Source organism: Pelodiscus sinensis, chromosome 32, assembly GCF_052426305.1.
Source record: "Pelodiscus sinensis isolate ZL-2025 chromosome 32, ASM5242630v1, whole genome shotgun sequence".
NCBI classification, from domain to species: Eukaryota; Metazoa; Chordata; order Testudines; family Trionychidae; genus Pelodiscus; species Pelodiscus sinensis.
Window position 1 is genome coordinate 11,764,468 of NC_143083.1, and position 60,001 is coordinate 11,824,468.

Sequence of the window (60,001 nt, forward strand, 5' to 3'; positions counted from 1 at the left end):
GCTGAAACAAAATACAGGACTATGTAGCACTTTAAAGACTAACAAGATGAAAAGATCTTGTTAGTCTTTAAAGTGCTACATAGTCCTGTATTTTGTTTCAGAGTGGGGGAAAGAGAGTGGGGGGAAAATCTTACTCTACTCCTAGCCAAAGACATTTTTACCACTTTAACTATATATTCAGTTTTCTACAAGTTTTCTGTATAGGGTTCTAATACAAAGTTACAAGGTTATATGGAGAGGCACAATGTCAAATGATATGAAGCAATATATAATACATAGATTTATCTACACTACTACCCGGGGCATCCCATTATAGGGGACGCCACACGGGGCTGCCGGACCGGGCGGGGGTGGAGCTGCACATGGGTCAGGCCCCCAGGGCGCACAAATGGCTCGGGCCAGCCCTGTGTGTATAGACACACTAACCTCTGGCCATTGCAGGACAGTTTGATTTCTCTAATAGCTGTAGTGGCTATAGCTCTTTTAGTCTATAACATAAGGGATATAGGAGTGGTCCTAATTATAGAGATGAGATCACTACACCATGATGAAGAGTGTGAGTTAAGTGAGAATAAGTGCAAAATAGGTGAGCTTTGCTACCCAAAGGGAAGGCCTGTTTCGAGAGTAGCAAGGTCAGTGCTTTATGAACTACCTTGGCTCCTAATACAAGGTAAAATATTTGACTAGCACTTGCCAGTGACACCACTAAACGAGCTGCAGCAATATAAATTGCCTAGGCAAGTGAAAATCCACTACAAGGATCACAACCTCCCCCCTCAATTTTATATCCAAATACAGAAAAGTGGCCATGCCGGTGGAAGGCTGTCACTTCACCAAAGGAATGAGGTAGCATTTTAAAGCTTCATTGTTATTAAAAGTGAATTTAGTGTTGGTGCTATCTACATTTATAAAGTATTCCTTCTGTAGAGCCAGGGCCTGCTTATGGCAGGTGAACAGTATATACTCAGAAAATTACTTTCTGAGGTGAGCAGAACTGATTGAAGACTTTCCCTTTACTGAAAAAAGAAAGTTAAGAGTGAGAGAAAGAAGTAGTGCAGACCTGTTACTACCAACCACCGTCAAATCCCCCAACGCTCTCAAGTTGTATCCTAGACTAAGGCTAAGTCTACACTGCAGGCTTCTTGTGCACAAAGTGTTTTGCGCAAGAGTTCTTGCGCAAAAGGTCTTGTGCAAGGGTGCATCCACACTGCCATGTTTTTGCGCAAGACATGTGCTTTTGTGCAGGAGCATCCATGGCAGTGTGCACGCTCTCTTGCACAAGAAAGCTCTGATGGCCATTTTAGCCATAGCGGTTTCTTGCGCAAGAAACCCGTTGCCCGTCCACAAGAGCAAGAGTTTCCCTCTTGCGCAAGAGTTGCAAGAGTTCTTATTCCTCGTGGGGAGAGGAATAACTCTGACACTTTACTGTAAATTTACTTGCGCACGAACGCGCGTGCAGTGTAGACGCTCTGCAAGTTTTTGCGCAAGAACAGACATTCTTGAGCAAGAAGTCTGGAGTGTAGACGTAGCCGAAGAGCTTTGTCTCTTACCATTAGACGTGAAGCCCCAAACGGAATGCAGAACTGTGTTGGTATTTTATCTATCCTCTGGGAACCAGCTTCTTAACATTTTGGCAGCTGTTCTACTGTGCACAATACTGCTAAAACACTTGGGACTCTGGGCTGTGATAGGCGGTGGTGTGCCATGTGAGCATGTGTGCATTGGCATGTGTGAGTCGATGGAATACATAGGCCACTGGTGTGTGTGTGTGTGTGCGCGCATAGGGGACGTGTGTGTGTGTGTGTGTGTGCATGCATAGGGGACGTGTGTGTGTGTGTGTGTGCGCACAGGCATAGGGGACGTGTGTGTGTGTGTGTGTGTATGTGTGTGTGCACTGGCATAGGGGACGTGTGTGTGTGTGCATAGGGGATGTGTGTGTGTGTGTGTGTGTGCGCGCACGGGCATAGGGGACGTGTGTGTGTGTGTGCATAGGGGACGTGTGTGTGTGTGTGTGTGTGCGCGTGCATAGGGGACACATGTCTGAACATAGGTGCGTGTGCACAGGATGTTGGTGCGGGGTGACTGCATGGAGCATGCATGCGTATGAGGCGCATCATGCGGCGCATGCGCACACACCTAGAGGTGCCTGACGAACTCCCCGGCGCGCGCGCCGCCCCCGTGCGGGCAGCAGCCGCCGCTGCGCTGACCCCGCCCCTCCCCTTCCCCGAGAGAGCTGACGGGAGGGGGGCGGGGCGCTGGTTGTGACGCACGGCACGAGGTGGGCGGGAGGCCTATTATACTGCGGCGCGCGCGTCGCGTTGGACGTAACGTAACGTGCCGCGCGGGCTGGGCTGGGCTGGTTCCGTTTCCGGGGGAGGCTCTTTCTTTCTCGCGAGGTGGCCGGGCGGCGGGGTGAGCGGCGGGGCCTGGGCAGATGGGTGGAGGGGGCCGGGGGCGGGGGGGGGGGTGCCGGGGGGCCGGGGGGGGGGGTGCTGGGTAACGGGGGGGGGGGGGGCCGGGGGGCCGGGGGGGGGGGGGTGCTGGGTAACGGGGGGGGGCCGGGCCGGGGGGGGGGGTGGGGGGCCGGGCCGGGGGGGGGGGGTGGGGTAACGGGGGGGCCGGATAACGGGCGGATGGGCCGGGCGGGGGGGGGTGCTGGGTAACGGGGGGTGCTGGGTAACGGGGGGGGGCCGGGCCGGGGGGGGTGCTGGGTAACGGGGGGGGGCCGGGCCGGGGGGGGTGCTCTGGGTAACGGGGGGAGGGGCCGGGTAACGGGCGGGGGGGGGGCTATTTGCCTTGGACCATAGGGGGGAGGTTGCCCGGGGGGGGTCCCTGGACTCCTGGGGCTTCCTTGAGACCCGTTTCCAGCACCCGTGGCTGCCTAGCCCGGCGTGGGAATGGGGCGGTTGCCTGGCGCGCCATGCGGGGCTGCGGCTGATCGGCTGGTGGCTCTTGCAGGGGACGCTCACTTGCCAAGATGCAGATCTTCGTGAAAACCCTGACGGGCAAAACCATCACCCTCGAGGTGGAGCCCAGCGACACCATCGAGAACGTCAAGGCCAAGATTCAGGACAAGGAAGGTGAGGGGGGTGAAGGAAGCTAGTGCCAGTTTAACCCTCAGTTGTTAAAGTTGGGGGCTGTCGGTTCAAGTAGCCTGGTGTTGGGAGGCTTTTAAACGTCGTCTTCTCCTGTCATCGGAAGAAGTGGGTTTTGCCCACAAAAGCTCATGAGACCCTCTACATGTTTTGTTAGTCTTTAAGGTGCTACTAGACTATTTCTTGTTTTCCAAGTTTAAACTCTTCTAGGCAGCTTTATCCTCCAATGGGGTCTGACTATCTCCTGTTTCTCTTAACATGTGGGAGCTGGCTTCTGCTCAGAGGCTGGCAGTGTAGGGACTCCTGTTGTGATCATTTTGTCTTTGTGCCCTTATGCACCTATGCATGCATCAAGTCACAATTGAGGGAGCAACTGGATCTCATTTCTATGAGTGGCATTGTGAAAATGTTGTGTTGAGTGTTGTAAGTTTCAGTGTCTGTGACAAAATTGTGGCTATGACATTTTTTCAGCTAAAACAATGGTCCCTGAAATACCTTCTCTGTGTCCATAACTGCCTTACGTGGTTTGGAATGTAGTCTGTACCGTGTCTGTCCCAGGACAATAGGAAATTAAGGTGGGTGAGGCAATTTCTCTTGGTCCAATAAAAGATATTGCCTCACCATCTTGTGTATTTAGATCGAATGCAAATTCAAAATTGTTTTTGACCCAAAACATGTTTTGAAACTCTTGGTGAGCCAAAATGTTGAGGAAAAAGTCTGCTTGTGTCAACCAAAACATTTTTTTAATGTTGAGGAAATTCCGAAAAAAACCCAAATGTTTTATCTTTTCATTTGGGAAGTGGCATTTCAGCACTTGAATTTTTTTCAACCTGCAGTTTGCCAAGATGACCCAATTTTGTTAATTCAAATGACCTGCACCTGCATTTTTGGGGGAGAAAAAGTTTTACAACCCCCCCTCCCCCCCTTCCCCAAAAAAAACAGCTTTAGCTGCACAGTTCTTGGTCAGGAAGTAAAGAAAAAAAACCTACCCTCAGCTGAAAGAGTAGATGGAGTTTGGAAAGGGAAACTGAAATCCAGTATTTGTATCACACTTCTCCTGGATGCTTAACATTCCCCAGGTGTCTCTGTAATAACCAGTTGTAGTCAGCATGATTCTATTTGATCTCATAGAAGGCCCTTCCAGTACAATAAACACCCCCTCACCCCCACCCCGCCCTCCAGTGAATTTTCAGTGCTGCTTCCCAACCCAATATGTCAAAAGGATCAAATCATTTTAGGCAGTTGGTTCTGTAGGCTTTCACCATAAGGAAATCAGTAACTGCTGTACCTAGGTTCAAAGAGATGGGAGATAGGAGACAATCTCGTCCTTTGGTTGCTGCCACTATGGTTCGGCCCAGAAAGTCTGGAGCCATGGCTGTTTTCTGGGGTTGGTACTAACCCGATAGTGCTGGTATCACAGGATAATGAGGTTTTGACCGTAGGTCACTTCCATCAGGTCTGCTGTCTCCCAGTAACACAGTAGGTCATGATTTGCTCTTCAGATAATCTCAATGTAAAGTTAAAGGCAGTTCAGTGTTCTGCTTATGGATGTCTTGTAGGTATCCCTCCTGACCAACAACGTCTGATCTTTGCTGGAAAGCAGCTGGAGGATGGGCGTACCCTCTCAGACTACAACATCCAGAAAGGTATTGTCTGACAGTGTTACTGCTGTTGTTAAAAAAAGGCTAATGCATGGTTGCCAAACTGTTGAAGAACCACTAGAGGAAACTCAAGCTCTTTCTGCCTGCAGAACTTGGTGTCTGTGAGCACTGGGGATTATTGAATTGGACTTCATGGTCATGATAGATAACGTGTAGGACATGAGTTTGTGGTACAATGAGGGAGCTAAGAGCAAATGGATTCCCTGTGTGAGCAGGGGATAATAACCTCAAAGTAGTGAGGAGTGGTGTGATCGTTGTTAGGTGTTAATAGTCCTGTGGTTAACATGTTGCATTTAACTGGTTAAACACTTAAATGGGGGTGGTTATGGGGACTCTTCTGGGCTTCTGGTTGACAGTGACTGGTAAGCATCACATGGTAAAGGTGATGCTTACCAATTCACCGCTCGCATTCTCATTACAAATACGCTTATTAGGGTACTGTGTCCAGCTGTGGTGTGAACTCAGACTGCAAATGATACAGAAAAGAACTACAGAAACAAGCCACTGTCTTGGAAAACCTGCCTTAGACTTAAGCAAGCTATTTAACTCCACAAAGATTAGATTGTCTCTGGGTAGAAGTATCTGCACATGGACAGAATTTGGTAGCAATGGGCTTTAGACAAAAGCATACCAGGATCCAAGACTGGAAGCTGAGGCTAGACAAATTCAGACTAGGAATGGGGGGCGCGGGGGGGGGGGGGGGGGTGTCCAAATTATCCAGTGATAGCTTTGAAAAAAATTGGCTGTGTTCTCCCCCACTATCTACAGATGACCGTGGTTTGTGGGGTTTAGTCTGGGAAATCTATACAGCATCACAAGATGAATGAGAGGCCCAGGTGTCTAAAGAACTGGCGTGTTTGTCTGATTTGCCTTGGGAAATCAGGGATGGGGCGGGGAGTTGGGAGAGCTGTGGCAATCTGGCTGTGCAGTGAGTTAATTTGGGGTGTAAACGGAAACCACCAGGACTGAAGAGTCACTTTTTTCTAAGGCAGTAGCACCTGAGACGAGTCCTGTTGCCCTGTCCCTCCAAACAGTGAGTGGTCCTGCCTCAGTGCTTGTTCTGAAATGCTGCTAACTTGGTATGTTCCTCCTTCCAGAATCCACTCTGCACTTGGTGCTACGCTTGCGTGGAGGTATCATCGAGCCTTCCCTACGCCAGCTCGCACAGAAGTACAACTGCGACAAGATGATCTGCCGCAAGTACGTGTTGTCTTATGCTATAGACGCCGTGCTGGAGCCTCTGTCGCTCCTGTCCTCTCCAAGCAGCATCCTCACCTACTCTTGTGCTGATAGCTAGGGGGAATCCTTAGGTGATGGGCAGGGCTCGACAAATTATGTAATCTACTCGCCCTAGCCCTGGTGATGGGTGTGCTTGGAGAGAAGTGGTAATAGTCTGTCATAGCATAGATTGCTCTGCCTTGCCCTAAAGAGCCTGAGGGAGGAGCAACTGCAGCAGCATCCTTGCAGCTCAAACACCTTTTACTTGCAGCTAATGCTGTATCAATCTCTCAACCTCCTAGAGAGGTTCCTGTTCTGGATAGATCTTCTTCAGAGTCCCTGGAGTTGCCAGGGACCTGTGATGGGTCCCTTTGCCCACTCTGCATGAGACAAAGGAGATGCCATTATTCCTATCAAGGATTGGTGGGTGTTGCATTCTCTACTGAACTGGCAGCTAGTCATAAAAATCCCTGAATAAATGTACATTGGTCCTTCCTATATGACTCAAAATATCCTCATTCTCTTACGCATGGGGAAGAATATGCATCTGGTTACCTCTAGTACATATGCTAGTAGCAGTGATAGGGAGGTTGGGTGGTGCCTTGCCATGTGAGGCAGAGCTTCCTGGGAGTTCCCAGCCACCAGATGAGTTGACAGCTGTTTCTCTACCTCTTTCAGGTGCTACGCCCGCCTGCACCCTCGTGCTGTCAACTGCCGTAAGAAGAAGTGTGGCCACACCAACAATCTGCGTCCCAAGAAGAAGGTCAAGTAGAGGGAGCTGCCTGTCTCCTGCCTGTGTGGCTGTTGAAGTCCAGTCTGGTAGTCTGCTACAATGTAGCTGGCTCCTGCCTGAGGCAGGAGTGTGTTGAATAAAGCTGCTTCCAGTGCTCAGTCGGGTGTGTGTTCTCTGTCCTTTCACCTACAGTTGCTTTCACATACTCGAATGCTGTTTAAAACAATGGGCAAAAAATCATGCCTGTGTTCCATAAAACATTCTCTGTTTCAAAGCTGGGATTGATTCACGCATGGCTCTGCCATCCTTAAGCTTGCCTGATCCCTTCTTGGCTTCCTTCAGTACCAAAGAAATACTGCTGCTCTGAACACACATGGCAGATGAATTAAGGAATTCACAACGTGGTGCCTGCCTAGCAAACATTTCTGTACGTAAGAATAGAATTCAAGTCCATGTAAATAAAAAGTGAACAGCCTCTGTCTTGGTTACTCCATCTTAAAGTGGTCATCCGGGTTGCTCTAGATTATATTCTGGTGGCTGGAGGGGAGTGAACCAGGGAGCACATGGAGATCTCAGTCCCATGCTGTTGGAATAAATGCCCAGTAGCAATGAGGCTGAAGCTGCCACTACGATGCTATATGAGCAGCGTTGGGACGTTAACTGCCTTTGATGCTACCACAGTAACCCCAGTTGGGTAAGAGGGGGGCCTGAGTGAGTTATCAAGGCTAACTGTAGAAGCATAAGCTACACAGCAGAATGAGGTCAGCGATGGTGCCATCCTTGCATGCTAGAGAGCACCAGTTCCCCACAAGCTCCTCCTTAGGCGCACCACTGCCTGTCTGAGGGCTGGTGTTTCAGGTTAAAGCACGAGTCAATGAGCTGTCCTCACAGGGAATGGAGGTTTGATCATCTGTGTGGCAATCTAGTCTAGGATGAAATGCTGAGGGAAGGTTCTGTGTTTAGCTCTGCCAATGCACCTCACTCCTGGCCTAGGATCTGGCAGAAAAGAACGTGAGTCACCCACTTCCTGGCCATCTTTCCCCTAAGTCAGGATTTTAACCCACCTAGTGGGAGAGGACAGCCCAGCTGAAAACAGCATTCTGGTTCCTAGCTCAACTGCGTGGCTACGTCTAGACTGGCATGATTTTCCGCAAATGTTTTTAACGGAAAAGTTTTCTGTTAAAAGCATTTGTGGAAAAGAGCATTGAGATGGCACGGACGCTTTTCTGCAAAAGCACCTTTTGCGAAAAAGCGTCCGTGCCAGTCTAGATGCGCTTTTGTGCAAAAAAGCCCCGATCACCATTTTTGCGATGGGGGCTTTTTTGCACAAAATAAATCTGAGCTGTCTACACTGGCCCTTTTGCGCAAAAGGACTTTTGCCCGAATGGGAGCAGCATAGTATTTCTGCAAGAAGCACTGATTTCTTACATGGGATCATCAGTGTTCTTGCAGAAATTCAAGCGGCCAGTGTAGACAGCTGGCAAGTTTTTCTGCAAAAGCAGCTGCTTTTGTGGAAAAACTTTCTGGACTAGTTCCAGAGCCCAAAAGAGAACCGAGGTGTCACAGAAATCTAATTCTAAGGGAGGAAATATTAGCTCTGCTCTGGTCCTTTCTACTATGGATGTAAAGGGTAACTAGTTATCTGGTAAGCATGCTACTAATGCAATGCTTAGCAGGGTAACTGATTAACCCATGGCCAGCTGGGCTGGAGCAGCCCTTCTCCCTCTCTCCCTGCCCCCCATATACAGTGTGAGCCCACTACACAACAGCTTGGAGGCTGCTCCACTGGCCTCCTTGCCTCTGGTGCAATGGGGTGGGCTGGTTATCTGATCAAACATGCAGTTCACTGGTTAACCTTTTAACCGGGGGTTGTACGTTCCTATTTTCTACTAGCTTCCGAAAGCAGCTCCTAAGCCAAGTTTCCCTCAAGGCTGCAGGCAGCTCCGGTGCAGGCTGCAGCGCAAGAGGGGGAAACCTAGTCCTGGTGCTGCCACTGGCCTTCACCTGGCCCTGGGTTAAGTTCCCAGCTGCAACCTGGGGCTGATTTGCCCCTCCCTCTCCCCGGTCTCTAGGGAAGCCTGATCAATTGCAAATGTAAACTCAAGGGCACGGGGACTGCCTTGGGCTGTTCCTGCCCTACTGAGCCCAGCAGGGTCTAGCCTGGGGCCCGGCTGCTCCAGGGATACAAGCACGGATCTTGCTCTGCGGTTCTTTGGTTTTCTGAACCCCCCGACTGGATCTAAACGCTCCCCCTAGGCCTAAAAGCCAGGGCGGGTGTGGGAGCGGAGCAAACAACCCCCCCCCCTTCTACCTCTCCTTCGGCTGGTCATGAGCCTGCCAGGCCTGCAGGCGGCAGGACGCGGCAGCCTCTTCCCCGCCGCCTCGGAGGCGGCCGAGCCCACCCGCCGAGCCGGGGAGCCTGGAGCGCGCGGGGCGCAGGCGGGGGCGCACGGGCCGAGCCCCCGCGATGGTGAGCGGGGCCGGGCGAGCAGAGCACGTGGCGGGGCTGGGGGCCGGGCCTGGCCCGGGCAGCGCGGCCATGCACGAGCCGGGCCGGGCCGCGGAGGCTGGTCCCCTCTGCGCCCCGAGGCTCAGCCGGAGCCCAGGGCTGCGGCGCGGGGCAGACACGTGGCAGCCCCGAGCTGTAGGGGGCGCCCACGCGCGGGTCCAAGCTGCGGGGCTGTTCTGGCTGGGGGGCAGCGCACGCCGGGGATCGTGCGGCTCGGGCGCCGGGGATCGTGCGGTTCGGGCGCCGGGATCGTGCGCCTCGGGCACCGGGGGGTGGGGGCGGATAGACCCCGGAAATCTGGGGCAGCCCAGCTGTGACCAACACCCGCTGGGGGGGGGGAGGGTGAAAGTGACTATGGGGAGCCATGGGGGAAAGAAACCACCTATCTGCACCAGCTCCTGGGGGGGGGGACTGAGGGGTTGCTCTCCCTTCCCACCCCCTGGGGGCTCCCCGGACCACCCCGCGCTCTGTGCCCCCCGCAGCAGGCGCAGGAACGCCAGCCCCGCGATGGGGACGTGTGGCTAGAAATGCCCCTCGTGTGGAGTGACCAGGCTGGGGGGCTCGCCCAGCCCTCCTGGCCGCTCTGAATTCTGCTGCCAGCCTTTCCCACGAGTGGGCCCAGTGGGGGCCACAAACAGCCCAGGCGAGCCGGTCAATGCGTGTCAATTTTTTTTAAAAATGGGGATTCTTAAGAAATGAGCGAGCCGACCCGTCTTCCCCTCGTCTGTCGTGCCCTCGGCAGAGTCCGAGCGGAGCTGGCATCTTGGGGACGCGCATGGGTGCCTTGTGATGGTGACTCACCACTGCAAAGTCCTGGGTGGAAGTTCAGTTCTCCCTCCCTCCCTCCCCCCAGCAGCCCCCGTCGAAATAAAATTGAAGCGAGGCACAAAGCAGGAAATACTTTCCTCACCGGTGGGACTCCCTGCCACAAGATCTTAGCGGGAGTGCGAAACGGGATTGGGCCCGGGTGGATAATCGGGGCTGTGCTCACCTCCCTGTGAGCAGAGAACGTGACTTGCTAGTGCTGGAATAGCAACTTAGCAAGCAAATCCGCATGCTTCAGGGTGCAACCAACCTCTGACCACTGGGGTCAGGAAGGATCAGGTCCTTCTGTGTCTGCCTGCTGCCCCTTCCCCTGAACCTGCCTGGGGTGAGCGGACTCTGACCTCCGTAGGCCTCGGTACTGCTCCAGCCTGGTGATCCCAGACGTGACACTCTGCGGCCACAGGCGTGCCCCCTCCTATGCCCTGTAGAGCTGGGGCTGAAGCAGGCTGGGTGTGGTGGGAGCTGCCTGTGGGCAGCAGTAGTGGAGGATCACGAGGCTGGGATTTACTGTAATGGGCGGGGATGCGGCAAGCTAAAAACACCCGCCAGGTTGCGTGTGGCTAAGCCAGCGCTCCTCCTGCTCGGTCTCTGCCTCCCCCTAGCCCTCGCCCCCTTTGGCAGCAGAGGCGGGAGGGAGCGGAAGGCACTTCGCTCAGCGCTGGCTTGGGAAGGGCTGGAGTTGTGCTCTGGCGGCTCGTCAAACGTGTAACCCGCTGGGAAGGCCGCGGCGCTGGGCACGACGGCGGGGAGGGGCTGGGTGGGACGGAGTGAAGCCTCCCCCGCCTGGCGAGGGGCTGCCCAGCCCCGGGTGCGCACAGGTGGCTGGGCGGCGCTTGCGGGAGTCCTGGACCACGCTGGCGTGGAACCTCCTGGCCTGGTGCGGGGGCCAGCGTCGCTCCAAGGCGATGAGGCGTGGAACCGGAGAGGCTGGCCAGAGGCTCTGCCAACAGGAAGGAGACTCTGGAGCTGCCAAGTTAGGAAACGCAGCTGTTGGGGGAGGCCTGGCCGCGCACTAGACCCCAGCACGGGGAGAGCTCTGCGGGGGGGCGGGATCCACGCACGCACTCGGGCCCCTGCTCAGAGCAGCCCGTGGAAAGAGGCTTTTGGGAGCCCATGGAACCCTGCTCTGGAGAGCGAGAGAAACTGGATCCCGCAGCTGCACGGGCCCCAGAGCAGCTGAGCCTGAGTCCTGGACTCCCCACCGCGGCCTCCCTCGCGCCCCGCGGAGCAGCTGTAGCCCCCGGCCCAGCGCGTGAGAACCCAGAACGCTGGGCCCCCCCTGCAGTCCAGGAGCCGAGGGGGCCAGGGAATGGGCGACCGAAACATTCCTCACTCCTAGTCCTGGGGGGGCCAGCTGCTCCCCGCGCTAGGAGGCCGCTGGAGACCTTGCCGCCCTCTCGGATCTGGGCTCATTCACGGGGACTGGCTGGTGGGACACATGGACTAGGACACCGGACTGGCGGGCAGGGCTCTGATCTTGCGCAGGGCGCACTGGCACTGGGGAGCAGGAGTGGGGCTGGGGCGGAGTCTGGCCCCAGCCCGGCAGTGGGGGGCGGCTGGGCTTAGGGCCGCAGGTTCTGGATGGGGAGCTCTGGCGGGGGCGCAGCGCCCTCCGGTGGCCAGGCTGGGTCTGCGGGATGCCCCGGGGCCTGGTCTGGGGCTGCCGGACGCCCCAGTCTCACGCTGCCCCTTTGTCTCTCCTGCCGGCAGACGGACGCCGCCGTGAAAGCGCTGCTGCGGCGCTTCTACGCCCTGCAGGGGGAGCGGGTGGAGGCCTATCGGCTCTTTGACGAGTAAGTGACCCCGAGGCCAGAGAATCCCTTGGCAGCTCTGGGCTCCAGCCTGGGGCCCGTCCTGCCCTCTGCCCCATCGCCCTGCCGGGACTTCTCCTTCCAGCACAAGGAGGCCAGATGGGGACCGGTCACCGGCCTGCCCTGGCTGCTCCCCTCGCTCCCCCTGAAGCCCTATCCTGGCACCGCTGCCTGGGGGCGCCCCTGGCTGAGCTTCTCCTGCCCACGGCAGATTTCTTCCCACAGCCTGGCCCCCGGGGTCACTGTCCCCAGGGGTTGGTGAACAGGATGAGACAGCCGGCCTAGAGAGTAGGGCAAAGTCACTGCCCCGTCTGCCTCAGTTTCCCCCTCGGTAAGATGGGGACGGTAATGACTTCACTGTCCCCCTGTGCTCTAAGGAAACTAACCACACAGTGGGGGGGCATCTGTCCCAGTTATCGGGGGGGTGGCCTCCCTTTCCGTCCCCCGTGCTGTGGCTCCGTGGTCTAGGAGGGGGTTCGTTCGTCCCCAGGCCCCTGGACGGGATTGTGCCCGGTGACGATCCCGCCTTCTCGTGGCTCTTTGTGCCTCTTTCCCACACAAGGCCAGTCCCGGGGCAGGGCTTCCTGTCCAACGCTCGTTAGCGAAAGGACTAATCAGCACTGTCCAGCCCCAGACTCCCCTGGCGGGCTGTTGGGCAGGCAGGGCGCTGGAGGCTGGCAAGGGGGAAATGACCTGTCCCTGGCTTCCACGTCAGAGCTGGGAGCACCTGGCATGTGCTTGCACCCCTCCCCAGCCCCTTGGGGAAGGCGGCTGCTGCTTCCCCTCCCACCTGTGATCTAGGCCAGCTGAGTGGGGGCCTCCCAGGAAGGAGGGATCCCCGGAAGCTGCCCGTAGCCTGGGCCGGGCCCTGCGGGCAGCTGCTGCCCAGCCCAACGCACCAGACACCTGTAGCCCATTTCCCCGCCAGCCGGACGGTGATTTACTCCTCCAGCTCCAGACACCCCGTGCAGCCCCCCGCCCAGCCGGCGGAGGTTAAGCTGCGAGGCCTGGCAATAATCCTGGCTAATGAGTCCTTCCTGCGCCCGGGCAGCCGGCGGAGGCTCTGGCGGCTAATTCAATCGCACGGCGGACTGGGAAATACCTGCACACTGACTGCAGGGGTCAGGCAGAGGCTAGGCAGGGGGCCGTGTGCCTCGCCGAAGGCGTCAGGGCTGGGAGTCCCTGCCTGCAATTTGCTGCGCCTGGAAGTTGTTATTGTAGGGCCCACAGGCAGCCCCCCCTTAGGCCAGGTGCTGCCTAGGGGGAGGGGCTGTCTCTGTCCTGGCTCCATGGTAGGGCTGCAGCCCAGTGGCCCCCCCAAGTCCATGGCGGAGGAGGGGTTTGCTGGGCACCCCCCCCCCCGGCGGATCCCTCGCGCAAGGGGCCCGCTCACTGGTGTTCCGGCTCGCAGGGGCCACCGGGCGTATCTGAGCAGCGGGCCGCACTACGACTTCCCCCGCTACCGGCAGCTGGTCCACGAGATCACGGTGGCCTTCCGTGGCATCTCTCAGGAGATCCTGCAGATCAAGGAGCAGCTCCAGGCAGAGCACGGCCGGCCGGAGCTGGCCCAGCATCTGGCCAGGGTGCAGCAGAAGGAGAAGGAGAGGCTGGAGCTGGTGAGAGGCCCTGTCTTGTTCCCTTTGCCCCGCGGGGGGGCCCGCTGCGGGGTGGGCTTGGACCTGGGAGCCGGGCTGAGACCTGTCGAACTCATCTCACACACAGCCCCGGCAGGGCAGGAGCGTGCACTCCCTCTGCCAGTGGGGCCGGCCTGTCCTCCCTGGGAGTCTTGACCCCACCTGCCCTCCCCCTTGCAGACGGCCCAGCTGCAGCTCGCCAAGCAGAACGTGCAGGACCAGCCCGGTGAGCCGGCCCACCAGCAGGAGGTGCAAGAGCTCAAACACAAGTAGGTGCCGTGGGGAGCTGGGCACCGCTCACGCCTCTGAGCCCCTTGGAGAGAGGGGGCATCCCCCACCCTGCAGAGGGGCCAGCGGACCTCCCCTCCCCCATGAAGCCCGGTGGGCATGTGGCATATCGGTGGGGTCAAGGCCAATGTTCCCTCTAATTTTTCCCATCCATGTGCAGAATAAATTTTGTTCAGTGCACTGAGGCAAGCACAGATGTGCACCACCCATAGAAACACAGGTGCTCTGCCAGTCAGTGGGGTGGCACCTGAATCTCTCCTGGATGGGCCGCCGAAACGCTCAGTTTGCAGGGACCACTGGTCGGGGTTGCCCCCAGGGGCACTCACTGGTCACCCAGCTCCTGGGCTTGGGGCAGGGTTGGGCGCTGCTCGTCCCCAGTGGCCGAGGCAGGACACGGCCTAACTCAGTGCCCGGGAGCCTGTGGAGAGGGAGCAGTGGGGAGAGGAGCTGGCTGTTTGTCTGCCGGCCTCACCTGGCAGCAGGGTGGGGGGTAGACGTGACCTGTCGGTGGAGGGAGTTCGATCTCCCGGCCGGGACCCGGCAAGGGGGCGGTGGAGCAGGCTGGACTTGGCATGTGCCGCACCACGGCCTGGCAGCTCCTTTATCATTGCCGCTCTTCAAGGCGGGGGCCGGCGGGCGGACGTGGGGGGGAGAAGGGGATGAAAGTGCCTTCCCCAGCCCCTCGGCCCCCTCCCCTTAACCAGGGCCGAAGGAGACCCAGATGGTGCCTTCAAAAGCTCTCTGGTTTGTCCCCCTCCGGATTGTTTAGCGCGGCCGCATGGCTTTGGTGCTCGGCCTCTCCCTGGCTGAGTGTTTCATAAACAGCGCCGGGAACGCGAGGCGGCCCAGCTAATACGCTCCATATGGCCTTTATTTATAGTTTCCATCCGCTCCCCTAGGCTAATTAAAACCATTGAGGCAATCAGCGAAATTCTCCAGGACCTCAAGTACGATTCGGAAGAAGCCGAGTGATGGGTCTCCCCCTGGGAACGGCCGGAGGAGGCCAGAAGCGTTGGAGGGGGCCCGCGTGTGGAGCGCTGGGCCGGGCACCGGGGCTCTCGCTCTCCCAGGGCAAATCCCACGAGACGCGTCTCCTGATGCCCCTCCGAGAGCCACGCCCGAGGCCCTTTCTGCCAGGCGGGCAGTGGCCTTGGCCACAGAGGCTCCTCTGCGCCCGGAGCCGTCCCAGAGCGGGGGCGGGCTTGCAAAATGCTGCCCAGCCAGCAGCGCCCACTGGGGAACCCCCCTCCCACGCTGAGAGCCCCCCACAAAGCCCCTCTCCCAGAGCAGCCACTTCAGTGCGGGCTGGGGGCCCTCACGCCCCTCGGGCATGGTCTGTGTGCACCCTCGACATGCCGCGCTGAATGACCCCTTCCCCCTGCTGAGCCGGGGCATGGCGAGTGCAGACAGAGCCAAACCAGCTGGTTTGGAGAGGGATCTTCCAAGGGCCTAGCTTGCTGTGCCATGCTCCTAAATCCCCTGGGTGCTTGGGAACCTGCCTCCCCTCCCCCTCCACAGCAGGGCATTTTAATCACGGGCCGCGACCTCTTTTAAGAACTCTCCTCTGGCAGGGGCCATTGCGGGCACGTCCCTGAGTCCGTCAGCTTCAGTGGCAGTCCCTGGCCGGTGTGGCCCCCTTATCTCCCACCCGCCCAGCAGGGCTAGTTGGTAGCGCAATAAAAGGCAGGCAGGAGCGGAGAGAGCTGTCGCGGTCTCCTTTGTGCGCTGGATGCTGCTGTCAGTCCGGGCTGGGGGTGCCGGGGCTGCCTGGGGACAGGGTTCCCCCTTTGCACCATACCCCGGGCACTCCAGCCACTGGCCGACCTGGGAACCTCCAGCTCCCCCTTTGCCCGGGGCTCTGACCCTGCCCTGCTGGGTGCACCTGCAAAGCCGGAGCAAGTTCTAGCTGCCCCATGGCCCAGCTCCCCGGCCAAGAGCCCAGAGCTCCCTGGCCAAGAGCCCAGGACGAGACGGGCCAGGGCTGTGCCATCTACCAACTCAGCCCCCCCCCGGCTCTTCCCCTGGTGCAGAGGAGGTGGGTCGCAGCCCTTCCTGGAGCAGCTGGGGTGGCGGCGGTCATGTGACTGGTGAGTCATGTGATCCAGCCAGGCCCTTTGGGCAGAGCAGAAGCACCCACGGGTATGGGGCAGCCCAGGGAGGGCGGGACTTGGCCTCTGCTGCTGCCCCACAAGCTTGAGGGCACAACCACGCCCAGGGCTGCTCGTGGGGTTGCCAGGTGTCCGGTGTTGTACCGGACAGTCCGGGATTTGCAGGCTCTGTCGGGTAAAAAAAATCAGAGAATACCAGACACGTGCAACGTGCAATGTGCAACGGCCGGTATTTTCTGAATTTTCCAGCTGCGCACCGGATGGAAGCCTGGCGGGGGGGGGGGGCGGGAGCGGCTGGGAGCCACAGCTGGGAGTGGGGCCGCGATTGCCGCCGGGAGCCCTCAGTCGGTTGAGTGTGAGGAGGGGAATCCGCCTCTTCGCTCGTGCGTCGCCGGGAGCCTGCGCGGGACAGGCAGCAAGGGCCCAGGTCAGTCCTGCTCCACACCAGCCAATTTCCCGGCCGGCCGGTTCTCCCCCACTTCCCCTCCTGATCTTCCTCAGTCAGCCCCCCTGCACCCCCCAGCTCTGCTTCCCGCCCCCCCTTCCTCCCAGCCAGCGCCGCTGCACCCCCCCCAGCTCTGCTTCCCGCCCCCCTTTCCTCCCAGCCAGCGCCGCTGCACCCCCCAGCTCTGCTTCCCGCCCCCCCTTCCTCCCAGCCAGCGCCGCTGCACCCCCCAGCTCTGCTTCCCGCCCCCCTTTCCTCCCAGCCAGCGCCGCTGCACCCCCCAGCTCTGCTTCCCGCCCCCCTTTCCTCCCAGCCAGCGCCGCTGCACCCCCCCCAGCTCTGCTTCCCGCCCCCCCTTCCTCCCAGCCAGCGCCGCTGCACCCCCCCAGCTCTGCTTCCCGCCCCCCTTCCTCCCAGCCAGCGCCGCTGCACCCCCCCGCCAGCTCTGCTTCCCGCCCCCCCTTCCTCCCAGCCAGCGCCGCTGCACCCCCCCAGCTCTACTTCCCGCCCCCCTTTCCTCCCAGCCAGTGCCACTGCACCCCCAGCTCTGCTTCCCGCCCCCCTTCCTCCCAGCCAGCGCCGCTGCACCCCCCAGCTCTGCTTCCCGCCCCCCCTTCCTCCCAGCCAGCCCCCCTGCACTCCCCCCCAGCTCTACTTCCCGCCCCCCTTTCCTCCCAGCCAGCCCCCCTGCACTCCCCCCCAGCTCTGCTTCCCACCCCCTTTCCTCTCAGCCAGCGCCGCTGCACCCCCCAGCTCTGCTTCCCACCCCCTTCCTCTCAGCCAGCGCCGCTGCACCCCCCAGCTCTGCTTCCCACCCCCCTTCCTCTCAGCCAGCGCCGCTGCACCCCCAGCTCTGCTTCCCGCCCCCTTCCTCCCAGCCAGCGCCGCTGCACCCCCCAGCTCTGCTTCCCGCCCCCCCTTCCTCCCAGCCAGCCCCCCTGCACTCCCCCCCAGCTCTACTTCCCGCCCCCCTTTCCTCCCAGCCAGCCCCCCTGCACTCCCCCCCAGCTCTGCTTCCCACCCCCTTTCCTCTCAGCCAGCGCCGCTGCACCCCCCAGCTCTGCTTCCCACCCCCTTTCCTCTCAGCCAGCGCCGCTGCACCCCCCAGCTCTGCTTCCCACCCCCCTTCCTCTCAGCCAGCGCCGCTGCACCCCCCAGCTCTGCTTCCCGCCCCCCTTCCTCCCAGCCAGCGCCGCTGCACCCCCCAGCTCTGCTTCCCGCCCCCCCTTCCTCCCAGCCAGCCCCCCTGCACTCCCCCCCCAGCTCTGCTTCCCACCCCCTTTCCTCTCAGCCAGCGCCGCTGCACCCCCCAGCTCTGCTTCCCGCCCCCCCTTCCTCCCAGCCAGCCCCCCTACTCCCCCCAGCTCTGCTTCCCGCCCCCCCTTCCTCCCAGCCAGCCCCCCTGCACTCCCCAGCTCTGCTTCCCACCCCCTTTCCTCTCAGCGCCGCTGCACCCCCCCAGCTCTGCTTCCCGCCCCCCCTTCCTCCCAGTCAGCCCCCCTGCACCCCCCCGCCAGCTCTGCTTCCCGCCCCCCTTCCTTCCAGCCAGCGCTGCTGCACCCCCTCCCCTGCCAGCTCTGCTTCCTGCCCACCCTTCCTCCCAGCCAGCCCCGCCCCCTCCCGGCCGGTCCCCCCTCTCCCGATATCCTGCGGCCAGCCCCATTCTGCACGACCTCCCCCTACGACCAGCCCTGCTTCCCGCCCCCCCCCCATCTCCCCTGGCCAGCCCCGTTGCCCCCCCGCCCCTCCGTTCACTGTTTCCAGCACTGCTCCCTTCCTGGCCAGTCCTCTTCTCCCCCCACAGCGTGTCCAGGTTTTGGGGTTTTTAAATGACTACCTGTAACCCTGGCAGTGATCCAGGTTATTGGAGTCTTTTTTTTCTTAACAACTTTGCCCCCCCCCCCTTTTTTTTCCCCTTCAACACAATTTTTTCCCAGTGTTTTTTTTTTGGAGGGGGGGTGTTTGGTATTTTTGTTTCAGCCATCTGGCAACCCCGGCTGCTGTCCTGACCAGGCTGCTCCCCCAGGACCCTCTGCCCAACCCCAGCACCCTCCCTTCCAGCCGGCCCCGAACTGCGTGTTCCAGGCTGCACTGAACGACTCCCGCTGCCCTCGCCCAGGAGAGGAGCCGGCTCAGGCTGGCCAGCGGGGCCCGGGCATGCGGCTGGGTGGGGGTGGCCGACCACACTGTATCGCTTTAGTTAACTGGGGGTGGGGCTGCCCTGGGCTGGAAGCTGTTGTGGTCCCAAGTGGTTCATGGGGCTTTGACTCAAACCGGCTCCCGGTGGATTTCTGCATCCCCACATTAACCCCGAGTAAGAGCAGCCTTTGGCCCCGCCTGAACCGCGCCGGTTTCAAGTCTTATCTGAGGCGGGTACAACGCGGGGGCGGATCCACACACTCCCAGCCCCGCAGGTGGGCCGGAGTATGGAGGCCCCTTGCTCCCCATGCAGGGCACCCCTGTTCAAACCAGCTGGTTTTTCCTCCTCTGGGCTTTCTTTCCTTTATTGACCGAAGCGGAGGGGAGCGCACAGGCCCTGCAGAGAGGTAGGAGGTGGGCGCGCCGAGCTGAGTCCACGGGGTCACGGGAGGTACCCCGGGCTCCGAAGATCAGGGGCATTGCTTGGCACGCAGAGGCCGCGGCGATCGTGTGTTCAATGGGCAGCCAGAAAACAAAGCAATCTGGTTCCCTGGTGCAGGGCTGGGCTGAGCGCCAGGCCTCCCAGGGAAGCCCTGGAGGGAGGTGACGGGTGGATTCTTACAGAAGCGGAGACCCTTGGGCCCAGGGTAAAAGGGCCGGGCGGTTGGAGGCACCGGGCCTGGCATCCCAGGCTGCGCACAGGGGCCTGGCTGCACTTTGCCCAGCGTGGGATTTTCGGGCAGATAAACGGCCCTGATGCTTTTCCTGCCCAGCTGGGGTGTCAGCCCCTCCCCGCAGCGGGTACCACTCAGTGACGCTGCCCTGCAGGGAGCTCTCTCAGGGTGGGGGGAGCCGGTTCCCTGCTCAGCCTCCCGATTAGTGCCGGCTGCCGTGGCTGGGACGTGCTCCGTGGGGAACAAAGCAAAGACCCGCCAGGCTCGTTTCGTGCAGGGGAGCGTGATGGCAGCGAATGCGGGTTGCTAGGGACTAGGACTGGCTTGTGAACGGTGCATGGCCCAGTCAGTCCCTTGGGTCCCCTTAACTCTGCCCCTGCAACCATGGCCAGACTCCACCAAGCCAGCAGGAGTCTGATCCGCTTCGGGGGTACATCGCAGAGGCATAACTAGCCTCCCCTGGGCTCAGAGGGGAGTGCTGAGGGGAGCCCCGCCCAGCAGTGACGGATTAGGCTGCACCGGCCCCGGATGGGGAGCAGGGCTGGGAGGGGAGTCTGGCCAAGTCTCTTCCTATCCCGGCTGGAGAGGAATGGTGGGGGGGGGCACGTCCCTCCCCCTGATCCTGAGGTCTGGGTGAGGTCCAGCCGCGCACGGGTCCCATGCAGCTCCGGCCGGGTGCTCTCCTGCCACTGCCCAGGGCGGCGGGGGCTACAGCTTATCGCCGGGTAGCACCTAGAACGAGAGCACAGCCCAGCTTCCAGAGGCCGTAACCACCCGCCCGCGTGGCCGCAGAGCCGAGCTCCCCCGCCCCCAGCCCCTGCTCAGCCTGTTTGCCCTCCGGCAACTAGACAGCACGCAGGGCAGGGCTCCAGTTCCGGCTGCTGGGGTGGGCAGCCACATGTGCACCGAGGGCTGGAGCCAGACGGGCAGGTCTCCGGCTACTCCAGGTTGGGGGTTCCCAGCCTTTTCGCTACTGGGGACCCGCAAACCCATTCAGGAGCTCTAGGGCGGCCTTTTGTTTGCGTAGCCGCCGGCGCTGGAACCGGGGCTACGGTGAGGCTGCCCCCGTAGGATCGTCCTCACGGTGGCCCCGGTTCCAGCAGCAGCCCCCCCGGCTGCCTGCCGGGCTGCTCACCCTGCTGCTGCGTGGGGAACCCCAGTGGGCGGGGCTTATTAGTAGCTGGGGGCGTGGCCTGGCCGTATGCCACAGCCTGGCAGGCACAGATTTGCAGCTCGCCGCTGGTCCACAAACAGCTGCCCCAGGTGATGGGCAGAAGGGACAGGGCAGGCCCCGTGGGGGAGCAGAGGGGGCATGAAGGAGCCTCATGTCCAGGGGCTTCCAGTGGGTGAGGCCTTCTGCCAGGCACTGGTTGGCATGGATCGGGTGCCCACTGTGCCTGAGCGGCCAGGGCGTCCTAGGGGATCCTAGGATGGGGGAGGCAGATTTCTCTCTCCTGGCTGGTGTTTCCCCCCGGAGCAGGGTGCGGTGCTCTCCCCCTCCCCCTCGGCGCCGCCATAGAAGGAATTGGAGAAGGGTCCTTACCTACCTGGTTCCGTGTTTTGTGGGATTTCTGCAGCCAGACCCGCCACTGGTCGTAGAGCTTGATGCTGAGGTTGGAGCAGCCGTAGGCGTGTTTCTTCACCCAGCCGAAGAACTGCTTGAGCTCCCGCCGCAGCGTGCTGTTCTGCTCCCCGCTCTTGGGGTCGCACCCGCCCGGGGCCCGATCTAGGCGGGAGAGAGCAGGGGGCGGGGGGGATCAGCCGGGGGCTGGGGGCTGGAGATCGCAGGGAGAGAAGGGCCGGGAGGACTCGCCCCATTTCCTTGTCTTTGGCGCGTTCTGGGTCTCGGGAGCAACCTAGGAATGGCCGGCCCGGACCCCAGACCCGTTTGTTACCTAGTGGTTGGCTCCCTCGGGGAAGCAAGAGGGCTCCTACCCCCCCCCCCCCAGCTCACTGGGGTTGGGCCCCTCGTGCCTGGGAAGGCTTTCCAAGCTAGACGGGACCCTCCTGTGCGTTTTAGTGTCTCCCAATGTGACCTACAATCCCCTAGGCCTAGGAACCCTGCCCCCGCAGTGCTGAGCTGGGGGCTCGCTCCTAGCCCTGGGAGACCCCCACGGTGCCATGCCTGGCAAATCCCCACTGATCCCGGGCTCCAAATGCCCCGGGCCGGCGTGACGTCCAAGTCCCGTCGTCCCGAAGGGCAGGAGAGCGGGGCCGTGCCGGCGCGGCGAGCGGGGGGGGGGGGGGGAGCGAGCGATTCACTCGCTCCCTGCTGGGAAATCAGAGCTCCAAATTGGCTCCTTTGCAAGAAATCCAGGTGCTGGGCACAGAGCGGGGCCAAGCGGGGGGAACAACCTCTCTGCGCGGCCAGCGCGCTCCGGAAAGGGGGGAGCCGAGGCTGGGCTGCGGGGCCTCCGCAGCGTGCCCTGCCCCCCCCCCGCCGCCTACCCCCCAAAGACAGTGCGACGAGCAGCCGATTTGCATATGGCGCGGGAGGAATGGCTGCCCGGCAGGGCTGAACGCTAATCTAATGATTGCCAGAGCCACGGGGAGCGGGGGGGGGGGGGGGGGTGACCCAGCGCTCCAGCTGCTGGCGGGGCGCCAAGACCCCCGGCAGGCCGAGGAACGTTACATCTCCGGGAGGAATAGGGGGGCCGGCGGGAGGAGGCTCTGGGTTGGGTTTCCGGCCCTGGTCTCACGCTCCCCACCTCAGGCTGAGGGAAGTGGCGGGCGGGGGGGGGGGAGTGTTGCAGAGGTTCTTGGACTGCTGGGGAGCTGGGAGGGACCCCCCAAGGCAAACGAACCCGGGGGGGGGGGGGCTGGGAAGGCCTCAGCGGGGCGTCGCCGTGGCAGGCCCCCCTGGAGGGAGCGGTTTTACCTCACCTCAGGCCAGGCAGCGTCAGCATCTCGTGGGCAGGCCACGGGTGGGCCTGCCTGCCGTCCCATAGCACAGTGCCTGGCGTCCAGTGCCCCCCCCTTCACGGGGCTCCCTCCCACTGGCACGCCCAGGGGTCCAGTACCACAGCCAGGCTGAGGCCCCTTGCGGCAGCCTTTCCCACTGGAGGAGCTGCGCTCTGCTCTCCCTTGACCCCTGCAGCTCAGGGGAGCAGGGTGCCTGGCAGGCGCCCCAGTGTCCCTCCTCCATGGGCCCTACAAGCACAGAGAGGACTCAGAGGTCCTCCCCCCCCAGTGCCGTAGCTCCCGCTGCAGGGCCTTGCTGCTCACCGCTCCGAGGCGTGGAGGCTGCCGTGGGGTTGCTCCAGTCGCTCCAGATCCCAGCCTTTTTGGAGCCGTAGATCCCGAAGGGGTTACACCGGACTTGGACAAAGTACACGGTGCCCGGGCGCAGCCCTGCCAGCCGGCAGGACGTCTGGTTGCCTACATCATCCACCACCTGCCAGGAGAGGAGGAGGGCGGGTTTGAGGCACGGAGCTGGCAGCCCCGCACCGGAACCCACCTTCCCTTGAGAGCCAGAGATCCGCCCGGAGCTCGTCCTTCAGGCAGGGAGGATGCTCATGGCCTTCGGGGAACCCCCAGAGCAGGGCCAGGCCTTGGAGCACCAGGACCGGCCAGCCCCTCTCTAGGTAGGAGGGCACCGATCCGGTTTCCCAGGCCTTGGGGCGAGGTGCTGCCTCCGTTTCACAGCGAGCAGGGCACCGTGGGGAGGGACATGCTGGGAGTCGGTGCCGGAGCCAGGAATCGAACCCACTGGTCCCGGTGCCCAGCACTGGACTGGTTTGCTCCCTCGCGCTCACCTTCCACTCCGAGCTGTCCTCCACCCGGTACTGGATCTGATACTTGGCTTGAAACAGAAAATCCTTCAGCGCCGGCGGGGAACTCCAGCGAACGCTCAGCTGATCCTCCAGGTCGCCGACGCGGCTCACGGTGACGTCTGCCGGCGGGTCGGTGGTGACTGTCAGCAGGGAGGAGGTGACAGAGCAGAGATGCATTAAGGGTCCCGGGTACAGAGGGCTCCTGGCATGTCCTAGACAAACAGCCCCATCCCTGAGGGCAGAGAGACAGGGGAGCAGCGAGTGTTTGGGGCAGGATGTTCAAGGGACTGGTGCCCCTCCGGCCATGGGAGTTAGCTGCTGATGCCCCTGCGAGGGGCAAGCGCTGGCACACGCCGCCTCTCTGACCCTCCTGGGGCTGGCAGATTGGGCTGGGGGGTGGGCGTGCCAGAAGCATACGCAGAAGGGAGGGGAGATGGGGGAGGCTCTGGAATCCTTTTAGCCTTTCTGCATCCTTTGCTGCCCTTAACGTTGCCTGGGGCATCCGCTCGCCTTGCAGATGTGGCCGGTGCACGTGCCCCTTGGGGTGCAGGGGCTGGGCGTGCAATGAGGGCCCCATGTGTGTTGAGGGGCACCCGCTCTACAGCAATGCTCCCCCTCAGTTTTTCCATCCACGTGCGGAATAATTTGGGTTCCGTGCACTGAGGCAGGCGCAGAGGTGCACCACCAATACAAACACCAACAGCCGGCGGTGGGCGCTCTGCCAATCAGTGGGGTGGCACCTGAATCACTCCTGGGCAGCTGCTCAAGCGCACAGCTTATGGGGCACACTGCTCCTCCCACGGGGCCTTTGCACCTGCCTCCATGGGGATTTATTCTTGCTCTGCAAGGGGGAAGTGACGAGAGGTGGGGTGTTGGCGGCATCAGCCTCGTGCTGGGGTTACACAGTGGCTCCCATGCATGCGAGCCAAGAGGAATCAGGTATTTCTTCCTCCTGCCATGAACTCGGGGTGTGTCGTGTTCTCCACGACACAGGCTGGATAGCTGGCCGTGGGTCACGTGGCAGCCCGGCCCCCCCTTCCTTGCTTCCGTCTGGCAGCACGCCCCAGGATGGGGGAGATCCCCTTTCCTGGCCATGTGCCTCATGGGGCCGAAAGGGTTAAGGAGCAGCAGATGCCTCCAGAAAAACTTGGAGAAACATCCTAATTAGATTAGGAGCAATTCTGCTCACATATCGTCCATTTCCTGCTGCCCTTCTCTATTACCGAGGACGCCATGACCCCAGAATCCTGGTCTCAGTTGGTGCTCCCCCAGCTGAGGTCAGTATCCCCTGTGTGTGACATCACAGTCATCACCGCAGCAACCAGCTGTGACATCACAGCTGGGCGGACGGCGGCTCCAGGTGGGGAGGGAGCCAGGGAAGGCCCAGGGCAGGGACTATCCTGTCTGCAGGCAGTGCAGGGGGAGGGGAGGGGAAGGATCAGGGCTCCCCGCAAAGGGCTGTAACGTTCTCCAAGAGGTGTCAGCAGCTCTGGAGCGCAGGCGAAGCCCCCCAGGTCCCGCAGGCGCTGCTCCGGGCCGCCGGGGCTCAGGTTACCAGAGCCGCTCTGCTCCACCCGCCTCACGCAGCCGGAGGAAGGAGGTTAGCTGGGAGCAGAGGCACGCGGGTAATTAGGGACGGGCCGCCCTGCACCTTCCACCAGGCTTTGCATCTGGACTGAAGACTGAAATCCTTCAGCGCCCTTCTCCTCCCCGTGCACCACCGCTGCTGCGCCCCACAACAGTGCACCCGCCCCCACAGGTGGGTAGGTAGGAAGGAAGATGGGAGGGGGAGAGAGAGAGAGAGAGAAAGAGAGAGGAAGAAAGGAGGGAAGGAGGAAAAAAGGAAGGAGGGAGGGAGAGAGAGGGAAGGAGGGAGGGAAGAAGGAACAAAGGAAGGAAGGAAGCGGGAGAGGGAAGAAAGAAGGAAGGGAGAGAGAGGAAGGAGGGAGGGAGGAAGGAAGGAAAGAAAGAGGGAGGGAAAGAAGAAGGAGGGAGGAAAGAAGGAAGGGGGAGGAAGGGAGAGGGAAGGAGGAAGGAAGGAAGGGAGAGAGAGGAAGGAGGGAGGGAGGGAAGGGAGAGGAAGGAAGGAAGGAAGGGAGGGAGGAAGGAAAGGAGGAGGGAGGGAAAGAAGAAGGAGGGAGAGAGGGAGGAAAGAAGGAAGGAGGGAGGGAGGAGGGGAAGGAGGGAAGGGAGGAAGGAAAGAGGGACGGAGGGGGAGGAAGGAAGGAAGGGGGAAGGGAGGGAGAGGAAGGAGGGAGGGAGGAAGGAAGGGAAAGAGGAAGGAGGGAGAGGGAGGGAGAAAAGAAGGAGAGAGGGAAGGAGGGAGAAATGAAGGAAGGGAGAGAGGAAGGAGGGAGGAAAGAAGGAAGGGGGAGGGAGGGAGTGAAAGAGGAAGGAAGGAGGGAGGGAGAGAGAGGGAAGGAAGAAGGAAGGAAGGGAGAGAGAGGAAGGAGGGAGGGAGGGAGGGAGAGAGGAAGGAAGGAAGGAGAGGGAGGGAGGAAAGGAGGAGGGAGGGAAAGAAGAAGGAGGGAGAGGGGGAGGGAGGAAAGAAGGAAGGAGAGAGGAAGGAAGGAAAGAGGGACGGAGGGAGGGAGGAAGGGGGAAGGGAGGGAGGGAAAGAGGAAGGAGGGAGAGAGGGAGGGAGGAAAGAAGGAAGGAGGGAGGGAGGGGAGGAAGGAAGGGAGGGGGAAGGGAGGGAGGGAAAGAGGAAGGAAGGACGGAGGGGAGGAAGGAAGGAAGGGAGGGGGGAGGGAGGGAGGGAAAGAGGAAGGAAGGACGGAGGGGAGGAAGGAAGGGAGGGGGAAGGGAGGGAGGGAAAGAGGAAGGAAGGAGCAGCAGCATGAGCTAATGTCTCACCCACGTCCAGAATGTCGAGCATGACGACTTCAGAGACAGCCACGCCGAGCCGGTTGGAGGCCTCCACCCAGATCTCGTAGGGTGTGAAGAGGGCCAGGTCCTTGGGGATGTGGCAGGAGTACTGCCCCGCCGTGCGATACTCCTGGCATGTGTTGTCCCGGCCGTACCACCTGCGAACGAGAGGCCCCAGCCCACCCCTCAGGTCGAGTCCCCTGCTGGTGAATCGCGCTGGACTCCAGGGAACTCGGTCAGCTTGCCCCAGCAGAAAATCTGCCCCTTGGTTTCCATCCAAGCTCCTCAGCGGCCCGTAGAAGCCGACCCCAGAATGTCGCGGCTGCACCCTGGGATGCCGTCGCCCCCCCACTGCTTTCCTCACGGGCGCCTTGGGATGCTACCGTGATGCTGGGGGTGAATCCCCAAGCCTGCCCCCTCCACGCTCACACTGAGGAGGTGACTGCTCCTAACCGGAGCTGTGACTCATTTACGGGCCGGTTAATACTTGCAGAGTCTCTCTGCATGGTGCGGGATTCCCAGCCCAAAATGCCAACGGCTACTGTCTGTCCAGAGAGCAGACTCCTGGTGCTCTAGGATGCCGGAATGCCAAGGATCTCCAAGCTAATGAATAAAGCCCCACAATCCCCTGGGAAGGTGGTCAGTGCCCTTAGCCCCATTGCACAGATGGGGAAACTGAGGCACGGAGCAATTTCCCAAGGATGAGTCCATTGGGTCAGCTGGGAATTCCCAGCCCCCTGCACTAATCCCTGCGTCCCTCCCACAGCTGGGAACAGAGCCCAGGGGTCCAGGCACATGCGACTATGCATTAGCCACAGACTCCTCTTAACCTTTGCCTCTCTCAGGTGCCCAGGAAGGAGAAGGCTGAGCCCTGCCAGACTCATTGCGCAGGGAGGCCACCGGCACCAGGCTGGGCCCCGTCTGCCCTTCAGCTCCACGCGGGGGAACCGTGGCAGCGCTTTGATGGCTGCAGAGGCAGCACACGGCTCTCCTAGTCAGTGTTCCGTGCAAGGAGCCCGCCCCCCTTTTCACATGCTTGGCGTGTATGTCACTTTAGTCCAGGGGTGGGCAATCATTTTTTGAAGTGGCCCCGGACCTCCCGGGAAGGGGCGGGGCCAGGATGCTTCGGGCTTCCCCACTCACAGACCATGACTGGTCTGGAGGTGGGGGAGCCCCTTTGCCCCTCCTTCCCACTAAGCACCCATGCCCCTGGCGGTGGGAAGAGACTTCCCGTGCTCCTCCAGGCCGATCAGGGCCTGGGGGTGGGGGAGCACGCGAAGTCTCCTGCCACCCTGCCAGGAGGGTGCGGCACCTCTTAAGTGCTGCACGCTCCTTGCAGGGCAGGGGTAGGGTGGAGGAAACTTTGCGCACAAAGTCTCCTCCCACCCTGCCAGAAGCAAGCGGCGCTTCAAAGCACCACGTGCTCCTGGCAGAGCAAAGGAAACTTCGTGTGCTTCCCCTGTCCCCAGGTCCTAATTGGCCTATGGGCTGGAGAGCAGCGTGGCCTCTGCGGGCTGGATCAACCTGCTTGGTGGGCCGGATCCAGCCCACGGAGGCCCTTTTGCCCTCCCCTACTTTAATAACCCCAGGGCTGTGTCTAGACTGGGCAGTTTTTCCGGAAAATCAGCCACTTTTGCGGAAAAACTTGCCAGCTGTCTACACCGGCCGCTTGAATTTCCGCAAAAGCGCTGACCATCTCATGTAAGATTGTCAGTGTTCTTGCGGAAATACTGTGCTGCTCCCGTTCGGGCAAAAGTCCCTTTTGCGTAAAAGGGCCAGTGTAGACAGCTCAGATTTGGTTTCTGCAAAAAAGCCCGGATTGCGAAAATGGCGATCGGGGCTTTTTTGCGGAAAAGCGCGTCTAGATTGGCCACGGACGCTTATCTGCAGAAAGTGCTTTTGCGGCAAAGCGCCTGTGCCAATCTAGACGCTCTTTTCCAAAAATGCTTTTAACGGAAAACTTTTCCGTTAAAAGCATTTCCGGAAAATCATGCCCGTCTCGACGTAGCCCAGTAGGCAAACAGCTGCATGTCTGGAAACCAGCAGAATCTAGCAGCCCTGAATGTGGGCAGCAGTCAACCAAATGTCTCATGGGCCACAAATACATATACAGGTTGCCCACCCCTGCTGGAAACCTTTCGCTGCTGCGCTTGCATGCCAAAGAATAGCAAGAATGAATTCCCTCCCCCGCCAGCCGCTTGTCTGTACCTGAGTTTGTATTTGAGGGTGTAGTTGGTGTGCAGGTAGGTCTCACCTTCCGTGCCGGGGGCCCATTTACAGGTGAGGTCTTTCATGTTTTTGGACCAGCAGGTTATGTTGACTGGTTTTTCTGGTGGCACTAAAAGGGAGAAGAACACTTGACGGGAAACCAGTTCTGCAAAGAAACCGCCAGCACGTCCCCGGCTCTGAGGACTGAGCTGGAGAACTTTGCTCCGTGGATTTGTTTAACAAACTGGTTTTAAGATCCCCGGCTAAATGCATGTAGACAAATCTGCCCACTTGTCTCTCACCTGCCAGGACCCAAGCTCAGGATTCTGTAAATCACCATCCGAGACACCCAAGAAAATATCCTGAGTTGGGGGTAACACCCCCAAGCCACTGTTGTAGGAGGAAGACAGACTCCTGAACTCAGGTCTCGGCAGGTGCATAAAAGCGCAAATGATTTCTCTGTTTGAAACGTTAAGAGCGTTTATCAGGCTGGGTGGCTGTTTTTTCTAATGTCCACCCATTTATTCAGTGGCTTATCTGGGATCTGAAGCAGTTTTCTTTTGGGAACAAATGAGAAAAAGCTTTTCAGTTCCCCGTTAAGCCTCTCTGTTCTGAGACACTCCTAGACATGTCCTTAAAATAGCCTAAGATAAAATCTTACGATCATTGATTTGGACAACTGTAATTTCACCTCCGGTTGCCAAAGAGACGTGCGGCTGTTGAGTTCTCATATGCAGAGGCTAACACCATGTGTGATCATTCCCAGGGTTAGGGTTCTATTAATGAGCTGGTAGTGCAAATTATGGGGAAGCCATTAAAAGGTGCAGATGATTAGTGTACAAATTACTAGGATTGTTGCCGGAGCTGCTTCTGTCTCGTTCTTGCTACCCAACAACACTGGTGTCAATTACTCCTTTTGTCCTAGTGAAATGCTCAGGCCCTGATGAAAGAGGTGGGCACGTGGCATCCTATGGCTTCTCCTCTGGCATAGAAGCAAAACCCCCCTGAATATCTTGCCATTGGTAGAAGCCGACGGAACTTTTTTGACAAGAGCTGGTGTGTTCAGTCTAAGTGTCTGGGCCAAATTCCAACTCGAGTCATCCCCTCCTTCTCCAAACACCCCAGGCAGTTTGACTGGAGATGCTATTCTTAATTTCCCCTCCTCAAAGCTATTGAGCCGTGCTGCCGGTAGGCTCCACCCCAGAGACGGCTGCATGTCAGTGGATGGACAGCAACATTTATGTTTGTACCATCCTTAAAATGCTTAGGGATCCTTTAGGATAAGAGGCGCATGCTAAAGGTCTATCAATGAACAAGGTAAATATCCCTGTGTAGCCAGATTTCATCCCAGTGTAAGCTTTCGACTGCACCAGAATGAATTTGGGCAGGTTTGTTGTTCTGGCTGTGACTAATGTTCCCTGCAAGCTGTATGCTTGAGTGGTCGCCCAGAAGAGATTCAGGTGCCACCCAGCCGATTAGCAGACCGCTCACGGCCGGCAGCATGTGTTTCTACTGGTGGTGCACATCTGCACATGCCTCGGTGCACCGAACAAAAGTTATTCTGCTCATGGATGGAAAAGTTTAGAGGGACCATTGGGGTGTTTTGGCTAAACCCACATCTCTCTATGCAGAAGAATTGCCAACCTACATCCCACATACAGACAGGATCCAGCCAGGATGCTGCCGTCTCTGCTGTGACACACCAGGTTATCGCCTGACTGCTGCCTGGACCCGTTCAGGTTGGCTAGCGTCACGCTGAGGGTGGTGCCATTGAGGACCTTGTAGGACTCTGGGGGGAGCCGTCTGCCATTCAGAGTCCAGTACAGGTCCCCTGCTTTCAGGTGTAGGTCGGAGTTCACTGAGCAAGTTGCGGTGAGTGAAGAGCCAATCACCAGAGTTGGATCTTGGGGGGCTATGACTGCAGGATCTGCAGCAAAAAAACAAAAAAAAAGTATCAAGGAACAATCTCTTATGTGGCTCAACCTCTAGCTCTTCCCCAAATCTATTTGGGTTGCTTGCTGGGCAAAAAGCCTCCTTCTCTCTGTTCACATGATGAAAACACAGGAGATGCCTGGGATTAGTAGAGGCAGGTTTGGCAGCTTTTTCCTACAACTTGGACAGCGAGATATAAATTGAATGTGGGTTTCTCTCCAAGAATAAGCGGATTATTATCCGAAAGAGTGGGCGCCAGGGGAGAAGGTGTCTCTTGCTCACCGCTGCCTGGGCAGGGACTGTTTATATGGTTTGCTTTGGCCTTCCTTGCTGACCGCCGAAGGGGCTGGGTTTCGGGAGGGCGTGGCAGCCTGTGGCTGGTGGATGGGGCTTGGGGCAAAGGGGATTTCAGAAGCAACCACGGAAACACTTAAAAAAACCCATTCACAGCCAGATCTCCCCTGAGCAAAGAGTGAAGAATCTTGAACCCAGAGCTGGTCAATTACACCCTGGTCAGTTACATCCTGGAGGACATGCTTAACTTTAAGCACTTGTGTTAAGCATTTGGCGCGCACAGTGTGCACTCAACAGGTGTTGGGAATGCACGTGTCACCCCGTTCCATTCATACACGTGTCTACACACACACACAAGTTTGCACACCTGAGGCACCGGTTGACAGGGTGCAAGCTCTTACGATTGCTCCGACCTAGAAGATTCACCCAGCTCGGGTCCTTAACACAAATAAGTTTTGTTTTTCTTCATTTCAATCATTTGTTGTGGGGTTGCGGTTGAGGCTGGAGCTGAGGGGGGTCAGTGTGCAGGCTGTCCTGGGGAGAGAGGACAACTGCAGCCCTCTCTCTCCACAGAAATTTAGGGCCAGGTGGGAAGCGCCTGTCTATGGCTGCTGCAGCTCCAGCAAGCACAGCCAGGGGAGGAGTGCATGTACAGACACGCAGACAGATACACTCTCTGAAAAATATTATAAATAGCTGTCCCTTTCTCCACCCCTGCCCTCTGCTGGCCCTTATATTCGAGATAGCTGTCCTGGTCCCCATCTCTGGCCCTTTGCTGCGCCCTGTGGTCATGCTACAGTATAACTCCCTCCTTTCAGACCCCTCCCTTTCCACTTTATGAGAAACAATCAGTTTCCCGGCACTTCCCATTGTCCTGGCACATTAATGTAAGAGGAAGCTGCCATACCAAATGGGGTAGCCCTAGCTCTTACGGTTTAGGAGGAGTTCCCGAACAAACGGACTCACAGACAGACAGACAGACGCCCCTTTCTAAAATATATAGTAAGATATATACTTTCCACCTTCTGTGCCACAGGGCCACCCTGCCAAGCTCTCCGGAGATTTACACATTTCTCGCTATGAAAATATGGGGCATGCCACCAAGCTCCATCTAATGGAGACTCTCACGGTGAATGATCCAACACCACTTTTCGTTGCCTTGGTGATATTACAATCAGCTATTGCAGATGCCACCTTAAGAGTTTTGTCAAGCAACCACGTAACTTCTTCTGCGAAAGGCTAATTTTCCCCTCCTGGCATTGATATTCCAGCTGTGGTCCTCTGGCCCAGGGGCGCACTACACCGCAATGAGCTAGACAGTGCATTTATTTTTAATTAATTCACCCCAAAAGCTCCCAAAACCCCTCCCCACAGTGGGAAGGCAAAACAGGCCCATGTACACCCCAGCCTTGCACAGAGGAGCTGAGTCTATAGCGCGGTCCCTGAAGCCAGTCAAGCTGGGCTTGGTATTCCAGCGGCACAAAGGAAAGGACTAGGTAGCAGGTTTAAAAAAAAGGAAATATTTCATTACACAACCCACAGTCAACCTGTGGAACTCCTTGCCGGATGAAGTTATGAAGACCAAGATTTCTACTGTATTTCTAGTTACTTTGACTGTGCTACTGCCTAGAGGCCTCAGGCTCAGGGCTTCATTATGCCTGGCAAGTGCATGGCCCTGCCTGGGCTTGCCTAGCATGGGAAGGCATGGACAGCATCTTAAGGGGATGGAGTTTCCAAGGTCCATCTCGCCAGTGGCCAATACCAGGTGCCCCAGAGGGAGTGAACAGAACAGGGAATCCTCAAACAATCCCTCTTCTGTCATCCATTTCCAGCCTCTGACAAATAGAAGCTACAGACAACATCCCTATCCATCCTGGCTAATAGCCATTGGTGGACCTATCCCCCATGAATTTACCTAGCTCTTTTTTATAAACCCTCTAATAATCTTGGCCTTCACAACTTCCTCTGGCAAGGAGTTCCACAGGTTGACTGTGGGTTGTATGACAAAATACTTCCTTTTGTTTTTTAAACCTGCTACCTATTCATTTCCTTTGGTGACCCCTAGTTCTTATGTTGGGAGACAAGTCAATAACTTTTCCTTATCATTTTCTCCACGCCAGTCCTGATTTTAGAGTCCTTGATCCTATCCCCCCCCCTTAGCCTCATCTTTTCTAAGCCAAGAGTCTCTGCAGCTCAGAGCATCCAGCCCAAAGAGTAAGACAGAACGTGCCTCGGCCTCCGAAAGGGCCTCTGAAAATATAATCACTCTGCACACAAGCATTTCCAGCCACCAACTTTTCCTCCATCCGGCAAACCCCAAGGAGCTCTGTGCGAGAAAGCTGCAGCCCCGTGGATAAAAGGGGCAATGTTTGAGGCCCTAATTCTAGTAAATCTTAATCTAAACACCCCTGGAAACACGTACGAGCGTTGTAAAACAGACATGTTTCCCGTCCTCCTTGCTGAGCCTCTGAGAGGCAGCGTCTGGTGCGGCCAATTTTGTAAGCAGTGGGGTTTTTTTCAAGACCCAGACCCCGAAACGAACATGTGTTTTAAAAGGGAAAAGTGTGAAGTTTTCAGAGCAGCGAGGAATGGGCCAGAGAGACACAATCAACGTGTGGAATGTGCAACTCAGAACTCCAGCACCGGCTAGAAGTTTTATTACTTTCCTATTTCTTAAAAAAATGCTGATCAGGTGCTAAGTAATGCTATAAAGTGAAACCACACGTCCAAGGTGTCCAGAGCGTTTACTCTTTTCTTTTGAAAGGCCGGATTTCATTTTATTTTTATATTGGAAGTTTAAATGGCTGGGAAAGGGGAACAGACACTGTTAAAAGCCTCTGAGATCACACAGCAAGAGCTGTGTTTTAACTGGGAACTGGAAGGATTTTAAAAATAATTATCTGTGAGATTCCCAAAGGGGAAAACAAACGAGAATTTGTATTGTCTCAAATTTGGTAAAAAAGTCTAATTAGAGCACGCTCAGATCCTGAGAAATATGGTGCACAGATCCCCTTGTTGCTATGCCAGAGTGACACACAGACCCCAGAAAGAGCCAGTTTGGCTGCATGCTTTGTTCCTTCACAATCTTCCTCCACCTCTCCCCCCCCCCATTTTGTGGCTGCATTTCTCATCCCTTTGGCTCAGAGGTGAATCTTTTGCAAAGTCTGGTCAAATGCAATCAAGCCAGACACGGGGGGGAATTAGCCATTTAAAATGATGAAAGGTCTAGAGAAGATGACCTATGAAGGAAGACTGAAAGAACTGGGCTTGTTTAGTTTGGAAAGGAGAAGACTGAGAGGGGACATGAGAGCGGTTTTCAGATATCTAAAAGGGTGTCACAAGGAGAAGGGAGAAAAATTGATCTCTGAGCCTCTGAGGACAGGACAAGAAGCAATGGGTTTAAACGGCAGCAAGGGAGGTTTAGGTTGGACATTAGGGAAAACTTCGTAACTGTCAGGGTGGTTAAACACTGGAATAAGTTGCCTAGGGAGGTTGTGGAATTGCCGGAGATATTTAAGAGCAGGTTAGACAGACACCTATCAGGGATGGTCTAGATAGTACTAGGTCCTGCCACGAGGGCAGGGGACTGGACTCGATGACCTCTCGAGGTCCCTTCCCGTTCTGTGAGTCTATGATTCTAAAAAGACCGTTGGATTTTTGAGTTTTGGTCACAAGTGGGGTATTTCTGCATTTCATGACTCAGTGTTCATGACCGGAGGGTGCCCTGAATAGGACTGAAAAAAAATTGGTTCCCAAATATATAACGTCAGAAATGACTGACAATTACACGCTGGGCACTGATCCGTTATTTCCATTATTCAAAGCACGCCTAAGTATATACACTCTTGCAGGCTGAGTTATTAACACAGCTTCGCATGACAGACCTTTGCTGAGGAGAAAGGGTAAAGCATTAGCTAGGGCCCAAAGCCATGTGAATAGGGGTGCCATGGGCGGTGGGCGAATCTATGACTGGGGGAGGCAACCCCTCAACTCTGCCTTTTCCATCTGGGGCCTCGCCTCTTTCAGGAGCCGAGCCCCCCCCACCACAATGGACAGGGCTCCAGCTCCCCCATAGCCACCCCCCACTGCAGGGGGAGGTTTCTAGCCTCTCCAGCTCTGGAACATGGGGGAGGTGTGGGCAGCCACGCTGGAGCAGGGGGCGGAGTGCGGGCAGGGCCATGCTTGGCAGTTTGGGAAGACAATGCCTCTCCCTGCCTCTGACGCCCGCCATCCAGGAGGGTTGCTAACCCTTTGGGATTGGCTTGGTGTATCCCGGAATCGTCATCAACCTCCCAGCCACTGTGGAAAGCCACCCTGGAGATGAGAGTAGGAAATGTACAGAAAACGACATTATATCACGTGTGTGTGTGTGTGGGGAGGGGAGTCTCCCGGAATAACTTCACAGCCCTACATGTGGGATCAAATCTCTTTTCTCCTAAGAGACTCCGTGGGCGTGTCACCAGCTCTGTGTACCCCACCCGCCCCGGGGGGTTAATACCAACACGAGTTATGAGGAGTGGTCTTCATGACGTGGTTATGAGGAATGTCTGTGCCGGGGTGGGGAACTTTTTTGGGGTCGGGGACCCCAGAAAAATCAGCTGGGAGTCACACACAAGAGAGAAGCGGGGGAAAAAACCCTCCCTGTGGCCCACGAATGAGGAGAAAGACCCTCCCCACATTCCCCTTGCACACCAGAGTCTAGGGGGACCCAGCTTAGTAGATTTTGAATTCTCCAGCCCCCAGGTGGGCAGCAAGGGGACTGGAACACCAGCATGGGCTCCCCAATGCTGGGAGGGGGCAGGCTCTGAGACTGGGGGCTGGATCCAGGCAAGCCAAGGGCTGCATCCAGCCCCCGGGTCTGAGTTTCCCCACCCTGGTCTCTGCAGTCCTCCTGCACTATTATATACACCTTGGGAGGCTCTTCAGTCTTTTCAACAGGTCTCAAAGCCCAGGAGTGCCTGGGCAGGCACTGTGCTAAGTCTGCTGAGGCCATAGAAATGCCATGAATGGGCAGGTGTCTGGTTTACTGTTCCTATAGCAAACTCTCTGGCCACTGGGCGTTTCCATTCTGGGATGTTCTGTGGCAAAGCCAGCTGTGATGGGGAGATGTGTTGCCAGCCTAGAGGCAGGTCCCTCTCCCCCACCACGCCCAATAGCAAAAAGGGGTAAAATATTTTCAACCCTAGTTTAGACTTTGGAGACTTAGGAAAAGAGCAGCCCCCCCCCCCAAAAAAAAACGTAATAGCAACTCACTGAAATGCATGTCCCACGCTGTCTCCCAGCCCTGTACCTGTAACAGACTGTTTGTTTTGATCACCCAGGCTCCAGGAAACATAAACCCCCAAGGCACTTCTAATGGATCCAGGTTTGCCCAGGGAGACTGCGCCCCGGCCTAACTGTCCTCGCATTGAGCTTCAATTTCTTATCTTCCCCCTCTGCATCTGGCCACAAACCTCTGCCAACGTAGCTGCCCATCAAATACCTCCAGCCTTGGCTAGCAGTGGACGTGCACCCCTGGAACGCTGCTGACTCCAGCCGTGCCAGGGCCAGCTGGCATGTGGGACCCCCTGTGATAGGGCGCTCGCCCTGCACTGGCCCTTTAAGGGCAGACCCCGGCCTGAACCAGGGCCGGGGAGTTTAGCCCAGCTGAGGCTGTACTAGTCCATTAGGGCCCAGCTGGGAGCTATAATAGAGGATGGGCTGCTGCTGCGAGGAGGGAGCAGTGAGAACCTGGCTGCTGAGGGAGGAGGCGGCTCCCTGGAGCTAGGGGAGCTCTGGCCAGTAAATCCCCAGACTGCAGGGCTTGAAAGAAGGAACATCGACCCCCGGAAGGGGGGCTCAGAGACAGACTTGGGTACTGCCGGAGGGCAGTGTGGTGAAGAGGATGCTGCGGCCGGGAGTAAAGAGGGGAGACACCACCCCAGAGAAGGCACCCTACTTGCCGAGGGAGCCAATTCCTGAGGACAGACGGCAGGGGGGTTACAGTGGTGAGTGTCTGCCATGAATGCAGCAAATGCCACATGCCCTATTCACCCAGGTGTGCACGGGGACTGGGCCTGTGAACCTCACCCATGCAGGACGTCTCTTGCACAGGGAGTGCAGAATGGGGCCCCTGGCTAGAGAGAAGCCAGCCACACTTCTGAGACCCTTCCGTGGTTCTGGGGGGGGGGGAGCCTTAACTCCAAATTCCTCGGGATTGGTTCGTTAGTTTCCTTGGCACTGCCCCAGTCTAGCTGTAATTTCAGTTCCTAATCCTTAGCTGTTGCTGTTTAATAATTAGCTGCTAACGGTCCTTGTTAATTAATCATGAAGTCATTGCAGGCTACTTAGTGCCTGTCAGGGGACAAACCGCCCTGAGTCCTGCAGAGATACTGTCTGAATCTGTCCATGTCTCTGTTTTCCAGGAGCAGCCTGATGGCACTAGGGTGAGGGAAGTGACACCGGGTACATGTCTAGCTGGAGAGCAAAACACTCTGGACACTCGGTTTTCACACGGCAGCTGCCTGGGCAGTGTCTTTCACCCAGGTGCCTGGGAGCAGGACTGTCCTGGCTGAGGTTTCAGGCGGCTGGCTGCAGTGGGGTGTGTCACTGGGGTGGTCTGGCCAGGCCAGGCTCTGTGTGTGCGTGTGTGTGTGCGTGCGTGCCTAACGCTTCCCAAACAACAGCAGCAGCTTTTCTTGGCGTGATCAGATCCTGTGTTTGCGGCCTTGAGAAATTCCCACCATAAAAAGGAAGCACCAACTTTCTGCTCCAGAAGAAAGGGAATCTTCCCCCTCCCCCACCCGCTTCTTGCTTAGGAAACAAAAACACAACTCCAGGAACCAAAGGCTAATTTGTGTTAACAGCACTTCTGTGGCCTTAGGGAATGCACTCCCTGCTCTGAGATGCACGCACACACACTACACAAACACGCCCAGAGAGACACACAGACACATGCACAGAAATACATGTACCCACAACACCAATACACATCAGTTACTCCCCAGCTCCCCCAAATACAGACAGCTCCCCCCAAATATGCATAGATACACGCACACACACACCTGCCCCCATCCCACAGATACACACACGCAGATACACCTCATCCCACAAATAAGCACAGAGATAAGTACACATATATGCACAGATCTGTCCCTACCCACAGATACACACATACACAGATGCCCACCCCCACAGATACAGGCACACACACACACACAGATCAAGCACACTCATAGATACACTCTGGGCGGCACAGACACACGCAGAGATACACACAGATTAAGCACACGCACACTCCCCACTTCACAGACACTCACATACTCCCCCATGGACACACATACACACTTCCGACCCCAGGGACACACACACACACTTCCCACTCCATGGACACACACACACACACACACACAAAAACACTCCCCAGCCACAGACACGCACACTCTCGACGTCACACACACACACACGCTTCCCACCCCACGGACACACACACATTTTTTCTTGATGAAATGAGCGCGGCAGGAGGCCGAAACTGTTAACTCCCAGACCCCTTCTCCCCAGGGAAATTCCGGGGCCCTCAGGAGCCGGGGTTAGGGGCCTGCCCGAGCAAACACCCCAGCCCCACGGCCCACACGGGAGCAGGGGGCTGGCTTCTATTGTTCTCCATGGGGGAGGAGGGTTCTCCATTGTTCTCCATGGGGGAGGGGGCCTCTCCATTGTTCTCGACGGGGGTTGCGCCCTGCGGGTCGCGAGGTGGGAGCCGAGCACCGGTCCCCTGGCCCTGCTGCCTCCCCCCGGACCGCTGGTCGCCGCGCCAGGCGGGTGCGCCCCCGGGGCTGGGTGGCAGCTCCCGCAGGGCACCGCCGGGGCTGGGCGCGGGGGCGGACACCCCGCAAACCGGCTTGGGACGCTGCGTTCCTGCCTGGCCCCAGCTTGCGCGGGGCGGGCTCGGCGATTGAGCACGGGAGATCCCAAGAGAAGAGAGCTCCCCACGTCCCCCTCCCCGCCTGGCTGGTCTCCCCGCGGGATCTGTGCGGGCCACGGCGTTGCGCTAGGGCGCAGAGCCAGCCCCGCGCAGCCGGACCAGTCGGGCGCGGCGCCCCCCGGGGGATCCGGATTCGCAGCAGCCGAGCCCTTTGTTATGTCCTCGGTGCGCCCCCCTGCAGCCCGGCTCGGCTCCCCCTTTGCGCCTGGCGCGGAGCGAAGGGACCCCCCCCCTCTCCAGGTGCGGATCTGAGCTGAGCCAGCCGCGGAGAAGTTCCCCGTTTCTGCGCGCAGGCGGGGGTCTCCGCGGGAGCGCAAATTCCCCTCTGCGGAGTGGGGGGGGGGGGAGGCTGGGGCCGTAGGCTGGGTCCTGGAACCCTTTGTCACGTCCACGGCCGGAGCCAGGCACGTTCGCCTTGGACTCGCCCAGCCAGGCTCGCAGCGGGCTGGAGAGAGGAGTGGGGGAGCGGGGAGCACAGACGGATAGGGAGGGGGCGACGGGCCCCAGGGAGCGCGTGGGGGCCCGAAGTGGACACCCCCGCACTCGGCGCGCCTCGGAGATCCACCGAGAAAATGAATGGACTGGAAGGGAAGCCAATAAGGAGGGCAGGGTCCAGGTTTGCGGGGGACCCCAAGGGGGAAAGGCCCACAGCGAGGGGGCCGGGTACAGGGCGGGAAAGGGGCGCCTTTCGCTCCGCTTTGAGGCAAAGAATCGTAGGAGACGCGTCTTTCACAGGCTGCGCTGCGCTCTCCCTACGGCCGCTGCGCCAGGGGCGCACGGCGCCTCTCTCCCGGCTTCCCCGTTCGTGCCTCGCTTTGCCCGGTATTTTGGGGGCAGAGCCGTGCAGCCGCCGTCCCAGGTGCGCAGGGGAAGCCCCGGAGACTTTCTCTGGGAATTACAAAACTCCGAGCGCCTCAGTTCTTGCTCGGAGCAAAATCTCCCCCCGTGCGTCCCACCCCGCCTCTTGGAAAGGACCTGGCCCGTTTGCGCTGGAACCTAGCGTGGCCCGGCTGGGCGCACCCTCTCCCAATCCCCCTTCGCATCTAAAACTATCCTCCTTCGAGCTTTGGCCTGGTCTCTGACCACATCAAGCCACCTCCGCCGTGGCCGGGCGACCCCCTTTGACTCAACCACCTTGCAACTCCAAAGGTGATTTTTCTTCCAAGTCCCCTTTCCTGCCACATCTTGCCGGGTTGTTTCATTTCCCTCATCAGCCCCCCACTCCCACCCCTCTAGTGCGCGCTCCCGCGCCTTTGCCTCTTCCCAGCCGGGTATTGATCCTTTGCCCCATCCGATACGGTCAGAGAGGGACTCTTGGAAAACTTCTGCGCATCGGCTGCTCACCTCACAGAGAAAAGCCCCGGGAGAGACCGAAGTGCGGGCGGTACTTACATGCCAAGGGTTCCACTAGAGGAAGACAAAGCCATAGGAACAAAAAAGTGATCATATTTCGACACTTTTTTTGCGGGGGGGGGGGAGTTTAAAGGCTGTTCTCCACCTGGAGGGGCAGAAATGTTTCCTCCTCCACCCCAGGCAGATGTTCCCAGTGGGGAATGTGCCTTCAATGTTTTCCCGGGTGTGTTTTTCCCACACCCCAATTTTGTTTTAAATGTCAAGGGATCTTGAGAAAAAAAAAATACCCCCAAGGGGAGCCGAATGGAGGTTGGGGGTGGGGGGAGAGAAACACCAACAAGTTTTGGAAAGTCCTAAGCAAGTCTGAACAACTGAAATTGACAAGGTTCTTAATGCGTCTCTGGCCACGCCTCCCGCTGCCCGGCCCCGCCCCCATGAGGGTGGGGGGGGGGGCAGAAATTTGCAAACCCGAAGTCAGAAGAGATTCTCCACTATTTCCCTCAGCCCCCAGCCCCCCCTTGTCTCTGGGTGGCTGCAGAGCAAATGAAAGGGGTGTGGGAGAAAGCCCCCCCCATCTCCCTGTGACATTTCCTGTTACTCAATCAGCGCCTTGCAAAAGATCAACGGTGACTCACCGCTGTAAATACCTACCCGCTCGGGGCGGGATCTTTGTGCGTGGCTCGCAGCCTTTCCCTGCGGGCAGAGCCAGACCCCTGGAACCGCGGGCGAGCGGCTTTGGAGAGCTGGGGAGCAGCCTCCCAGCAAAACGCCCTGCAGCTCCCTGGACGGATGGTTTCCGGGTGCCCCGCCCTGCCCATCCACCCCCGAGGCTTGGAAGGGAGACACATTCCCGGCGAGAGAGGAAGGTGAGTAATGAACTCTCCACGCGGCTGGCCTGGCTCCCCGGGACAGGAACTGGGATTAGCCCCCGCCCGGGCGCCTGGAGCGCTGCGCTCCCACGTGTGCGCCTGGCAGCCGGTGTCCCGGCCTCACCCTGTCCCCAGCCCTCGCCTGGCTGCGGTGGCTCCGCCTTCCAGTCGGCGGGGGGGGGGGGGGGGGCTGGGGGGGCTTGTCTGGCCAAAAGGAAAGCCTCGGGCCTTGGCCCCCGCCTGCAAAAATTCATAACAGGCCTCAGTAGGTCAGGCCAAAGGTCCATCTAGCCCAGTGACCAATGTCAGGTGCCCAGGAGGGAGTGAACAGAACAGGGACTCCTCAAGTGATCCCTCCCCTGTAGCAAGAAGAGATTAGGGGCACCCTCCCTGCCCAACCTGGCTAATAGCCATTGCTGGACCTAGCCACGAATTTATCTAGCTCTTTTTAGAAGTCTTGGACTTCACAACATCCTCTGGCGAGGAGTTCCACAGGTTAACTCTGCAGTTGTGTGAATACTTCCTTTTGTTGGCTTTAAACCTGCTGCCTATTCATTTCATTTGATGACCCTCTAGTTCTTGTGCTTTGAGAAGGAGTCAACAACACTTCCTTATGTTCTTTCTCCACACCAGTCATGATTTCATAGCCCTCAGTCATTTCCAACATTCCCTCTAATTTTGTCCCCAGTCATGTGCGGTATAAATTTTGTTATGTGCACCAAGACATGAGCGGATGTGCACCACCAAGATACATACATGCTATGGGCACTGTGGTGCTCTGCTAATCAGCTGGGCAGCATTGCAATCTCTCTTGGGTGGCCACCCGAGCACTCAGTTTACAGGGTCATATCCCCCTTACTCGTCACCTTTCCGAGATGAAATTTCCAGTCTTATTAATCTCTCCTCATATTGGCAGCCGTTCTATATCCCTTTCCTGAACCTCTTCCAAGAGCAAGATATCTGTTTTGAGACAAGGCGACCACATCTAGACATAGTGTTCAAGATGGGGCGTCCCATGGATTTATACAGCGGCAATATGATGTGTGCTGTTTTATTATCTATTCCTTTCTTCACAACTCCCAACAGTCCATCGGCTTGATTAACTGCCTGGTACATTGAACGGATGAGTTCATCGATCTATTCACTCAAAATCTCATTTTGTTGCCCAGTCACCCAGTTGTGCACGATCCTTGGGAAGTTCTCTGCAGTCTGTCTGGGTCTGAACTATTTTGAATGTTTGTTCCTGTTGCTCTTGTCCTTCCCTAATTAATAACTGTCCAAGGTCAGGAGCTGCATGTTTTCCTATAGCCACAAAGTTTCCAGGGCCCCGTGTGCTCAGAGCTGTACACACAAGGAACAAAGGGTTTCACCTCACACAGGGTGCCAATTTAACAAAGATCAACCAATAAATCAGGTACTTGCCAGGCGCTCTTCACAGCTTGGGGGGAGTCAGTTTTCTTCCCCTGACCACATTTTCTGGAATATTTTGTGTGTTTTTGTCCCCTTCCCCCTGCCGCTAAAATGAAAATAAATTTGTTTTAAATATGGGGGAGGGATTTTGACACCTACAAGAATTTGGGGTTTTCAGTGACCCCCCCAATTCAATAAAAAACCAGACATTTAACTGAAAATGCAAGTTTTCCATCAAAGAAACTCTTACTTCCATGTATCTGTGCCTTCTATCTGCACTAACACATTTACGCAGTGTTCCTCGGGTCCTTAAGAAGGGGCTCAGGGCAGGGAGCTAGGGTTGGGGGGGTGCAGGAGTCAGGGTTGGGGGGGATGAAGAGGGGCTCTGGAGAACCACCCCCCCTCCATTAGTTTTGTACCAGGACTGCTTGCTCTTCCCTTTTCTGTCCCTGTCAGGGAGCGAGAGCAAAGTGCATAACGCACCTGCCCGCTGCACTCTCCGGCCAGAGTGAGGAATGCAGCAAACTGCACTTTCCCCTCGCCCCCTGACAAGGGGGAACAACCTCCCCAACTCCTTTCTAAAGTGCACCTGGGGCGTGGGAGGTTTGGAGCTGAGCCAGTCCCAGATGTGGGGGAGGGGAGTGCCCTCAGTCCCAGATGGGGAATGCCCCTAGCCAGCCCCTGTCACCTGCCAGGTGATCCTGTCTCTTTTTTTCTGAATGGTTTTATGAGAACCAATCCCATTCCGGGCACAGCCAATTGTTCTGGCACAACCCACCCCCGACCTTGCTTTAAGTTATAAGAGGGAGTTGTATAACAAATTCGGTGGCCCTAGCTGTCGCCGTTTGGGAGGAGTTCTTGAACAGACAGACAGACAGACACACTCACTCTCTCAAATATTGAGTAGAGAGCGGAAGGCAACAATGGGTCCATCTAAGCAAAATCAATATAAGCAAGGTTTAGCTGGAAGTAAGAGTGGCCAGAGGCTGTTTAAGGCGATTGATTTAAAAGACATCCTATGTTAAACTGGTGCAACTGTGTGTGTGGACTGGGTCCAATAAGCCCGCCCCTCCCCCCACAGCTCCCAGGCCAGGTGTTCCGCAGTAGATCCGTCAAGACGGCCAGCCAGAGGTCACATCCAATTAAGGATTGAACAAGACAGAGAATATGCTTCTTCCAGACAGAAATTGGCCTTTTAATGATCTGTCCGGGACCTAAACATCGCTGGGCTGCCGACTGCTCTATACAAATATAAATAAACAATGGTAGTCTTGGCAAGTCGGTTGTTTTTGCTCACAGCAGAATTTTCAGTCTTGCTCTTCTGCAGCCACCTTCATTCTGAATGCCCCCAATTTAATCACAGCACCTTCCATTACATCAAAAGCTACCAAACTCATTTGGTGCAAAGGGCCCTACCCAATGGCGTGTGCCCATATACTTAAAGAGCATATCACACTGTGCACGCAAGGAATAAAGTTGGACCGGCAGCCTTCATTCTGGCTTTCCTAACTTGGTTCCCTTTGCAACCTTCAGGTTCTTTAATGTAACTTTTGGAGAGGTAATTTCCTCGTTAAACAAAATGTTAACACTGAAAGAAAAAAATCCCACTTTCCGGAGGACCCCCATCAGTGTTCCCTGTAAGCTGTGTGCTTGGGTGGCCACCCAGGAGAGACTCATATGCTGCCCAGCTGATGAGCAGAGCGCCCACAGCGTGCACAGCTGGCAACATCTGTTTCTCCAGGTGGTGCACATCTGCACATGACAAGATTTATTCGCACATGGGTGGAAAAAAACGAGAGGGAACACTGATGCCTCCATCCACACACACAGTTGTGATCTGTAGAGGTACCTGCACGTACCGCTGCTGCTTGTACTACTGGAGCAGGGGTGGGCGAAAGGGCCTCCATGGGCCGGATGCGGCCCGCCAGGTGGTTGGATCGGGCCCGCAGAGGCCCTGCTGTTCCCCCGCCCCCCAGGCCAATCAGGGCCTGGGAGTAGGGGAGCTGCATGAAGCTTCCTTCTCCCTGCCTGGCCTGCAAGGAGCCCGCGGCACTTCAAAGTGCCACGTGCTCCTTGCAGGGTAGAAGGAGGCTTCCTATGCTCCCCTGCCCCCAGGCCCTGATTGGTCTGGGGTGGGGGAGCATGCTAAGACTCTTCCAGGGCATGGGTGCCTAGATGAAGGGGGGGCAAAGAGGCTCCCCATTGGTCTGGGGGTGGGGTGGCCACGCCCCTTCCCATTTAGACCCCTCCCCCTTCCTGTTTAGGCCCCGCCCCTTCCAGGGTGGCCCAGGGCTACTTCAAAAATTTGACTTAAAAAATTATTGCCCACCCCGGTACTGGAGGGGTAGTAGTACTGGCCCAGTAGAAGCGGCTTGTCTTCACAAATTCTTCTACCCCGGCTCCCCGACCCCGAGACTCTCCCTGCCCCTTCACCTGCTGCTACCCTATTGGGCTTTGTTGCCTGCTCCTGCCCCCCACTTTGTATCTTCCCTCTTCATCCCCCCTCTGCATTCCAGTCAAGCTGCTCTTCCTCCTCCGGAAGGTGGCCTGGGCCCAGCAGGTGGGTAATGGAGAGCCCAGGAGAGACAGGCTGTGGCTCTCACGTCTGGTGCCTGCTGCAGCCCCACAGGGTGGCAAAGAGTCATCGCAGGGCCAGTCCTGCCCATGCTCAGTCACTTGGCGCGCAGGGCACATATGCAATCCAGCTCCCGGCCGGCGCAGGGGGAGAACAGAGCATGCTCAGTGCGGACAGAAACATCCGCCAATTTAGCTACCAAACTCTAACTAGCCCCACGTGCGATTTTCCAAAGGCCAAATTTGGGTGAATTTTCAGTGTTGCGAAAAGGCACCATCCTGGCTCCTGAGTGGTCTCCCTTGGCAGATTTCAAGTCCTTGCTCCAGAGCACGAAGGTGCTCAGGCGTCTTAATGAAGCATTTTGGCCAATTTTTTTAACATGGACAAAACCATGCTTTTCCCGCTAGCCTCATGCTCAGAAACGTCTGCACCGCGTTAGCTGAAATTTCCCCCACCGTGTCAGTCTGAGGCTATGTCCAGACTGCAGGCTTCTTTCGGAAGAAGCTTTTCTGGAAGAGCTCTTCTGGAAAAACTTCTTTCGAAAGAGAGCATCCACACAGCAGAACATAAGAATGGCCATACTGGGTCAGACCAAAGGTCCTTCTAGCCCAGTATCCTGTCTGCCGACAGTGGCCAGCACCAGGTGCCCCAGAGAAGGTGGACCGAAGACAATGATCAAGCGAGTTGTCTCCTGCCATCTCTCTCCAGCCTCTGATACAAACAGAGGCCAAAGACACCATTTTATCCCCTGGCTAATAGCCTTTTATGGACCTAACCTCCATGAAATTATCTAGCTTCTCTTTAAACTCTATTATAGTCCTAGCCTTCACAGCCTCCTCTGGCAAGGAGTTCCACAGGTTGACTCCACGCTGTGTGAAGAAGATCTTTCTTTTATTAGTTTTAAACCTGCTACCCATTAATTTCATTTGGTGTCCTCTAGTTCTTCTATTTAGGGAACTAATAAATAACTTTTCTTTATCAGCCCTCTCCACACGACTCATGATTTTATAGACCTCTATCCTATCCCCCCTCAGTCGCCTCTTTTCTAAACTGAAAAGTCCCAGTCGCTTTAACCTCTCCTCATATGGGACCCGTTCCAAACCCCTAATCATTTTAGTTGCCCTTTTCTGAACCCTTTCCAAGGCCAAAATATCTTTTTTGAGGTGAGGAGACCACATCTGAACACAGTATTCAAGATGTGGGCGTACCATAGTTTTATACAGGGGCAGTAAGATATTCTGGGTCTTATTTTCTATCCCTTTCCTAATAATTCCTAGCATCCTATTTGCCTTTTTGACCGCCGCTGCACACTGCGTGGAAGTTTTCAGAGAACTGTCCATGATAACTCCAAGATCTCTTTCCTGATTTGTCGTAGGCAAATTAGCCCCCATCATACTGTACGTAGAGTTGGGGTTATTTTTCCCAAAGTGCATTACTTTACACAAGCGCAACAAAAAAGCGATGTGCTTTCTTGAAAGAGAACGTCCATATTGATTGGACGCTATCTCGTATTTAAGTTGCGATTACTTGGCAATTACTTGTGGATGGAATGGCCACCAGGGCACCCGTACTTTTTCCTGGAGGCCTCTCCTTTTGAAAGAACTCCCTCTTCAGCGTCCACGCATGCCTTTTTCCAAAAAAGCTTTTTCCAAAAAAGGCTTCTTCCTCGTAGAATGAGGTTTGCCGCCGTCAGAAAAACCCCTCCGTTCTTTTGACTTTCTGTCAAAAGAACTCAATGGCAGTGTGAACGCAAGTATTGTTTTTCTGGAAAAACATTGCAGGGTAGACTCACCCTGAGGGAGACACCCAGCCTGGCAAATTTTAGCCCTCGCCCCGCCTTAAAGTTTGGCAAAGTTATCAGCAATGGAAAACAGGGGCTTATAATGGAAAGTATCAGGCGCCATTACTTATAGGTGGTGCTAAGAGCTGTACAGATAATGCAGTAACAGACCCCCCTCCCCCCCAAAAAAGATCCCATCATGTTTCATTGCTCTGAATAAAGTGCTGTCTTCCATCTCTGCTGAAAAGCATCCGCCTCTGGCGTGAAACACAGGAAAAGAAGCAAAACAGGATTGTTCTCCTTGGGCGCTCAGATGGAATCATAGAAATGTAGGATGGGAAGGGACCATGAAAGGTCAGCTAGTCTAGCCCCCGCGCTGAGGCAGAGTTGTGTCTTACCTGGCACAGGATTTCCCATTCTTTTTGGTACTTTGGACTAGCTTGCTACCTACCTAAACTGTGTCAGGGAGATCACAGGGGCTGGTAGCAGTTTACAGACTGGTCATTGGGACACACGGATGTAGACCATCCCTGACAGGTGTTTGTTTAACCTGTTCTTAAAAAACCTCCAATTCCTCTAGGTAATTTGTAGTTTAGGGAGTTTTTCCTGACTTAACCCTCACTGCAATTTCAGCCCATTACTTGTTGTCCTGTCCTCAGTGGCAAAGGAGAACAATTAATCACCATCCGCTTTATAACAACCTTTGATATAACTGAAGACTGTTATCACGTTCCCCCCTCCGTCTTCTCTTCTCCAGACTCAACAAACCCAGGCTACGTCTACACTGGCATGATTTTCCGAAAATGCTTTTAACGGAAAAGTTTTCTGTTAAAAGCATTTTCGGAAAAATCGTGGCTAGATTGGCAGGATGCTTTTCCACAAAAACACTTTTTGCGGAAAAGCATCTGTGGCCAATTTAGACACAGTTTTCCGCAAAAAAGCCCTGATTGCCATTTTCGCAATCGGGGCTTTTTTGAGGAAAACAGTACTGTGCTGTTTACACTGGCCCTCTTGCGCAAATGATTTGCACAAGAGGGCTTTTGCCCAAACGGCAGCAGCACAGTATTTCCGCAAGAACACTGACGATCTTACATGAGATCGTCAGTGTTCTTGCAGAAATTCAAACGGCCAGTGTAGACAGCTGGCAAGTTTTTCCGGAAAATCAGATGATTTTGCGGAAAAACTTGCCAGTCTAGACACAGCCCCAGTGTTTTCAACTTTCCCTCATTGGTCAGCTTTTCTAGGCCTCTCACGATCAGTTTCACACGTGCAGAATGGGAAGCGACTGTCTAGGAGGGAGTACTGCAGAAAGCGATTTAGGGGTCATAGTGGACCACAAGCTAAATATGGGTCAACAGTGTGATGCTCTTGAAAGAAAAGCAAACATGATTCTGGGCTGCATTAACAGGAGTGTTGTGAGCAAGACACGAGAAGTCATTCTTCCCCTCTGCTCTGTGCTAATTTGGCCTCAGTTGGAGTTTTGTGTCCAGTTCTGGGCATCCCCTTTCAAGAAAGAGGTGGAAAAATTGGAGAGGGTCCAGAGAGGAGCACCAAGAATGATGAAAGGTCTAGAGAACATGAGCTATGAGGGAAGACTGAAAGAACTGGGCTTGTTTAGTTTGGAAAGGAGAAGACTGAGAGGGGGACATGAGAGCGTATCCAAAAGGGTGTCACAAGGAGGAGGGAGAAAATGATTCTCTTTGGCCTCTGGTGATAGGACAAGAAGCAATGGGCTTAAACTGCAGCAAGGGAGGTTTAGGTTGGACATTAGGAAAAACTTCCTAAATGTCAGTGGTTAAGCGCTGGAATAAATTGCCTAGGGAGGTTGTGGAATCTCCATCACTGGAGAGATTTAAGAGCAGGTTTGACAGACGCCTGTCAGGGATGGTCTAGAGACAGTGCTGGGTCCTGCCATAGGGGCAGGGGACTGGACTCGATGACCTCTCGAGGGCCCTTCCAGTCCTAGTGTTCTATGATTCCATGATTAAGAACATAAAAACAGCCAGACTGGGGTCAGACCAAAGGTCCACCCAGCCCAGATCCACTGCCGACAGGTCCACTGCCGACAGTGGCCAATCCCAGGTGCCCCAGAGGGAGGGAACACAGCAGGGAAATGTTGTTGCTCTCTTGTGGACTTTCTCCAGTTTGTCCCACATCCTTCCCCAAGTGCGGTGTCCCAAACTGGACACAATACAGGCAGTCCCCGAGTTACGCGGATCCGACTTATGTCGGATCCGCAGTTACGAACGGGGCCCTCCCTCTCCCTGGTCTCCAGCAGACCAGGGAGAGGAAGCAAAGCGGCGGAGCACGCGGGCAGCTGACAGCCGAGGCGCGTCTGGGCTGTCCACTGCCCGCGTGTGCCGCCGCTTTGCTCCCCGTCCCCCTGGTCTGCAGACCAGAGGGACGGGGAGCAAAGCAGAGCAAAGCCGCGGAGCCTGGGGTTCTTAAGTTGAATCTGTATGTAAGTCAGAACTGGCGTCCAGATTCAGCCGCTGTTGAAACTGATCAGTTTCAGCAGTGGCTGAATCTGGACGCCAGTTCCGACTTACATGCAGATTCAACTTAAGAACAAACCTACAGTCCCTATCTTGTACGTAACCCGGGGACTGCCTGTACTCCAGCTGAGGCTGCATCAATGCGGAGCAGAGCGACGGAATTACGTCTCATGTCTTGCTTCCAGCTTGGCTGCTAATACAGCTCAAAAAAAGGTTTTGTTTTGTTTGTTTGTTTGTTTGCAACAGTGTTATATTGTTGACTCCGATTTACTTTGGGTACGTCTACAGAGCTACAGACGCTCCACTGCTGCTTTTTCGAAATAGCTTCTCCACCAGAAGGGGCAGATGAGGATTTTGCGGGGCCCAGGGCAGCACAATTTTGCAGGGCCCCCCTTTGACACGGTGATGAAGACATGGGGCTTCTTGAAGCACGGGGCCCGGGGTGGCCGCCCCGCTCGCCCTGCCCTATATCCGCCCCTGTCCACCAGGCTATTTGAAATAATTACTCCCCAGTGCTTCCTGGGTCTCTAAATCAAGGTAGCGTGTCCACATTAGGGGAGCCTCCCTCCGACTAATTTCTAGGCTTCCCTGTAGTGTAGACGCACTATTTCGAAATAAGCTATTTCGGAGTATTTATTCCGGAATAGTTTATTCTGAAATAATCATGCAATGTAGACATAGCCTTTGTGACCTGTTAGAAGCCCCAGATCCATTTCTGCAATGCTCCTTCCTAGGCAGGCATTTCCCTTGTTATATTTGTACAGTTACTTAGTCCTTCCTAAGTGGAATAGTTTGCATTTGTCTGTATTGAATTTCATCCTCTTTATTTTAGACCACTCCTCCAACTTGTCCGGATCATTTTGCCTTCTAATCCTGGCTTCCAAAGCCCTTGCAATAGCTGGGTATTTTGTCCATCAGGGTGCTTTCTGGGCCATTATCCAAATCATTTATGGAGACACTGAACAGAACCAGACCCAGGACAGACCCAGATGATAACCCCTCAATCTCTCCTTCCAGCTTAGTTGTGAACCGCTGATAACTATTCTCTGAGTGCAGAAGGATGAATGTAGTTACCTAAATTGATAGATCCTTTGGGCTAACTCCTCTTGGCATGGAAAAAAAGGGCAGTGGGGTTTTTATTAATCACAGATTTTCAGGATCCTGGATTCTTTTTTAATCTCATCTAGATCACACCGAACCGTTACATAAGAATGGCCGTACCAGGTCAGACCAAAGGTCCATCTAGTCTTCCGACAGTGGCCAATGCTAGGTGCTCCCAGAGGGAATGAACAGAAGAGGGAATAATCAAGCGATCCCAACGCTGTCACCCACTCCCAACCTCTGACAAGTTAGGGACACTATCCCTGCCCAGCCTGGCTGATAGACATCGATGGGCCTATCCTCCATGAATTTATCTAGCTCTTTTTTGAATGCTGTTAAATCCCTGGTCTTCACCACATCCTCTGGCGAGGAGTTCCACAGGTTGACTATGAGTTGCATGAAGGAAAACTTCCTTTTCTTTGTTTCAAGCTTTGTCTGTAGACAGACGCCAGTGTAGCTCAGCATGAAAGAGGATGCAGGGCGGACCCCTCACCAGAAAATCACATGAACACACGGCTGCTTGTCCTAAGCGAAGAACAATGAGCAAAGCTATGGAGATAGAATGGGAAGCCACCATGCTGGAATGTTATGGGATCCCGTCCCGGTCTGGGAATGCTGATGGAAACCTGCTCTCTGACACCTAGGCATCGGCTGCTGTTGACCAGAAAAGTGTGGAAATTCACGGCTCCTGCAAGGAAATTTCAGCCGGAAGTCAAGTCTGGGGTCTTCCTGGTGGCCTCCATAGACTGGAGCGGCCACGGGTAAAGGGTGAGTTATAAAACCCAGATGCTTGCGAATGGAACACGAGGGCGTGGGCAGCCGGAGGGAGGATCCGTTCCTGGTGGCAGGACGGAGCGTGCCGGCAGCAACCTGGAGGAAACGACCAGGGGGCGTGGAGTGGGACTGGCCAATCAAACAACACGTTCCTGGCGGTTCCCACCCATCCCTCCTCGAGAGGGACCAGCAGGCCGTGCCCTAGATGCTTGTGTGCACTGTGGTCCCCAACCAATGCCAGGGCCCCTTTACTCTACGCCCACACAGCATGAGGCCTTGGGGACCAGGAAGGACACGTGGAGGTGCCCTGCATTGTGGTAAAGGCAGATTCCTCTGGGTAAAGCAGGGGACCCGCCCAGCCGCCGACCCTCTGGGGTTTTATAGCCTGGAAGGATTTCTCTTCCTGCACAGAAAACTCGGCCGGGTGTCAAAGCACAAAACGCAGCATCCCTCCCCTCCCTCCCCCCCCGCACGAAAAGCAGGGCCAGTAGGAGAGCGAACGTCTGTGGCAGAGCAGGTGCTGGCTGCCAGTGAATAATGACAGAAGCTGCAGCAGGCAGCGGAGGGACAGAGGGCCCGGCAGGGTCAGGCCCTCGGAGACGCAGGGAGAGGCCGGGAGACAAAGGTGGCCCAGAGAGAGTGCCCTTTCCCACTTGCTCTGAGTCAGCGCGTCTGCCCGAAACCAGATGTGGTTAGTCTCCCCCTTTGATGGTGACCTTTAACGCGCTGACTCCATGGACGCGCTGTCCTGCCCACGGCCTGGCACAGCCGGCCATGGCTCACCAGGCGCTAAGAAAAGGAGCGACGCAGAGCAGTGGACAGGCGGGGGGATGCGGGGGAGGGACAGTTATTCAGCACCAGCATGAAGCATGATTGAAGCTGGGGGAACAGGCTGAGCGGCTTTGCACAGAGCATCCTGCCCACGGGGGAACAGCTGCAGCCATCCCTAGAAGTCACCTTCCACTCCCTGTGGCCCTGTTTACTGTGTGTGTTACGGCCGTGCCTGGCAAGGTTCCCTCTCCTCTCCCCCATGCAGAATAAATTTTGTTCTGTGCACCGAGGCAGGTGAGGATGTGCACCACCAGTAGAAATGCAGGCTGTTGGTTGTGGGCACTCTGCTTCATCAGCCGGGCGGCACCGGAATCTCTCCTGGGTAGCCACCTAAGCGCTCAGCTTACAGGGAGCACTGGGGCCTGGAGGCCCCACCCCACTGTGCAAGGTGTTGCACAAAGAGAAGACACAGCCGGATGGAACCGTGTGCGGGAGAAGCCTGGGACACAGCTGGGTCCCCCCCAGTACGATCAGCTCTGAAGGGCAGACAGGACAGTCCCCACGGGGTGGGAAACCACATGGGCCAGCTTGTGTCTGCCTCCCCTACTCTGCCAGTGCTTTAACCGTCTCTCCTCTGGGCCTGTGTGACCGATCACACCCGTGCGGAATGGGAGCCGCGTTGTAAGGCTGGCAGGCCCTGAACGTGGCTTGGGCGACTCCGTCGGACCCAGGAGCTGGTGGGGGCCGAATTGCCTGGGGCAAAAAACCTGGTTCCTGGATCAGTGCTCCTTGGATTTGGTCCACCCGCATTGTCCCTTCCCTTTGCACCTGGTGCACCCTCAGCTCCGGGTTCTGCAGATGGCTCTTGAGTTAATCTAATTACTGGATTGCCCAGCCACTAAAATCCTCGGGTAGCGAGCGTAGCTGGCTCCAAAACTCCGGTGTAAAAAGCCCCAGAAGAAAGCCCCAGCCGAGCCTGCAGTAAATCGCTGCCTATTCCTCTCCGCATCCTTTTTAAAGCGACCTAGGGGAAAAATAAAGATGCTAGAAATGCAAAGAATCCAGCCGTCAGGCTTTCCCTTATATTCTTCCCCGGTAACATTTCCACGCTAATGGGTAATTTACAACCCGCTTAACCCCTTCCGCGCGACTGACGACAGCCTGCTCGGCTCGGGGCAACGCGCTTTGAAAAAAGCCAGCCCTGGCGTGTGACTAGCATGGGCAGCTCATTCCAGAGAGCGCCGGGGGCGGGCGAGGGAGGGATGGATCGGCTTGCTAATTTCAGGCAGGGAAAAAAGGTGGCCAAGGTGGAGTGGGCGAGCGGCGGGTTCTCTGGAGGTCCCTTGGAAGGCCAGGGAGGGTCCAGACGGGAGGGGAGATGTGTCTCACCCGATGTCCCAAGCGCCGCTTTGGTGGAAGGGTAGATTTTGGCCACAGACCCAAAACCTCATTGGCTCAGGTGTGTTCACCCCTTCCGGGCCCCAGGGCTGCGAGTTCCCTGTTGTGCATGGGCCTCCCCTGGCCGAGGTATTCAGGTAACCATGTGCACCAAGGGAGCGGCCCCTGGAAGGAACCAAGGAGGACCCCACGTGCTGCTTGGCGATGGTGGTTGCGTCATCGGCTTAGAGGCGCCAGTCGGGAGCCGGGGCCGTTTGTGAGCAAGGCAAGAGGCAGCACCGGGAGTTATTGACAAGGGGAGGGAGGGCACGCGGGGGGGGGTGATGGTCGGGTGTAAATATTTGCCAACTGGAATAGGATTGCCAGGGGAAGCTTTTCCCATAAAACGCCGGTGAATTTAGTGGTCGGCTATGACGTTGAGCTGACAACCCAGGCATGGTGCAGGCAGGCGCGATGCAGCTTTCCCCACACCCAGCTCTGCCAACACATTTCAGTCCTGACCCGCACACACACGTTCCCCCCAACTCCCCCCCTCCCCGGCTTTTCCCAGTCCTGGGCCCCACACAGCTCTGCCAGCCTTCCACACACCCCACCATGCCCTCCGGCACGCCAGCCCTTCCACGCCCCGTCAGCCTGATCTCCAGCGCCCCTTCTTCTCCGGGGCAGGCGCCCCAGGCAGCTCGGCTGCGGCGTCTTGGGCCCGGCCTGGGTTTCTCCGGAGCCGGTTGAAAGCTGTGGGGAGGTTTTGGGGCTAGGCAGCGCATGAGGCTGAATGGAGCATTTTTGTCTTTTGACCACAGTGTCGGGCGGAGGGGGGGAGTCGCGCCGCCTGCACCCGTTCCCATGGAGGCGGCAGATGGTGCCAGCCATGGGGCCTCTGTCCACTGCCAGTGCCGATGCCGGAAATCCCTTCCCAGGGGCCAGTGCTGTGGCAAAGCAGGCAGGTTCCCCTGCAGTGGGGGCGGCTCTAACGGAGGGCCATGGGCCTGAATCCCCAGCTGGTGCAACTGACGCGCCAATGAAGCAGCTGAGAGCGGTTCCGGGGGCAGTCGCCAGGTCGTGGGCTAAGGAGAGACACTTGAGCGGCATGTGTGCTGCCGGGCGAGCTCTGGACATGCTCCGTGCGCCCCGCGTGGGCGGGGGGTTTTGGCCGAAGCAAGCCTGGGATGCAGCGTTCTCTCTGCAAAGTGCACCCCATCATAATCCCCCCCCCCCACTTCCTTGCATGCCAAGGGCTTGGCACACGCATGGGGCAGCGCGTCTGACCCGGGCAGGGCTGCGCCTTGGCCGGCTCCGGGGGATCCGCAGGCTTTGCCAGTGAGATCAGCGTGAGCGAGCAGCGGCAGCGCCGGGCAGCCCGGGACGCTGCCGAAACCCTAGCTGTCAAGCATGTGACTCCGCGCCCAGCGTGATTTACGGTGACGGCTCCCAATCTATTCAATTTACTTCGACATTACTCACCCCGTGCGAGACACGGAGGCCGAGGGCCTGGACCACGGCCAGCAGGAGGGGGGGCGGAGCGGGGGACGAATCGGCGGCGCAAAGCAGCTTTTCACCCCGGCCCAGTTTTATTAAGTAGAAAGGGGCAGCACATGCCACCCCGCCCTTTGGCCTGGCTCTGTCCCCAGAGCTCAGATCCTCTTCCAGTGTCAATCCGGGCCACTCCACCCCTTTCCGGAGGGCACGGGGTGAACAGAGCTCCCCTCCCCCTCCGCACCCTGGCTTAGGGAAGCCGCACTCCCCTTCCTCCCCCGCGGGTGGGTGGGGGGAGAGGTCTGCCCCACTTCTGCTGGGATCTGCTGGGACTGCCGGCCACGCCGCCCCAGGCCTGCTGAGAATCCTGCCCCATGTGTTCCCCATTAGGGGTGTGAGGCTATCAAAGCCCGTCAGCAGCTCCAAGCAGGCTTTGGGGTGCGGCAATAAATAACCCTAATGAATGAAGCAGCGACAGCCAGCGGGGCAGCCCTGCCTCGCCTGCCCGAGATTGACATCAGGATGGGGGTGGGGGTGGGGGGCTGGCGGGGATTCTTCCTCCTGCCTTTACAAAAACAACAGCCCCCAGCCCCGGGAAATAAAAGCGATAAATCTAGCCTGTCAGGAAAGGCCCCAGGCTGGGTATCTTTGCTTGGGGACATCCCTCGCCTAGGAACCGGTCTGGCTCGGTGGCTGCTCCGCGTGTAACGAAATACGCCTCCCGCCGGCCAGCTCCGCCCCCAGGCTGCGCACGGCCGCTCGGCGGAACCGGATGGCTCCGAGCAGCAGCGCTGGGCCAGAAATCGTGGGGCTCCTCGAAGAGCGGGGGCAGCGAGTCTCCTTCCGTCTTGGCCACATGGGTTCCTTCCACGCTCCCCTCCCTTGCCGGCCCAGCCCCCCCATTTGGCAAGCGGGGGAGCATCAGCCTGGCGGCTCCCTCCAGATGGGCTCAAGAAGGGTTTGTGGAGCCCTGCAAAGAGCCACAAAGCTGGGCCCAACCTCAGACCAGCTGAGCGCTTTACAGCGTCTCCAGGTGGCGGGGGGCAGGAGTTCAGAACCTAACTGGCCAGGTTGGCTGCCCAGGCTGCTGCTCTTCCTGTGTCCTGGGCTGCTGGTTTCCATCAGAAGATGCTCATTAGTCTCGTCTATGGGACGGGGATTCAGACGCGCCCGAACGTTCACTCCTCCCTTCAGGGAATTCCCTGGGCTCCCCAGCTGCCTTCTCTCCTTTCCAGGGCTCAGAGATGCTGAGTGCGTGCAGCGCCCCACGATTTCAACCCCCCCACGGCACCTCTGAGAATCAGGCCCAGGATGGGCCCCTGAAAACCGAGGAGCCCAGAATCAGGGCCCACCCTTGAACAGCTGGGTCTAGGCCCAAAGTCCCAGAGTGTGTTAGGGTCGGCGCTGGCAGCAGAACCCAGACGTCCTGACAGGGGCAGATAACCGTTTTGAGGGGCCCCGGGCAGCATAATTCCGCGGGGCCTCCCCTTTGCCACGGCGCATGCGCGGGGCTTTCTGAAGCGCGGGGCTCGGGGCGGCTGCCCCGTTCGCCCTGCCCTATATCCACCTCTGCATCCTGACTCAGGCCCTAATCATTAGAGCCACACTTTCTTCTGGAGCAGGAGCAGGGCCCAAGGTCATGTAGTGAGTCAGTGGCAGAGATGAGAATGCCCCTTCCCCTCCCCAGGAGTCCTGTCTCTCAGTCCCGCTGCTGTAGCCACAAGATGAACTGAAATTCTCCCCTGCAGGAGGAGGATGGGCTGGTTAAAAGGCCCACCCATGCTCACTGAAAGGGGTCCCTGGGAAGCTTGGGTGCCAGGGCCCATAATCCCCGAGGACCCCAAGCAGATCCACTCCACAGGCTCCATGCAGTCACTAAGGTAATAGCTCTGGCTGGAGGCATGGCACATACCAAAGGTGCTTTCTGATTGGCTGCCAGTGGTGTCCGTGTCATCAATGGGTGTTGGTGCCTCTTTCTGACTGGCCGCCAGTGATGTCACAGCCGTGTCATCAATGGGCCTAAGCGCCACTTTCCAACTGGCCACAAGCGATGTCACAGCCGTGCTGCTGATGCCCAGGAAACTCCTGCATCTGGTGTCTTTCCCCTTTGCAGAGTCCGTCTCGTGCCAGGCCTCAGATGTTCCTCGTCATTAACTGCTCTTCTTGGGTGGTGGAAGCACGCAGGCCCCCCGCCCGATGCCTGGTATAATCGCCCGGGAATGCATGGCCCCCCCAGGCTCTCCCCACTCCAGTACGACCTGGCTCAATTAGCTGCTGCATCTCACACCATGGAGAAGAAGCAGCTGGTCACCCGGACTCCCTTTGAACATGGGGGATGTGCTGCAGTGGCAGCCAGCTCTCCGAATCTGCCAGGGCCTGGCTCTTCTCTGCTCCAGCCCTGATGCTCTTTGCTCACCCAGTGTGTCTGCAGAGGCCTCAGGCCGCCTGGCTGGGTGTTGCAGGGTCTAGACCTGCCCTGCCAGGGCATGGACAGACCCCAGCAGGGTGTGAGTCTTAGCAAAAGGGACATACCATTTTCAGCTGGCTGGGCCAGTCAAAGAAGCACAAGGGGCTGCCATGGAGCGTGACTGAGTCTGGGTCAGGAGCAGTCTCCTTTTAATTTTTCTGGGGAATAAATTTTGGTTGGTGTGCCGAGACGTGTGGATGCGCACCACCCGTAGAAACACATGCTGCTGGCAGTGGGCGCGCTACTAATGAGTTGGCTCATCTCTCTTGGGTGGCCAGTGTCCATGTCACACAATCACCTCTCTGACCACAACGGACCCCGCCTGGCTCCCTCCCCAGCACCAAGGCCAAGCACTGAATGGGCTGCAGAGTTCGGGCAGCCTAGCCATGCTCGTGACGCCTGCACAGAGCAAGCGGAGCCGACTGTGTGGCTTCCACATGGACCAAACCCACACACCCGGGGGGGTGCAGAATGAGAAACACTGGCCCATCCCCTGGGGCCGATGTCTCCCCTGTGCCCGTGGATGGGCCAGCCTGGGAGAGCAGTGTCCAGCGTGGGTTCGATTCCATCCCTGCAGAGCACAGACACGCTCATTAGGGCTCGGCTCACTGCCGGCGGAGATCAAAGGCCGAATGCACAGAACAGCTCCCACGGTGCCCAGCCTCCTGCTGCCCCTTCACGAGTCTCTGACTTCCCATTTATTCTTCCTGATCACTTCCACCCTCTCAGAATGCCCGACCTGGCAGCTGGGTCTGGAAAGGCATGAGGCAGGCTGGCTGCCTTTTCCTACCCCCACCCCAGGCTACACGCACGGAGCAGGGACAGGTGAGGCATCGGCCTGGCAGAACGGTCCAGCTGCTGGCTTCTGGCTTCACTCTGCAGCCAACTAGCCTCCTGCTCTGGGCAGAGCTGCAGCTCCTCTGGGCCCTCTAGGCAACATGAATTTGCCAGAAGTAGGAGACTTTCTCCATGCCCGGGGATGGAGGGTGAGGAAGGACGTGGTCTGCACCCGCTGTCTGTCAGGACTAGACTGTCGCAGTATCTGAGGGAGAGAGGAAGCTGCTGCCAGGAAGAAAATGACTGGAAAGCAACTCACTGGTCCCTGCTAGTACCACCGTCCTCTCAGCCCTCGCTCACTCCAGCTGATCCACTGGAGATTTGGCTCCACCTGGGAAACGGATCCAGGCACTTCCCTAGGGCTCTTCCGTCCCAGGATCTCCTCCCTTCCGTCAGTAACACAACCGTCACGTAGTCTGGTAGCACTTTAAAGACGAACAAAACAGGGAGATGGTATCATGAGCTTTCACGGGCACAGCCCACGAAAGTTCATGATCCCATCTACATGTTTCGTTAGTCGATAAAGTGCGACAAGACTATTTGTGGTTTTTTAAGTTTATCCCGTACAGACTAACTCAGCTCCCCCCCTGAAACTTTTTTACAACCTTCACGGTGAGAATTGCACCGGCTGCTGAAATGCAGCCAGCTCTGGGGTGGAACGTGGCACCTACTGAACAGCACACAGCAACACCATTCTAGAATAGGAAGCCTATGTCTATCCGGCAGCATTATTTCGAAATAATATAGTCCCCGTCCATGCGGCAAGCAGCCATTGCGACATAATGTCGAGCTGGAGGACTTCTTACTCCTGTAACCCTCGTTGTCCGAGGAGGAAGGGCAGTTGGAGGAAGAGTGCTCCTTCTCGGCCTCCCTGCTGCACCAAAAGACACAATAAGCTATTTCGACCGCAGCTACGCAACGGACGTAGCTCAAGGGGCGTCGCCTCTGTCGGCATTAGCCCGGCTGCGTAGATGTGGCCGAAGTGAGAGCGAATATCGTTGGCCATTGCCCTTGCCATGAGCAGGGGAGGCAGCGTGGGATGAGCTAGGGCCCCAGTGGATTGGAACAGGCAATAATTACTCTTCTCCTTAGCTGCTTATAATGCTCACCAAGCTGGTGTGAATCCACGATGCCCCCCGCTGGTCATTTCGCTGATGCCACTTATTAGTTCACTAGGAACGTGCGGGATGTGCACTTCTGTGCGGCCTCTCGCCTGTGTCACTAGCAGGCTGGGAAAGGCCTGAGGCCGTAAGAGTTAATCACCAGAATCAATAGCCATCTAATCCAAAGGAGCAGCGCTAAACGCCTGACTCACGCCCCAGCGGTCAGTACTCTGTGCTCCTGCCTCCAACGCTTAGCCCTGGGCAGAGCCGCTTAGCAGAGCAAGGCAGCAGTGAACGAGTTTATGGGAAGCTGCCTCTGAGACGTCGGGATGCAAGATGCTGCTTCCCCCACTGGGTGCCGGGTGCTGCCCAGCTGCAGAGAGGTGCCTCCCTTAAAAGCCGCTGTGCAGCCATGGTGGGGAGCCTGGGGTCTAGCTGGCGTGACTGGTCCATGCAGGGATGTTGTACATGTGGCCAGTGATGCTATAACAGTGCGGGGCCTGTTATCTCAGTTCCACCCCACCGAGGGTGCGTCTACACTACATGGCTCCCTCGACGAAGCCATGTAGATTAGGCTGATCGGCAAAGGGAAATGAAGCCGTGATTTAAATAATCGCGGCTTCATTTAGATTTAAATGGCTGCCGCGCTGAGCCGACAAACAGCTGATCAGCTGTTTGTCGGCTCAGCGCGCTAGTCTGGAAGCTCCCGCGCCGGCCTGAAAGCCCTTTATCGACCTCCCTGTTATGCCTTGTAGGATGAGGTTTACCGGGGAGGTCGATAAAGGGCTTTCATGTTGGCAGGGGAGCATCCGGACTAGCCCGCTGAGCCGACAAACAGCTGGTCAGCTGTTTGTCGGCTCAGCATGGCAGCCATTTAAATTTAAATGAAGCCGCGATTATTTAAATTGCGGCTTCATTTCCCTTTGCCGAACAAACAAATCTACATGGCTCCGTCGACGGAGCCATGTTGTTTCGACGCACCCTAAGAGCCCAGAAAAGGTGCCTTCGCCCAAACCTCCCATTGTGCATCAGCTGGTGAAACTCCAGAGCTCTGTGCAAGATGATTGAGCCAGAACAGGCTCTCTCTGCTAACCCCAAGACTCCGCGACACCAGAGGGGCAGGTGGCCCTGACATCTTCTCTGCTACAGCAGTCCCTAAGAACATAGAAACATAAGAATGGCCACACTGGGTCAGACCAAAGGTCCATCTAGCCCAGTATCCTTTCTGCCGACAGTGGCCAATGCTAGGAGCCTCAGGAGAGAACAGAACAGGTAATCCTCATGCGATCCCTCCCCCGTCACCCATTTCCAGCCCCTGAAAAACAGAGGCTTGGGACACTGTTCCTCCTCATCCTGGCTAATAGCCATTGATGGACCTAACCTCCATGAATCTATCTTGCTCTTTTTTGAGCCCTGT

General features: G+C 57.2%; 3 protein-coding genes and 2 long non-coding RNA genes across 6 annotated transcripts; 4 read left to right on the forward strand and 1 right to left on the reverse strand.

Moving 5' to 3' along the window:
• The first annotated feature begins 2,256 nt into the window (after positions 1-2,256).
• UBA52 (ubiquitin A-52 residue ribosomal protein fusion product 1) lies at positions 2,257-6,865 on the forward strand. Its single transcript, XM_075902893.2, has 5 exons — positions 2,257-2,412; positions 2,959-3,080; positions 4,655-4,741; positions 5,854-5,956; positions 6,653-6,865. The coding sequence occupies exons 2-5, from the start codon at positions 2,978-2,980 to the stop codon at positions 6,744-6,746; spliced, it is 387 nt and encodes a 128-aa protein (XP_075759008.1). The 5' UTR covers positions 2,257-2,412; positions 2,959-2,977; the 3' UTR covers positions 6,747-6,865.
• A 2,002-nt stretch (positions 6,866-8,867) lies between these two features.
• Positions 8,868-15,472, forward strand: REX1BD (required for excision 1-B domain containing). Its single transcript, XM_075902892.2, has 5 exons — positions 8,868-9,177; positions 11,752-11,834; positions 13,264-13,468; positions 13,667-13,755; positions 14,674-15,472. The coding sequence occupies exons 1-5, from the start codon at positions 9,175-9,177 to the stop codon at positions 14,744-14,746; spliced, it is 453 nt and encodes a 150-aa protein (XP_075759007.1). The 5' UTR covers positions 8,868-9,174; the 3' UTR covers positions 14,747-15,472.
• A 3,343-nt stretch (positions 15,473-18,815) lies between these two features.
• On the reverse strand, positions 18,816-39,885 carry CRLF1 (cytokine receptor like factor 1). 2 transcript variants are annotated; one of them, XM_089774910.1, is made up of 8 exons: positions 39,571-39,885; positions 29,638-29,916; positions 27,990-28,119; positions 25,770-25,939; positions 22,896-23,053; positions 22,366-22,534; positions 20,684-20,866; positions 18,816-19,872 (listed from the first exon to the last, which is right to left on the reverse strand). In XM_089774910.1, the coding sequence occupies exons 1-8, from the start codon at positions 39,623-39,625 to the stop codon at positions 19,856-19,858; spliced, it is 1,161 nt and encodes a 386-aa protein (XP_089631036.1). In that variant the 5' UTR covers positions 39,626-39,885; the 3' UTR covers positions 18,816-19,855. The 2 variants fall into 2 exon arrangements, with proteins under 2 accessions (XP_089631036.1, XP_075759004.1); XM_075902889.2 differs by having other exon boundaries at positions 20,688-20,866; positions 39,571-39,884.
• LOC142819017 (uncharacterized) lies at positions 23,053-26,416 on the forward strand. The gene is made up of 2 exons (XR_012896702.2): positions 23,053-24,672; positions 25,780-26,416. It is a non-coding gene; the product is annotated as an uncharacterized LOC142819017 (long non-coding RNA).
• A 168-nt stretch (positions 39,886-40,053) lies between the features above and the next one.
• On the forward strand, positions 40,054-52,579 carry LOC149520894 (uncharacterized). Its single transcript, XR_016348191.1, has 3 exons — positions 40,054-40,397; positions 50,406-50,529; positions 51,572-52,579. It is a non-coding gene; the product is annotated as an uncharacterized LOC149520894 (long non-coding RNA).
• Positions 52,580-60,001: the final 7,422 nt, after the last annotated feature.

Coding starts and splice junctions, on each gene's coding strand:
- REX1BD (XM_075902892.2), top strand. Junction 13,469..13,666: donor AGAAGGAGAGGCTGGAGCTG/GTGAGAGGCCCT, acceptor TCCCCCTTGCAG/ACGGCCCAGCTGCAGCTCGC. Junction 13,756..14,673: donor GTGCAAGAGCTCAAACACAA/GTAGGTGCCGTG, acceptor CCGCTCCCCTAG/GCTAATTAAAACCATTGAGG.
- UBA52 (XM_075902893.2), top strand. CDS start 2,978: ATGCAGATCTTCGTGAAAACCCTGACGGGCAAAACCATCACCCTCGAG. Junction 4,742..5,853: donor AGACTACAACATCCAGAAAG/GTATTGTCTGAC, acceptor TCCTCCTTCCAG/AATCCACTCTGCACTTGGTG. Junction 5,957..6,652: donor GACAAGATGATCTGCCGCAA/GTACGTGTTGTC, acceptor TACCTCTTTCAG/GTGCTACGCCCGCCTGCACC.
- CRLF1 (XM_075902889.2), bottom strand. CDS start 39,625: ATGATCACTTTTTTGTTCCTATGGCTTTGTCTTCCTCTAGTGGAACCC. Junction 23,054..25,769: donor GCTCGACATTCTGGACGTGG/GTGAGACATTAG, acceptor CCCTGCTGACAG/TCACCACCGACCCGCCGGCA. Junction 20,867..22,365: donor AGCCTCCACGCCTCGGAGCG/GTGAGCAGCAAG, acceptor TCTCCCGCCTAG/ATCGGGCCCCGGGCGGGTGC.